General features: G+C 45.3%; 8 protein-coding genes across 8 annotated transcripts; 2 read left to right on the top strand and 6 right to left on the bottom strand.

The window, feature by feature from the left end:
- Positions 1 to 45,622: 45,622 nt before the first annotated feature.
- On the top strand, positions 45,623 to 46,489 carry LOC128711878 (collagenase-like). The gene is made up of 2 exons (XM_053806764.1): positions 45,623 to 45,837; positions 45,901 to 46,489. The coding sequence occupies exons 1-2, from the start codon at positions 45,623 to 45,625 to the stop codon at positions 46,487 to 46,489; spliced, it is 804 nt and encodes a 267-aa protein (XP_053662739.1).
- Positions 46,490 to 46,771: 282 nt separating this feature from the next.
- Positions 46,772 to 47,674, top strand: LOC128712593 (collagenase-like). The gene is made up of 2 exons (XM_053807483.1): positions 46,772 to 47,028; positions 47,086 to 47,674. Exons 1-2 carry the CDS (start codon positions 46,772 to 46,774, stop codon positions 47,672 to 47,674), a joined length of 846 nt encoding a protein of 281 aa, XP_053663458.1.
- A 160-nt stretch (positions 47,675 to 47,834) lies between these two features.
- LOC128713222 (transmembrane protease serine 9-like) lies at positions 47,835 to 49,855 on the bottom strand. Its single transcript, XM_053808083.1, has 5 exons — positions 49,417 to 49,855; positions 48,947 to 49,358; positions 48,695 to 48,807; positions 48,468 to 48,648; positions 47,835 to 48,405 (listed from the first exon to the last, which is right to left on the bottom strand). The coding sequence occupies exons 1-5, from the start codon at positions 49,853 to 49,855 to the stop codon at positions 47,835 to 47,837; spliced, it is 1,716 nt and encodes a 571-aa protein (XP_053664058.1).
- A 1,026-nt stretch (positions 49,856 to 50,881) lies between these two features.
- Positions 50,882 to 51,956, bottom strand: LOC128713958 (serine protease 1-like). Its single transcript, XM_053808832.1, has 3 exons — positions 51,443 to 51,956; positions 51,139 to 51,380; positions 50,882 to 51,058 (listed from the first exon to the last, which is right to left on the bottom strand). Exons 1-3 carry the CDS (start codon positions 51,954 to 51,956, stop codon positions 50,882 to 50,884), a joined length of 933 nt encoding a protein of 310 aa, XP_053664807.1.
- A 287-nt stretch (positions 51,957 to 52,243) lies between these two features.
- On the bottom strand, positions 52,244 to 53,271 carry LOC128711631 (collagenase-like). The gene is made up of 3 exons (XM_053806513.1): positions 52,958 to 53,271; positions 52,498 to 52,894; positions 52,244 to 52,423 (listed from the first exon to the last, which is right to left on the bottom strand). The coding sequence occupies exons 1-3, from the start codon at positions 53,269 to 53,271 to the stop codon at positions 52,244 to 52,246; spliced, it is 891 nt and encodes a 296-aa protein (XP_053662488.1).
- Positions 53,272 to 53,834: 563 nt separating this feature from the next.
- LOC128711673 (serine protease 1-like) lies at positions 53,835 to 54,853 on the bottom strand. Its single transcript, XM_053806556.1, has 3 exons — positions 54,540 to 54,853; positions 54,077 to 54,473; positions 53,835 to 54,011 (listed from the first exon to the last, which is right to left on the bottom strand). Exons 1-3 carry the CDS (start codon positions 54,851 to 54,853, stop codon positions 53,835 to 53,837), a joined length of 888 nt encoding a protein of 295 aa, XP_053662531.1.
- Positions 54,854 to 55,360: 507 nt separating this feature from the next.
- On the bottom strand, positions 55,361 to 56,326 carry LOC128711518 (brachyurin-like). The gene is made up of 3 exons (XM_053806397.1): positions 56,091 to 56,326; positions 55,621 to 56,029; positions 55,361 to 55,540 (listed from the first exon to the last, which is right to left on the bottom strand). Exons 1-3 carry the CDS (start codon positions 56,324 to 56,326, stop codon positions 55,361 to 55,363), a joined length of 825 nt encoding a protein of 274 aa, XP_053662372.1.
- A 317-nt stretch (positions 56,327 to 56,643) lies between these two features.
- On the bottom strand, positions 56,644 to 57,593 carry LOC128713555 (tryptase delta-like). The gene is made up of 3 exons (XM_053808416.1): positions 57,352 to 57,593; positions 56,892 to 57,288; positions 56,644 to 56,823 (listed from the first exon to the last, which is right to left on the bottom strand). The coding sequence occupies exons 1-3, from the start codon at positions 57,582 to 57,584 to the stop codon at positions 56,644 to 56,646; spliced, it is 810 nt and encodes a 269-aa protein (XP_053664391.1). The 5' UTR covers positions 57,585 to 57,593.
- Positions 57,594 to 70,059: the final 12,466 nt, after the last annotated feature.

Genomic DNA, 70,059 nt, shown 5'->3' with positions numbered 1-70,059 from the left:
TGCCGTGTTTCGTGTGAGTGTGTTGGCTAAGGTTGTCGTTTAAATCAATGGCGCAGGAAAGCTTGAAGTGGGCTTCAATCTCACTTCCATTAAAGGTCAATAAAAGCTGGTAACATATCTCTTTCATGTTGGAACATGGAGGTGCCGGATATTAGATAGGTTCGAAATTAGAACAAACTAGAATTAGGACGTATGATACGGAAGGGAAATACGGAAGATAAGTTAGACTAAAGTAATTACAGAGATTTATACTTAGTGAGATGTATGGAGAACATCAAAGAGAGTTCCGAAATGGGAGCAACAGCAGCACTATCCATTCAACATCACCATTGATAGAGCTCCATGACTCAGTGATTTGTTTTGTTATTCTTGAACGTTATGTTTGAACTCACTGAGACAATCGTTTCAAATAAACTTTTTTACTCAATAAAAATTGCCCCGATAAAGACACGCTGCCCAACTCTGGAGCTCTATCAACTGTTCAACGCATTTGATTTTGTTTTCTGGGTTCCAATATTTATGGCACGTCAGGCGATCGTTACCAAACAACCTAGACCAAAAAATTCCTTATAGATCATGTTTGATCACGTAATCATGTTTGATTGCTGAGTCTACAATAATTATTTAATTTTATTATTAACCCTTTTGATCCGATCTTATTCGCTTACCACAAAGTGATGTGACATTTACGGCACATTTATAACCGTGCACAGTAACACACTCCAATTTGTACTCATTAAACCTAAATCATGCAGGTCACCAGAGAGGCAGCGATCCAACTTCGGGCATACGAATCGCAAGAAGCAGACGGACGTGCACGGGTGGCTCACGACCGGGGAGGGATGAAAATGTTAATGCGTGAAAAATCCCTCCAACACCAGTGCAACTTGTCGGTATGTGAGCTGTCAAACAACATAAACAGAAATCGCAACACAACACAACCAGTAACACACAGCACAACAAAACACTATCGGTAGGAAAAACACACTTTGCTGTCCACTTGGGAATGGCAACGCTCGGTAAGGGGTAAGCCAAAGAGATGCGATGCTGTGCACTCAAAAATAGAACGTCCTTCAGCAAGAGTGCGCGAGGAACGACCCGGTACGAGGTCTTCGTCCACGCTGAAGGGACGCCGGGTGCCGACAATTACGAGCGAGAGTTCAAGTTTACCGAATTTGTTAAAAATAACGCTCCCCCTAATCAAACGACGGCGCTAAACCACTACACACACGCATGGGAGTATCAATCGTAAGGAAGTAACCCGCAAAGACTTGTATCGTTCGATGGCCTTGCCGTAGATGCTTGGAACGTTTGATCAGCTTTTCGGGATTTTCCTGTTCGTGCGGTACTCTAGAACGTTCCACTCCCGGGAATGGGGCTCAGCTGTTCAAAGAGCTTCCAAGCATGTCTCGGATCGTAAAAGCTTTGCCAGAAATTGTTCAACTAAATCCAGATTCGAGTTGGATGACGTTGCTTGATTGTTTACACACGTGCTGGCTTAAAAACTCGCGCCATACTGGATTGCGTTGCCTTTGAAAATCGAGTACCGAAACCGAGGCGTAAAGGAAAACAATTCCACAAACTGCACACAAAAAAAAGGTGGACACTCTGTACTCGTCCCAAAACGCTCCCACGCAATGGGGAGGGTAGTACAGAAAATATTCACGACTACAAATCGTTGTGTATGCTCTGTGGACAGTTATCGAATGTAAACAAGTGGGCAATTAATCAGGTGGCTGTGAAAGAAGACGTACGCACCCACGCAAACACGGAATGGGCGGTGGGTCTTGTGGCTTGCGATTCGGTTGTGTTTTGTGCGTCAATTTGGTCAGGTGAAATTGCAGACCAGTGAATTGTAATGACGTATGGAGTTATTGGACAAATATGAACTAACGTAGTAGGCTAAGCAAGGTCAATGTTAACCACTATTTCAATAAAAATTGCTTCAATACTGGAAGTTTTAATATAAGTAAATAAAATGCTGCAAGGACCAACTAATCATACCAGAACATAACGTAACTAACGTTTAGGAAATCGATGTTATAAAAAATCCATATCTCAAAGTCGTATATGAGTATTTGCACTATGAAATCTCCATATCCCTTTGAATATCGCGACAACTATAGGTCAAGACCTGGGTTAATTTACATAAGGAAGATGATGTCCAAAGACTTCACCCTCGAGACTTGGGTTGCTTCGGCGAGTGTTGGTCATTCCAATGATTTTTGGTAGGCTTAATTGGAATTACAAAAAAGCGCTTGGGGTACTTGACAAATTATCTTAACCATTTTTCAGGTACATTTATACGACTTTGAGCGTCGTATAAATCAAATGCTCAATCATAAACCAGTTTTCTTAGGAAACAGATTCATGGGATCCTCCGTTTGTATCTTAAACATCACTATTTTTTCCGCTGGTTTTTATCATACAAACGATTAGTTGTGGGCTTTCGCACGTTTCAGCATTTCATTTCAACGGTGCGTTACAAACCTCACTTCAACGCGCTGAACGTTGTAACTAAACAAAAGGTCACGTCCATTCGTACCAATATCTTCACGAAAGATCGCACTAGTATTGTTTGGCAAAAGTTCACTTCCGCCTATGGCAGATGGATGGTGGATGCAAAAATTAACTGGACAATTGAAAAAAGGAAGAAGCGAAAAGTACAGTTTCAAATGTCGAACAAATCAATGGCAAACCCTATGGATGATATTTAGGAAATGGTGCTGCGAATTGACAACTATGAATTAGTACTTTTGTTGCAGCTGAGTCACAAACTCTATTCCAGAGGAATAAAGACTTCCTAAAATATAATAAGATTCATAAGCATAATGAATACGGAAGTCACCGCAAGACTTCAATTAAAAAAGGCTGTGAGGATTAGAACTGAGAAATCTTTTTGTTTATAAACATCCGGTAATGCATTACCGTCCGGCAGTCTTGCAGTTATTTCACCATCAAATACGGACCTTTGTTCTCGTACGACTCCATTTGCAAAATGGTCTCTCGGGATGGTAATGTTAGTTTGCTGTTGTTAGTTTATTGCACAACTTTACTCAAACTCAACGCAAGGCATTCACACTATCGGCAGTGGTGGAGCAAAACATCGTCAAGCCCTTATCACGCTTCGCCCACGCCCTGAGTGCCACACACTTGATAGGAGGATAAATAATTGTGCGTGTCGTATCGTACTTATCTATTACTTGGCCAGCTGTTTTCGTCGCCCGTTTGCTTCTGTACTGCTGCGTCACATCGTGGGTCAATCTCGGCATGGTTGCAGAACGAGTAGCGAGTGGTTTTTAATGAGCTTCATTTGTTTCATTAGTGGGAGCAATTTTTGGGTAGACTGCGATGGAAGTTAATTGTTTTTTAGCGGCTGCTAAAGAAGATCGCACCGGACATGAACATTAAACCTGCCTCTAATCGGACCAAGCACTGCTCCGTCACCATCTACAAGCTTGAAACATTGAACTTCATCACGGTCACGTTCCCCGGTCGCTAGACAGCTCACCTCAGCACGACGCACTGCTGAAATTCGAACTCAAACCAGCGACCCAGCCTACGGAAGACGACGCAACCACAGGCGGATGGTGAGTAAATTCACGATCACCCTCGCTGCCAGCCGCCACCATCCCCTCGCAAAGCTACCCTCATTTTAATCTCCAGCGCGAACGGGTGGGCCCACTAGTACCAGCACAATCTGGGTCAAAGACAAGGTTACTGCGTGTGATTTTGCGACCACCCCTTCTCACACTCCGACGCGATCCTCTCTCACACACGCATGTGTAGCGCGCTCCGCGGCCATGCATACGCTCACTCTCTCGCCGTTGCCGCGGAAACGAAAGCTACCCTCAGCTGGCGCCCGCCGTTTTGTTGTGTGTGTGTGTGTGTTTTTTTTTTTTTCGGGGGGATGAAGCATCACTTTTGTGGGTTGTTTCCACCCCATCTTTCATGGTGCGGTTCCGTTCATCATTGTGCTTCGTTTCACTTTCATCTGAGTCGAATTTTTGATCCCGTTTCTCACACGAACCAACAATATAAAAAAAAACCAAGTGTTGGTTTTCCATTTCGGTGGTCCTCAATGGGATTTTTTCTTGTTACAATTAATAGAAGAAGCATTTGGAGAGAGCTTAATATATTGTTTCGTTCATTAAAAGACGTTTTGCCGAGTGACGCTATGAGTAGCATCATTGTGCTGTGTCCCATGCAACTCGACTCCGCTCATAGTGAGCTCCAGCACCAGTAACAGCATAATTATAAGCGAGAAGCGTCTTCGTTTCTTCTGGCCCTGGCATTCAACCATCAACGACCGCAGGAATGACTTATCGTGGAAAGGGAAAACACAAACCAACCGCTACCAATGTTGACATTGTTCGTTGAATTGTGGAACATTAAATAGAGCCATTAGATGGGGAGCTTATTAAAAACGAGTTAATATTTGTTCCCTGCTCCGGTGTGAGTTTCCAGCGGAAGAAGAAACCATATCAAACGAGGTGACATTTTTTTTCAGCTGCGATAAACAATCGGTGCATATCGAAGCTGGAAAAGCGGCAGCATAATGTGTGTTTATAGATGGTGAAGTTTGAATGAGCTTGATGTATTTTACACAGCTCTCTTTTCAAACAAACCTCACATTGAAGAAAGTCATCCCGAAGGTACGCAATGTCCCAAACCAATTGCCACAGTGTGATCATGTAACCGATTCGAATGATGTTTAACCTTCGACTCGAAAGTAAACTTCACTCGTGTGATCCACCGACCTTCGCATGCGGTCGCTTCACCCACTGAGATTATGCAAAAATGTGCAAAGTCCATCATGACATATCGCTAAGAATGCTCAATGATGTAAATGTAATGGCAAGCAGATCATACGCTACTGAGAGCGAACTCGCTTCCGGTTGCAGTAGGATCAATTGCAGTGAATGCATTGAGGACAATAGGCATATAGCTGCCGTTCCGCTGAACCCAACCGATCACAGCTGTTGATAACAATGATAATCAACCTTATCTTAAGCTGCAATGGCTTCTCTTGCACATCATAAACAAACCACATAACTCGCCCAGCGAAGGACACCGCACGCCCAATTAGACCTTTGACACTTGCCAATTTGTGCGGCGCGTCGGCACACGCACACGTCTGTGCGGATGTTGTCTCCGGTGGTCCGTTGAGAGGGGCCTTCAGTACGCAATGGACTGACCTCCGCACTCACAAACACAATCCAAACTTCAATCCGCTGGAAAAGATCACTCTTTCCGCGTGGTGGACCGCAGCTTCGCTCGAATAAAACACCGAAAACCACTCCGCAGCGTACGACAAACCGAATGATGCTGAGAGCCCCGAACGCGTTCCAGCGCGGACGGCAGACATGCAAACCGACGAAATCACGCAAAAATAAATCGAAAGCAAAGCTCGCGTCGCGAAGATCGCCTAGAAGCCAAAACCAGCACGCGTTTATTCGGTTTTTGTGTCACGGTCACGCGAAAAAGAAGCACTACGTTCATTGAAAGCAAAGGAAAAGGAAGAGGGTAAGCATGAAAGCGAACGAAACAACAAAAAAAACCTCACGAGAGCTGTAGGGCGGATCGCGGGAGATCATTTTAACACCCGGCACGGTGGTGGGGATGGGACGGGATGAGGGTAGTTGATCAAACATCATCAAGACGACGATCCTGACCGCAGGTTTCACACACTGTCGTGGGATATTTTTTATATATATGACTCGCTACAATCGAGAGAACGATGCAGAAAATTAAAGGCAATAGTAGCAGGATAAAACGAAAAAAAAACACAGACCCGAGAGGCTCCAGACGTTCAGATAATGGAGACGGCAAGTGGTGATTGCGTGCTGTTTGCATTTTACAAAGTAATTTTTCGTGACTCATCCAAAGTGGTGCACAAGTCATGAGTGTAAATATTTATGCAATCAATATTGTCACGAAGCCGTTCAAAAATGCGTTTCAAAACCGTTGCAATGTTAAGCCATTTTATGATAGGACTGAATCGATATCATACATTATGAGTATTTTCGAAAAAATTTTGAATAACGATTATTTTTCTCTGTTTCAAATTACATTTTAAAATCAATTTTAATAATAAAATTTTTGAAATGTGTATATTGGAATGATGGTGGGAATGGTTGAAAGCAAATTATGTAGTGTGAGTTGTTGGCAAACCATTTTTTAGGCACCATGATGCGACAAATATTTCAATTTATGTACTTTTTGTTACAGTTAAATCTACAAATAATTACTAAAAGATAATTACAAAATTGGTGGGACTAAATGTAAATGCAGAAAGCATTGAATGTATGAGGAAGCATTGTTTTAAGGTCATTTCGTAGTTTTAAGTAATATTGTGTTGCATTTGCATCATATTTACAATCCCAATACAACCTTTGTTGAGGGTGAAAACCAGCTCATTATTTGCAACGGTTTCATTGCCCAGGAAAGATCACACAACAGGCCTCGAAAATTCAGCGCCCGAAGCAATAATGATATAATCACACAACGTAACGATGCAAAAGTTTAGATAAACCGTATTGCCACCGGTTTCGTGCCATATTGCAGTTTGCTCAGGCAGGGGAAGCGTATGACGCGCATTCGACCCACGGGGCGTGCTATCCCTTCCCGAAACATTGCCTCGGGTCACTCGAAAGCTGGAATTGCCGGACGGTAAGGTTTCGGTACGGTAGGCGGGTTGCGCCGGCACTGAAAACCTCCCAATTTCCTCACCCAATGTCAAACTAATAATCGTTTTGGCTTTACGCAAATGGAACTGCGTGAGTGTTGCGTATTGCTTGACTTTACGTTATGCATGTGTTGAGCCAGGGAGCAACTGGACATGATGATTGGTTCATAAAGTATGTCCTGCTTGATTATTTAAACACATTGAAATTCATTTCACTAAGATAAGATAGTAATTGTTGATTTTTTCCATTTTTAACATCAGCAATTATAATAACAGCCACAAACCTGACAAAGCCAACGAGCAGCACGGTGTGCGATGCAAAAAACCAGCTTCCAACGCTAGCTGGACATGTTTTCATTAAGCGACAGCAAGATTATTCAATTGCAAAATATTCCGCACCTAACTGACCAAGGTTGCACTGATTGCGATGGTTGTTTGCTTACAGTAGAAGACAATAAATGAAGCAAGAAAAAATACAAAAACGATCCAGCAAGATATGAAACTATGAACATCCAACAAGAATAGCACATCGTCTGTACACAAAGCGAAATATGTGCAATTAAAGCAAAAAAAAGAAACACAAGATTGAAGGTAAGAACATGGCAAATAAAAACACGCCCAAACTGAGCACATATTCATCAAGAATGCTGACAGCCTCCAACCGGAACCATACGATCATCTGTCTGGCAGCGGTCTGGATGATTTCCATCGTTCGCACGTGATTGATGCAACGATGCATTCGCGTCTCAATCACACGCCACCCATAATCGAACGCTCCACATCCTCGTTGTTAGCAGGGTTCATCTTCGACGAAGGACACCCGGATCGGAAGGAACGCGCAGGATAGCTGGATGATTCGCGAAAACTATTGTCAACATCGCACCTTGTTTGGGAAAATGGTGCGCACTCGATCGCTTGTTATCTGATTACGCTCCGTTTCCGCCCTGTGCAGCTTGTGGCCATTTCCGTTGCCCTTGGCACTTGGAAAAGGAAGGCTCTCCACGGACAGAAACCGGAATGCAAATCAGCCATAAAAGCTGCGTCAGTCGCAGCGGACCGAGCTCGGCAAGGCCATTCGGTTCTGAAGCTGTTGGTCACGCTAGTCAAGGTCATGGTTCGATCGTTCATCTTAATTTGGCGATCGTTTAGGTACGATTCATACAGATAACATCAAAGAATATATTACGAATAAATATAAAAATAAAGTTTAAATAAAAATATTTAATACTGTGTGGCAACTATTAAATTTATTTTAAAAAGGATCATCTGTTGTAAATGTATACAATGCTGGAGGCATTTAAAAAAATGCCAAAAATGCCAATAAAATTAATTATTAAGAATGGGATTACCGCTGATGGGAACTGAATTATTGTTAACATTTCATTTAAAGAGGCTCCTATCCTCCTATCAAGAAGCGATACATAACACATCGAAGTTGCGGAAGAAAGAGAAACATAAAAGCTGTAGGATAACCCAACCGCAAAATATGTAGGCCATGGCTAATGCCATTTATGTGGTGATGCTCGAACCGTCCGAGGGCAACCGGGAGCCGCACAGAAGAAGAAAAAAAACCGGACTGAGCAACAGTCAGCAAACATGAACCGGGTGCTCGGGAACTCCCGTACCCACCCGAAAGGAAAACACGCACAAGCGTAGTGGGCGCAAAAGGTATCGAGCCGTACAGGCAATGCAAACATTACCTGAACCTAAGTACCCACTTTTTCACGCACAACGAGATGATCGAAAAAGATGAAAGTAGTTTGGCCGTTCGGAGAGGAGTGCTACCTGGTGCTGATAGTGTTATATATATATATATATATATATGTTTAAGGGAGCCAAGCAGCAACATCGAATGGAGCGCGAATTTGACTGTAAAATTCCGAAAGCGAAATCTCCAAACAAACGAAAGTTGTGCGCGAGTTCGGGTCCGGCGGGTGGCGCCTTCCAGCGAACAATGAAGCATCCCCACCGTTGTTTTCTATTGCTGCCATTCGGAGGGTTTTTGGCCTCCCTATACGCACCTCACGCACATTTTGGCGGATAGTTTTGTCTCGCTTCACCACGCTTAATGTCAGTGTTGTATTTGGTTTGTCAATTAAAGTTTTTTGTGCTGTTTATTCAAACCACCGACATCGCTCGATTAACATTGCACATTGATTTCACTGACTGTGTTTCCTTCTGTCTTGAGTGTGTGGTTTTTTTAAATCACCCTTTCCGTCTCTTTTATTCCACCCATTTGGTGCTGCTTTGAATGCCCCTTTCGTGAAGGCGATGGGATTAGGTTGCCACAGGCAGGACAAGGTTTGGTCAAAAGTGCGTGGATAAAACCTTGGCTTTTTGGACTCTGCCGTTTCGTCTTCTCCTCACCCATTTGTTCAACATTTGAGTTGAAGGTTCGACTTATGTAAATGTAGCCAATGAATGGATAATCTTTTGAACATTTTAAAGTATTCGAACATTAACACTTCAATTTAATTGTATTTTGTACACAATTAATCTTTTTTTACAGCAAAATCGCTGTACTTGGGAAGTATAAATTCCTTGTAGCACCTTCAACCGTAAGCATCGCTCAAAAAGTGTATATCTTTTCGTTGATTAAATCAACAATAGCTCATCTAATCATTTCAATTCTCTCCACCGGTCAATCAACCACTCAAATTCACTTTCGTTCGATTGAGCCGTCATATCGCTTTCGTTTGCATTAGCGTGATGATGCAGCTTCAGCCCGGTAAGAGCAGAGCAACATTTCGTTGCAAAAAGAAGGTTAAAAATAGACTTTGAGGCGTTGAGAAGGCAAAAAAAAACCCCCGAACATATCCAAATATACAAATTTCCATTTCACCCCGTAGCTAATGAGGAAGGAAAGTAAAATCTTCGCTATCGACCGTAGTTGACCCGGTTCATTGGTGGTTTGGTTGGTGTGATTTGCCTTTCATTTTCATACAGGTGTGTCTCGATATGATCAAAAGTTATGATCATGCTTTTTTCCATTGGGGAACATGTGATCGAGCATTGAACTCAGCGTATCCGAAAACTCTCCATGATTTCGTGGTGAGGTGTGATTTAAAGGTGAAGAGGATTTGTTTGGCTGGCTGCTTTCTTTGGTATGCCAAACCTAATAAGATGCCATTGGTCGGGTTGTCTATCGGTATCAAGCTTTGCGGAAGTGGTATCGTCTTCTGCAAAATGACCAGACTAGCAGAAAGCGTGGTGAAATCAAGCAAAACAGGTTCAATGCTCGTTAAGAGGTCTCAGAGATGATATCACATAGACATTTTGTGTTTGTTTTTTATCACTTTGCTTTTTGTTACAAGAAAAAAATATCTCCATAGATATTTTAAAAGTAAATTGATAATAACTAGGAGGCTGAGTTTTTCAATTCTTTAGTTCAGAACTAAATATAATTAAAAAATCATAAATTTACTACTATCTCACAATAACTGTTAACATGTTTTAGAGATCGTCCAAGCAGTAGTGTTGAAGATTTACCTATTCGTTGAAAATAAAACAGTTTTAAAAGACTTCTACTCAAACTTAGACATCTACATGTGAGCGTAAACCATGCTTCAACCTATTGTAAGGCTTCGCAAGGAAGTTGCAGTAGTAGGAAGTAGCGATCGAACCAAACTCAAGGTGATTAACAACGCTAGGCATCTAAACCAATCGGTCAAGGGATTCGGACGAATTACCTACTGCTCATCAAAACCTTCAGAAAGTCTCGCCTTCAAGGTCACGATGCTCCAGCAATGCAACGTTCTTGCCTTCGCCGTCCAGGCTAGACCAGCGCGAAGGTCCAACGGTTGCCTTGAGGTGCGTAGCCGTAACATGTACGTTGTGAAGCATGCAGCATAAGCATCAAAGCCGATCATCAATGCTCAAACAATGGAATGCTATGCTTGCCAACGCACACCTGTTAATGTTCGCACTGCTCGGTAACGGAAGGGGGCCATATCATTGGCATCGCGGAACATCTTACAACCAATCAAACATCCACCAAACACGAGAAGAATCGAATGCCATTTCCATGTTTGCTGTAATTAAAACACCTCAACATTAAACCAAAGCGTTAGGTTTGGTGGTCTCCCAACAGCATCGATCAAACGATGACGTATTCGTCTATCATCCACCTTCTCCCCAGACATGATATGCGTATCGCATTGCAAAGACTAGCTCGGACGGTACATAAACTACCCCGTAAAACAACCCCCGGTACCCCCGGACGGTATCGCGACGTGCAGGCCAAAGCCAAAAACGAAGGGCATCGGCGCCAAAAGCCGCCAACGAAAAACGCCTTCGTAGCGCGCATTTCGCTACAACCGCTCTCCGTGTGGTGGTGAGCGCCACAATGAAACGCGATCTCGCCACGCGCGTTTTGTGAACAGACAACACACATCTCCCAGCTCGAGGAAGACCGCCAAACTGTACCGTGATGGTGGCGATGATGGTGATCATGATCATGCGAATGATGGCGATGACGGTGACGAAGGCGGTGGGACGGAAACCTCCACCGGTGGTAGATGCGTGCGGGGTGGAAAATTTAAACTTAACACACTTTTAAATTTCAATAGCAGGCCAGGGTTACCTTACATTGAAAAATAAAATTCATACCAACACCGCAGTTCGACCGATCGCGCTCTCTCGTACACTCGTTCTCCCGCTTTGACAACCGTTCATCTTCCGGCAATGTTGAAGCGAGCTAGGGAGGAGTGGAGGGAGTTTAGGTCGAACGTTGGTGCGTTGGTATTACAAGCAGTGTTGAAGGGTGGGGGGAGGTACAGTTGCATTGGTAAAGGTTGACGCAGCGATGCGCAAGACGCGCCGATACGTACTACACGGGGGGGGGGGGGTGAATTTTTCGCGGTCGCTTGCTTGCTATTTCGCTTGCACCTTTGTAAAAGGAGTGTGTGTATGCGTGTGACCGTAAGTCGATTTGTCGCTGAGCGAGATCGAAGTCCCCGATCGAAGGTATGAATGGATAGCCGGACCAGGTGAGATATGCAAGATCGTACGCATAGCTGATAGGTGGAGAGGACGTAGACATACCGATACGTAATCAGACATATACTCATGCACGAAATGGTGTGGTTATGGAAAGGAACTCATCGCGACCACTCGAAGGGGGACCCTTTTCAATGTCTGACTGAATTACGAGCTCATTGAAATTATGTGACTGTCGGTTGGATAGCCCCCCGTATCATGACATAAGTGAAATGTTAACTCTAGCCTCTGTGTGTGGTACAATCCCTTCACCTCATTAATTTAACTGTGACCCATCAGTCCGATTGTGATAATGACAATTCAGATAATGCCTCCAGCACGCTCAAGTGCAAGGATCACAAGACAAGGAGCCATCCCCTCCCTAACCTCCATACCGTGGATCATCAAGCTCCAGCAACTTTGCAACGATCGTATCGGACCCCGATCCGAACACGCGTATCCGTACTTCAGGGTGAACATGTCGATACGCACCGCACCTTCGCACGGAACGGGTATGGACTAGGATTGACTCCTTATTTGGAAGCACTATCGCCTCCGGGTAACTTCACCGACTAATGCGATACGTGTCCTTTATGTACTGCACGAGCGGTTTTGCAGAAATAAATCGACTCTGGTCGGAAACTGGTCCCCTGTACATACTACCGGTCCGCGTAGAATAGTCTGAGGGAAGATCTCGACCAAAATAAAAAAAGAGCCCCTTAGGGCTATCGGATTCGCCACATGGACACGAAACGATTAGTCAAGTTCAAGTTGCGTCTTGCGCAAGTTGACGGGCGATACGCTCAAGGTCTAACCAGGTGACCAGTGGACAGTTCGCAAAGACATCGTCTTCGGCTTACGTCGATTGCATAATTTGCGGTTGAATGAGCGTATTCGGGCGGGCTATTGTAAGCGGTGGAACTGGTACGTGCCACAGCAGAAGAAAGAAACACACCAGCACACACTAGCAGACACGTTGTGCTACCCGATAATGGTGGTGAACCATTAATCATAAGTTACATAAACTTCCTACCATGGAGAAGGGTCACGTAAAGATGTGCTAATGAACCAGTGATAATGGATGATGTTATAAGGTGTCTCCGTAGTCCGCCAATATTTCCCCCAATATGCGTACCTGTAAGAGAAAGAGAGAATCGATTAGTTTTTTGGTGCAAAATCATCAACGAACTCCTTGAAAGCTTCCCTGATAACACCAAACGCAGAACTGGAACTTTGATCTCTTTGAACAGTGCAACATCTTTCTATTGCAAACCGAAGCATCTTTCGCAGCCCATTCCAAACCGTATGATCGTACCCGTATCATGAGCTAAAAATACACTGACCCATTTTTGAGTTTCGCTAAAAATAACAACCTCCCTGCCCTAGTCCTCTCACTGCTTTATCGCTCCAAGCCGACCGCCATCAACGTCAAACTAGACAAAGTAGATAATCATCTTTCCGCTTCCGTTACAAGCCGCCAAACCAGACTCCACTCCCACATGCGACGCCCGGTAATGTCTGTTTAATTTTGTTCCATTTTATTACATCCAAGAATTAGGATACATCTTCCTTTCTCCCATTTGCATGCACATAAATCGCACAACTACCGCAACAAACATGGTCATAGGTCACAACTTACGCGTCACAAGGAAAAGTGTTTTTCAGACCATTTTCGTCAAGCGAACGCTTGTCTGTCGGTTTCGCACCGATACCATCTCGCTTTAGGTCGGATCGGTCCTGTGGTCGTCTTTTGCCATGATGGCGCAGCTCGTGTAACGTAACGTACGGTTATTACTAGTACTAGATTATGTACTAGAACACAGCGACTTGCGGCGCGTACTTGCCGTACATCCCGGATAGGATGTGTGGCGTGACCTCGATATATTTATTTGCAACAAACGTCGCCACGGCAGCCGAAAGGGAAATAAATACCATCCTTAATCGTCCCTTTGCGGACGGCACACCCTGCCCCTCCACTGCCGGTCCACCGGTCGGCCCATCTGCTGAGCAAATTAGTTGCGAATCACAAAAATAAACTTTCCCCACCATCGCCCTGGTGAGGCTCACAGATTGTAGAACCCCTTTGGTACGTCGGGCGGGTGTTCTAAATTTAATCGGTTTGGTCTGTTCGTTTTCTGTTGGTGCACTCGTTGTTCGTGCGACGAGTGAAGGCGTGCAAAACATGAGTTAAAGTCTACCCATTACTGAACACTATTCGCGGGTCGTTCCAGTAATATGTTCAAGTCATTAATATCCGGAGGTGTTATGAACTGAGAGTGCGCCCAAAAACATAAGAATTATTGTCCTTGTACTAAAGTTATGATCTTCCGCTCTAGCAGAAGTATTGCAATGATCGTGTACGTCCCAACTCATGACACGAAGGAAGAGGTTTAGAACGAAGGAAGCGAAGGAAGCGGAGGGTTAGATGTTACAAAATGTCAAGATCGAGTGGAATTCTTAATTTATCTAATTACAGTTTTAAGGTGGAACAATAAAATTCTAACATATCACTTTGGTTGACGGATGAAACCCAATACTCCAAACACACTTGTCTTCGATAGTACTTCTATTCCTCGACATTGTGGATCTCCTTCTAATGGCTCTTAATGTTTATGACCTCCTGTACTAATGCAAACATTTGCCTTATGGTGGACACGATGTTGCAAAACTAACCAATAAATCAATGATCAATTCGCCCATGGGAACCCGACATCGGTCCAAAACAAACATGAACAATCTATCTCCATCGATAGGCACCGAACACATTGGACTATTTGTACAACGAACGCGCAACAATTTTGTCAAATTTACTCCCTCATTTGCGATTTGCGTGTTTCCTCTCTATCTTACTCGCTCCCTCTCTCACGCGCGTATACAATTGGGTCAAGGTTGAGTTCTCCGGCGAGTTTGGCTATCAGTTTCGGACAGCTTCCCAATCTTTTCGTCGTCTTCTTGTGGGACGGCTTTCGCTTCTTCAGTTGTCGGTCAGCTGTTTGTGGGTTCAGAGTTCTCTCCGACTTTCACAATTAGGAGCAAGTCCCAAGAGCCCCGAGGGGTTCAAACTGCCCAGCTTGGGTTAGCTCAAACTTGTTTCTACTTCAAACGTAACTTACACAGCTTTATTGGTAACACCTGCGACCACAACAGCCAGACCAGACAGGTGGAGGTAGTTTTGACAGCGTTGTCTTTATGACTCAGATTCGCAACGTGAACTTGAAGTTAACGAACGAGCTTTTTTCATGGTCTTCTATGTCTAAGCCTATTTCACCTATTAGTGCACGGTACGAGATCCTTGGGAAGCGTTCCTCGCTTCACACTCAGCGACGCTTCTACCCGGGGCTGGGAGTCTACACCTCCGCCAGACAATCAAGGAAACGCCAAACTCACGTGACAGTAGCGGAACGGCCCTGGCTGTGACGAATGCCAGCAGAGAAACCGGCGAATGAACGTACCGGCGGAACGCATCCATACCAGGCTCGGTATTGCTGCTTTTTTGGCATGGGGACAAAACGAAATGGAAACAATTGAACCATTTAACGGGCGGGACAGCAGAAGAAAACTATCCTACGCCCGTAATCTCCCACCGTTGCTCCTTCCGCTTCTGTCAACAACTGTCAATTGCTAATCGTCCAACCGTGATGATGGCGTGTAGTGGGAATTTTGGCGTACTTGGTGACACACTAACTCACACACACAATGCCGTTGGGTTTTTGGGTCAAGTTCAGTCGAAAGTTTTTTGGAGCCTCTGTATATCTTTCTCGCTCGCTCGATCACTCCGCTCTTCCGCGTCTCGTCGATGTATACGAACCTTGGGTTTCATGGCAAAACGAAAAAAGCTGAGTAGACAGTAGAGAAGATAGCAGATTGAGAAGCTCAACGGAGAAACGGAAGACTCTACCGGACATTGTAGACAGACATGATGTGGATCCCCTCGATTACTTAACCCTCCTAAATTACAAATGTTTGAGCGTTTCATTTAATGGCTTCTTTACTGTTTGCTGCATCATAAACTACCGATACGCGTTCCTTTCGTTCATTAAACGCATAACAGCGGTACACCAGAACGGTTGAGTCGGTAATTAAATAATAATATTTTGATTTCTCGCTACATACACCCGTTCAAACAAATCAGCGGCGGAAACCTTTTTCATCAAGGCCATCTGTAACATCTGTTTCGCACTGTACGCCCTCGGTGCACAAAACGAAGATAGCGATCATCTGGTTTGATGTTATTTTTAAACATATCACCCAGCGAAACCGCCAATTATCACAAATGCGTGGCTGCAGTACGGTGTAATTAGCCTAGCGTTAAAGAAGTGGGAGCTAACGTCTAGCTCGTGTGGTTGTTTCCTTCTTTATCGCCAATACTAATATATCTACCACAAGATCACACTTAATGGTTGAATTGTACTGCTAAGCATATGATATTTAGTTAGAAGAAGCCGTGACTTTAGTTGACAAGATGCCTAGCAGGAACTGTTGTGTATTAGTAAAATTCCAAAATCAAGTCAAACTTGAACCCTTCAAATATCAGACATAAAGTGAGACTTAATGTTCTTTTTGTAAGAAAATGTTCGGTCATTAGTTGGCATCCCTTCGCCGTTTAGCTGACTAATCGTTGACGAATCGTTGACGAATCGCTGACTGAACCATTGACAAATCTAGATCACTCAACGTTCTTCATGATCATCTCCATTTTACCGAAAAATTCAATAGCGGTACCGAAATGGGTTGAAAACCAATTAACCCACTGGTCAGAAAAAAATGGGTCACAAACCAAAACCAATGTGGAACCATTCTTCATCACTTTCCAACGGAAATCCTACGGCCCGGCTGTTCTGCCAAGTGCAGTAAATTAAGTCAACCGAGCGAAACCTGCCCACCGCCAAAAGGGATCCCCAAAGGATGGTGGATCGTTCGTTCTGAGAAGAGCACGCTGTGGTTGTGCGAGCGACTGTCAAACAAAGAGAAGATCAATCATCGTCAAGTAGAAGCCGGTCAAACCGTAAGGCCAAATGCGGTCACCTGCGGGTGTAGAACGCGTACGCGCCACAATAAGATCATTTGTGGCCATTCGCTAGATACGGGGAGGATTTAGTGGGACTGTTTACCTCAACTGCAGTCCCATTTCGTGCGGTATGCTTTTACTTTTCTCTGCAGTTAATCCTTTCGTGTGACGTAAACAGCCAAGCAAAAAGACGACTATCCTTAATGTTGTGCGAATATATTTGCCCCAAACTTAGCTTTCTCCAACAGCATACGAATTTTCGTCTGCTTGCTTTGAGCAACGACAATCCAACACAAAATCAGGGTGATTGAGTAAACTGCACTGATGGTGGCTTGTTTTAACTTCGCTAATTATGCTACTGGAACAACCCTCAACCCGGGGAACCCATATTCAGGTACCCCAGATTTTCGCAAAACCATGCTGACGGCGCGCAGAAATGGTGGCAATTGTCACCAATATATTTGCCAATGGTGGTGCATGTCGGTCAAACACAGCTCGCCTACCACCAACGATCGAAGAATTTGTGCTGAGTTCTGCAAATTGTTTTTGCATCGCCTTCACCGAATGCGGTTCGATTTGTGCTACTTAAGGCCGTGCGGAGTTGTTGCTGTTGCGCGATTGTTTTGTTATGGTTCTAAAAGCGCACCAGTGGTGTCCAAGCGGTTCGGTTAATTCTTAGTCGATCAGTTGTGTCAAAGCTTGTCGTTGGTTTTCTAACAGAGAGTGTCCTACATTTCGGATTAGTTAGAAATGAGGTCTACTAATCTAGTGCAAGTTTCTGATTCACAGAAGAGGTACTTCAATATTGGATCAATATCAAACATCTGACAACAGACTTGACTTGAAGTATCCCATTTTATTCTGAAAACATCAATAATAGCAAGAATTTCAAGATTCCCCGTAACAAAGATCAACATATCGGTGTCGTTTAAAATATGTTCCTCACTCACCTTCGGCCCAGAATCTCGGTAGGAATTCTATACATCCAGTTTAATTTCGAAAACTGTCTAATCCAATTACGAAACTATCGTGCGGTCGTTTTGTCCTGCTGCCACTTTGGTGGCGCTGATTAGCACGCCGAAAGACATCGAAAGACGTACGACGTACCAGAATTCACGGTCATATGCTTATCAATAAACGGCGGTACGCTGTTGTAGCCTCCGTTTAGGTGCGCAGCTCCACAAGGCAGCCGAAGGTCGTCCTCCACTTAGCGCGAGTGCGCGAGGCGATCAATTTCCAATAGTGGTGCTCGCACACTCGGCGATGGAACGGTCAGGCTTCACCTTGGCAACTATCCGATAAGATTAGACGAGAGCACACAGAAGCGTTCCGGTTCGAAGCACTGCGGTGCGTTATAATGAGAATTTATACTATTTACAGTGGATGCTACCATCCACTTGTAGATGGTCGGACAATATTTTCTAACGGATTTATGAGGAGTTTTTGTTATGTTAAGATTTTTCCACTGCCTACTTCAATTCGGTTCGTTCCTACAATATTCCTAGCTCTATGGAGTACATTTAGAAACCAGTAGCTAATAGATTTGTGCAGCGTGATCATTCGAATTGCTAGCAACAACTAAGGAGATCATCTTTATCGCCCACAAATCACAACTGGAGCACAAAGATACTTTACACATCCAGTATCTCGTGATTCGATCGTAGTGAGCTTTTTACACGCAATCGCTTCACAAAAAAAACCAGCGAGCCAACCAGTAGCATCTAGTAAAACACGCACCGAGGTTATCACACGTCTAACGGCATGATGCTTCCGCTTTCCGACAGCTTTACATCCCATCCGATCGTGCGGGTTTTGCACACCGAAGGGCTCCACCGCACATGGGCACAGGGTCACGGGAGCCCCCCGGAAGTGCACTGGGGGTGATAAAAGTATGATTAACCCGATCGCAAAATGGTGCACCAGTGGGGGCGATCGATGCACGCAGCAGAACACGTACTCGTACTTCACGGTTAATTGGTCGCACTGCGCCTGCGTTAGTGAGGTGCCGAGTACGGGGTGTGCATGGAAGGAAGGTTAGGCGTAAGGTTAGCTTATTGTAAGTAGGGACGGCACAGTGGCACACAGCCATCAATTAGGATAAATGGATTTGAGTTTGGTACAATTAGTGCTAGACACTGCTGGAGCGCCTTATTTACAAATTATCGATACGGAGTGAAATGACGCTTGTGCAGTAGTGCTGCAGCTTCTCGCTGCTTTGGCACCGTTCTCCCGCATGCTTTGGAACTTCAATTCTCGAAGTTCCCATCGAAGTTGGAGGACAGACCTGCATTCGTAGCTCCCAATATTTTCCAGCGTGTCATGACGCGCGTGTCCTCCATCTTAATACATCCTTCTGCACCGTGATTATCGTGGACGCATCAGACGCTAGACAGATTATTTACAGACGCTCGATGCAGGTATGCGTGCACCAGGAGCGCAATACATCCGTAAGCTATTTATTGTGACTTCCACCACCGGACCGCAACCTATCGCAGAACCGTCATCAACAGTCAAGTTCGTTCTTTGTGCTAACAACAACAAGCGGCCGGGCAAAAGATATCGTTATTTATTCGTTTATCTTCACCGACTGGGCGTTTGTTTTGTTCCGAGTGCGATCCGAGATCCGTCCGTCGGTGATGCATTTGGCGTGCTGCAACCATATGCATGCACGCGTACCACAAGGCTAGTTTTATGTCTTTACTAGCCGCGCGAGCGTTCTGCACCAAGGGGGGTAGGGGGATGTGCGTTTTACGAGCCAACAAATTGCGCCAATCCGCACCAAGTACGCCCTCGCAGTCCGTCACAGAACGTCTATGGCTACCTCCCTCGTTTGCGCATTAGAAGTCGAACGAACCGTGAGGGAATGTGTAATATCTGGTCTTAGTTCACGCCTAATATCGTACACTCATCCCATCGATCTACTCCGGCAGATGTAACATTCGGCAGCATACCACTTGGGCGCAATGAAACTCACACCAAAGCCAAACGCACCCCACGTGTGGTGTGTAGTTTTCGCGACGTGAAAGAAAGAGGGCGTGAGTCTCAAGGCCAGTGCGCACACACTTTTCTCCCGCGCACACTTGTCACTAGTGTAGCGCAACAATACCAGTAGCAATAGTAGGCAATAGTTTGCAATAGTCTATCGATTTGAAGGTCGGGCACGATTTGTTTCGTGCTTAATGCGAGCGCAGAACCCGCCATCAGGAAGGAAACAAAGGGACGATGCGTTGGCCTTCGGCACTAATGGACAGAAATGTGCGCATCTGCAACCGAGCCGGCCGCTAGATCGATTCGTTCGTTACAGTTAGAGAATAATGAAATTCCATAAAATACTACTTGGCCATCGTCCAACGAGATGTCGGGCAGTTCGAGTGGAACTAAACAGTTCGGGAAGTATATTTAGGCGAGATGCACCGTATCCGTTATTGTGAACATTCCTCAGATGTTAAGATCTATCGGCTTCGTAAAACGTGCTCGCAATACCTTACCCATCCAGTCAAAGTATCAAATAAAGCGCACATCTTACCGCTCTTGTCTACTTTGTGTGAGTCGCGTAATTTATTCCACGTCTCTCGAACACGCTTTACACCTGCACTGGCGGTCTGGTGCAGTACTGCACGAGAGATAAAATCAAGATTAGGATCACACTTATGCAAATTAGCCGTGCGGTGGAAGTAATTTAGAGTTCCAGCTCTTCCTTCTCCGTGTAGCAGCGCTTAACAGCCGAGAATAGTCTCCTTGCAATCAATTAATAGCTTAATTAATGTGACAGCTCTGGCGACACTGGCTAGAACACCAACCCGTGTCTTACGATCGAAAGCGATATCCCGTCGCTTCCCTTTCCACACGCTTGGTACGTTGTTTAATCGGCTCGCGCTCGTCTATAATTTCCCAGCGCGGAACCGTTCCAACACCGCGTGGCAACCTAAAGCTTCTAATAGCCTAAGCCCCACGGCTCCGGAGGTCGCTACATCTCGTGGGGTTCACAACCTACCCCAACACGGACGCGATGAGATCTGTTTGCATGCCGAGACCCCCGCACTTCCGACACCCACACCAGAGTGCACCGGCAGCCACCTCGCCTGATAGCGGCCGCAAGTCTATCGATTATGCTAATCCGACTAACGCTGCGTGGCCGTATGCATTCTGAAGCTTGGCGATTGCATTGAGCCGTACTGCATATGGCATACGCGGAAGGTCTTAGAATCGTACCGCATATGACTCAAGCTCGTTAGGGTAATGGCGTATGCAAGCATTCTGAGATGGAGCTCGCTGGTGGGAAGCAAACTGCATGCGGATGCAGTGAAAAATTACAAAAATATAACAAACAATTGTAGCGATTGATAGAGCCGATAAGCATCGTGTAACGTGCCATGCATGTTTATGGATGCAATTTGTTTTGATAACTGCCATTAAAAGTATTACATAAATAACCAAACTTTAATACTACTTATACAAACACTTTTTGATGGTGTGCAGTATTTATTGATGTCAAGCAGAATGAACACAGCGGTTTTATTTTTTGTAAATATCCACGCATTGTATTCTTAGACTCGAAAAAAACAAACCACACAATTATGAAAGCAAATAACATACTCTCCTGGACTCATAATACATAATAACCTTCCACCTAGCCTTCCGCGGTCACTCACGAACCGGATGACATTGCGGCAAAGGGGAGAAGTTTGCACTTGACGCCCTCGTCGTCGCACTAACCGAACGATGCACTTCTCGGTGCACCGAAACCCGAACCTTGCACCCCACGTGCAACAGTTAATGGGTGTTTACTCGGAATATTATTACATCACTACTGCATTGCCTAATTAATAGTGAAATAAAATCGGGCCTTACTGCACTTCCTGATCGGCGAGTTGCTTTTAATGCAACAGGGCGAAGCTGAAGATAAAAGAGCGGTTCCTTATTTCAAAGATTTATTAGACCAAGATAACGGATGAGATCGATACGCGCCAAAGAAACATTGTAAATCAAGATTTATTGATCTAGATGAAAAAACATGGCTAGTACGAAAACTCCATAATTCTTTGTCACTCTTGCCTCTTAACTCAATAAAAGCATTTTGGAGGCAAAATTTATAACAATTTCTCTATTAAAATTGGAACTTACTGGGCATCTTCAAACAAAACCAATTTTTCTTCATTACATCGATCTTGGTTGTTAGACAAAACGCAATTCATACACCAACAGCAACAGCAGCACATACACGCGCCGTCAAGAAGGTCGAAGACGGCAGGCAAAGCCTCTGACGGGGACGGACGACTTTTACTTGGTCGCTCGTGTAACATCGATGGCGACGTGCTTTTTGCATATAAACAGAAGCCGCGTGCCGCACTGGGCCGAACGAAATTTAACATTTTGCCAACGTAATATGGTTTCACCTCCCTTATTTTTCCCGTCCCCCTCCTTCGCCATCTTGCCGATTTTGTTAAACAAAATTCTGCTGCACTGCTTTTGCTGTTCAACGTGCGCATCGTTGTGAATGCGAGTACGGTTTAGGCGCGTTTTATTTTCGTTTGCCTTTTTGTATTTGCAACTTTTCTCCAGCACGTTTACTAATCTCGGCGAGGTTGATGGGACAGGGAAGATTGGGGTTTGTTCCACTGGTTTTCGGAGGTAACTCGGGCCCGTCTCAAACAACATCACCACCCAGCCCCAGGAATCGCTTCCGGGAATTGAAGATCGTGCCAATGAGCGGATTTAGCATGAAGCTCGTGTGTGATTTACGAGGTAATACAAAATAAAAAGAACTGCAGTTACGCATAATAGCGGGCGTAATGTTGCAAATATTGCATCCTAGCGGAATTTTATCGGCCATTAAAAAAAAAATTTAAAAAGTCCGACAGAAAGCAACGTAACACGTTGAATTTGTTAATTTATTCCCAATCAGCATCTCGATGCCCGTCCAGTGACAAAACTCCACACGTGGATCTATTTGTGTACGAGGAGCTGTTGGAAATGTTTTCTCAGACGTATTACTTAGTGTCATGTTCAACTCAAACACCTTCCATTTCCTGTCTGTTGTAACACAGTTTTGTCGATCTAGCTACAGTTTTCGGCTGTTTGATAATACAGTTTATCGAACTTGATCATGACATTGAGAAGGTAGAATCGCGATATTTGCCACACGCTAGATACGGATTTGTATTATTTCTATTCTTTGGTGTTATTGGTTAACGTACAGCTGCACTAACCTAGGTGTCTGCTGCACTTGTGCAAACTCACCACTGTTGACGTTAGGCGCGGCGAAGAAATACGTTAACACAAACATCGTATTTTGAACCCCCGTAACCAACACTTAGCCAGACACAAATTCTTTTCGGCACCGATTTGATTCATCCAGTGATATAATTAACTCATTACTGCGATGGAATCGGCAGCCATGGATAGGAGGATGTACTACTGACCTCGAACTTCTTCATATTAAACCGTGAAAGGGTGGTGCTTTGGGTTTGTCGTGAAAATTCCACACGAGGAAAACAAAAACTTTGGTGCTAATTAACACTCACCGCTCTTATTCTTAGCCGGAGGCTGATATTAAACCCTGAAGTAAGTACTGATCGTTTATTTTTTATTCGCTTTTTCATACTCACACCAAAGGAAGCTGCAAACGTTCTCACGCATCAATTCAGCAAAACAATGCAAACTCCTAAAAATCCTACCTCCAGCTGATTTGGACGATTCACACTCATCCATGCACAATTAAATATGGAAATATTCAATTGGACGCTTATTTTGACCATTTTTGTTTTGTTTCATGGTAAAAAATACGCCTTTTACCATATTTGATCTCATCCTCTCCATTCGCCCCCTCCTTCCCTCCTGCTTCCGCAAGGTTACGAACATGGGGCGGGAAGCATTAAACATAAAAATGCAGATTTTCAATGTCGCGGCGCAGACAACTAGTGCCACCAGTGTGCTGAGATTCAAAAAAAAAAAAACCATAACAGGAAAAGGAAATCCGCCGGTCGGAAAATTCATCACAGTCGGTCGGATTTTATTTCGCATCGGCTAACTGCGCGCCCCGAGCTGATGGTGTGCGTGTGTTCAACGGTACGATCGACATCGATGGCAAAACACACCGCGATACGGAGCCGTGACGATCTTGCAAACTCTCAAGGCCGTGCCCCTCGGTGGAGGATTTTTTGATTCAGTTGTTTTTTTTTTCGGGTGGCTCTTGTTTTTCGTTGGGTGGGGAGTTCCAAACCAATCCTTCATTCGCAAAACACTCAACGGAACGTTTACAAAAGTGCCTCGAGGTCACGATCACGAAGCTAGACGATCGAGTAGCATGACGAGATTTTCGTATACCCACCTTACAAGGGAGGAGGGGAAAGGAATGGGAGGAGATCGAGTAAAAGGTGGGTCGGACTGTCAATCAGCTGTCAAACGCTAAACACATTTATTGATACACATCTTCCTACCGTCTGCTCACCTGTTTTAGTCCCTCCCTTTTCGCTAATGCCGGTGACATTGGTCGATGAAGGTGATTTTTGCACGAAGGATACGATTTAGCTAATTGTCCAAAAACAGATTATGCCACTGTGATAGGATTTCGCTTATCGGGTGCGAAAACCATCCACTAATGGTTGATTGTTTTCTTATAAATAAAACATTTGGCGCGGTAACTGTTGCGGTAACTTTAACCGAAAGTTGAAAGATATTTATCTTTATATTTAAGAAAACAATAACTTCATATTAACTAAATGTTTGAAATGTATTTTAAATCTATTGACTTCGAAACATCAGGAGATTCTCTTTATCAAACACACATTTAGTAGTGTAAACTTATGGGCCACTTTATACATCAAATGATCTACAATCGTATTCCTTTCCAAACCACTTCACCTGCTCAAATTTAACATTATCCAGCTCGATTTGATCAGCGTACCGGCAGCGGTGCTAGACGCTAAACGCTAAATCGTGGAGAAGGCTAAACGTGTATGGAACACCCTGACCTTCGACCGTGAAGCGTCCAAGCTCGTGGCCAACAAAACCGACTCGCACAATCGCGCCCGTTTGGTGTGAAAATCGCAACAGTGAGAGAAAAAAAAACATTACCAGATGATCGTTGAAGTTTCGTTAAGTAAATGAAAGAATACTATTTACTTAAAAATTGTATGGAACTAGTAAATGGAGTGAACCAAATTGTATTAATTAAAAAACGATTTTAGCACCCCAACGAAAAGGGTACGGCCACATGTACAAAAAAGTGACAACCGGTCATTTATATTCGAATAATAAAATTATTTCATGGCCAACTACCTTCGAGTGATAATTAAAATTGAATAAAATGAACCACCTATAAATGCCAAAGTCCACCCATGCCGAAAGGTTTCCTCAGCAACAGTATCCGCAGGATATCCGCTATCATCAAAAGCCGTTCCAAACGCTTCCGTAACCTTGCTTAAGCAGTCTTTTGATTCCTTCAGTACAAACTTTACGCCATTTCTTGCACCGAGCGGATATTTGCAGAAATGGTTTGCCCAATTAAATAATTAGTATGTTTCCAAAGCCTCAGTGATGTGTGCCGGCATGTTCATGATGTCCTTCAAGTTATGCATGGCCATACATGGGTGTGCACTGCACATCCATATTCATTTCTCTTATCAATTTACGGTTGCGTTTAAGGTAGCTTTTTATCAGATTTATGCATCCGTGAAAGAATCACAGCGGATAAAAAGCCTTGAGATATTCGTTAACTGCTTAGGGGGTGCAGTAAATAGTGAATGTTATTCGTGGAGAATAGATGTGATATCGGAACGCGTTAAGGGTTTCACAAACATACACGGAACGAAACGGTGAATATCCGGATGTATCTGTGAAGAAGTCTCACGCATGATTAGCGCTGAATACATTTGCATTTGTTTCCTCTTGAGTGAGGCGTTTGCGTATCCTTTGTTGGCGTTGGTTAGACAGTTGATAAACAAAATGGCCGAAAGGATTTTAAACAATTTAAAGTTATTCCGCTGAGACCCTATTGGTGACCTTTGTTGATATGTCCTTCAATATTACATTCAAGAATTCATTCAAGAATAACATTCTGTAATTAAAGTATCGTGCGTCTAAGTTGTATCACTTACCTTGCATTCAATCGACGACTGATACGGGTGTCTTTGCTTCCGCATTATAATCCAAACTCCAACAGTACAAAAATAATCCTTTCGAGGAGGTGCGTTTAATCCAAAATGGTTCGTTTGTTCCTTCGTATTGTGAAGTCTCGTCCTTCGGATGCTCTATCACTACTCCATTTCCACCTTTAACCAGTAACACACCGTTTTACTCTCGAGAGTGACTTTCTTGAATCAAACAAGGATCCTGTCGCTTGCGCCACACTTCAGCCGCGCTTTACTGCACAAACAATGCTATTTTTCCGGAAGATGTTTTCCCGCACACGGAAATTGTTGAGCGCACCTTTAAACAGCACTCCACGGCACGAGTGCCTCCAACACCACCAACGCCGCCCGTTGCGAGATCACCAACGGAATCTCTTTCCCGTCGATATCCGAGCCGTTCAATAAGCACAACACACGCACACTTCAGGACACTCGGAAAATCGGTACCTCACTCAGCAGGGGGCCATTGAAATTTGAAACCACTAGAGACTAGCTGTCGGTTGCTGCAACTTATCTGCGTATCTTAGCGTATTATTGCTTATTCATCGATTATCATTATTTTCATTTTCTTCTGAGCGTAAAAAAAATAACAACTTCACCCCCAACAGCCAATGCACGCACTTTGCTTGATCGGTTTATTACTCCGTTGCTTTGCACTCTCGATTTTCACAACTTTTTTGCTTTTCCTTTGCCTTCAACAACACGAGCGAGGCTGCACGGTGCAATATTTTATGTCGAGGGCAATTATCAACACCACCAATTATGTTGCGGAGCTTCTTTTCTTTTGCACTGCTGAGGTGATGTGGGGTGATCTCCGGGCCGAGAAGTCGAACAGCCTCGACCACAGACGTCCGCCAAAAAGAACTGTAATGGCTACTCCAATGGCGCGCTGCACGGATTCTGCTGCTCGGAAAAGCTTTTCGACTTTTCTCTTCGAACGAGGCACAAGAAATAATTTTGTTTTGTCACTGCACAATTTCACATGATTTAATTCTTCCAACTTTGGTACGTACCGGTGAAGGTTTTAAGAACACGTTTGCAACACGAAGGCAATGCGTCATCCACAGTAAGGCACCCAGGGATTGTAGTTAGATCAGCGCGCACAAAGCCCACACGTGTGCAGTAATTATTAGTATTTTTTTGCTTTTTTTTCGCTATCGGTATCTCACACTGCTTATTATCTTTGAGCAGGGCAAAAGTGTCACCACTCTTCTTCTGCGCCTTCTCTTCCGCTGCTTACTGTCGCACCCTTTCCGGGTGTTCCCCCAGCTGCACGCCAGAGCCAAACACTTTCACTACCTGCGTTTCTTGTTGACACTGTGTAGAAATAATTTACAATTTTATCCTTCTCAACGTGTGCACGAGCGTATCACCAAAAGTTTAGTGATCATTGCCCTACGCTCCGTTATTCAAACGCAACGCAACCCACACACACACACAGTGACAAATCGGTTAAAACTCATCAAACGACTCCCAGTACTGGCAGTGTCCTGCAGGACTGGGAAGATAAAACAAACGCGCACCAAGCAGATAAACGCATACACAATCACACGCAAACTCAAAGTTGCAATCGAAACCGAAACTCGACACGAAACGCGCACGCACAACAACAAAACGCACGACGCGCCACGGTACACGCGGGAAAAAGCACAAACAAAAACGCCCGAAAAGCACGCGTTTTTCCGCCTTTGGGAGTACGCGGTTACGGGAAATACGCGTCAACGCGAACGGAAAGTCACAAAAGAAGTGCTTGGGATCGTGTGTGCGTCGATGGACGGCCGAGCGACTCGCGTCGGCATTTACCCCCACTACACTATGGGCTCTTGGTGTGAATAGAAAAATTTCTTTTGAAATTATGCGGAACTTCTTGCCTAATGTAAAATTCAATGTATGATTATAATTCAACTTTTAACTTAATTACCTTGTGTAACTTTGCACAAATTTGAAACAAAATCTGGAAGAATTTATTAAAAAATCTGTTCCCAATTCGTCTCACGCCTTTATTTGTCTTTATATTGTAGGAAATGACACAATCATACAGAAACAACTTTAAAGCACAACTTTAAATCTATTGTCGTATACATCGATGGATAAAGTACGTGTAAAAGGTTGATTTCTTGAGTAATAACTTATCCCGTTTAATATTGCGAACGTAATGATCCCATAGTGCAATACTAGCGATACGAATCCTCTCTCTCTCTCGCGCGCACGTTCGCTCGCGACAAGATGTGAGACGATTTGCAGGGGTTTTGAACAGAACTTGCTCACCGTGAGTCGTTGATGGTGGTAGTGGGTTTATTCATAAAGACGTTGAGTTATACGACTTCATACGTATTCAGCTAGTAGTTAAATCGCTATCCAATAAATCAAGGTAATAGTAAAAATAGTTGTTGGTAGAATTATGCTGTTTTGTTAGAATTTTGTTTAAAACTTTTTATATTTGAAAACAATGATTTCGCAACAATTTCTTGGTATGGTTGAGAGATACTTTTATTTACTTATTTCTTACAAAACAACCGATGCACTTATAAAAGCAACTTGATTTAGTCAACCAACATCAACCCTGCCAACATCGATCCGCGAGCACAAATTTACGCTCTCTCACGTGCAAAATGAATTCAAACCTTTTGCACGTTTTCCCACCCATCCCCCTATTTTTCCCTTGCACCAAAAGTGAGTAACCCACGCGAGAGGTGAAAAACCAAAGCCCCGCATACTGAGCGTCTGTTCACGAAGGCGGGCCGGATGGAAAATGGTTCATTTCTCTGCTTGGTGTGCGAGCGAGCGAGATTTTTCCGCCATTGAACCCGATCGCAACGACAACGTTCGGGGCCGGAAAAGTTCAACGAAACGGGACGCTACCGGAGAAAGGGAAATGTTATTGAACTTTCCTATTTCTTCATTCACCCGAGAGCCAACGAGAGTAACAGTGGGCTGGAAGTGTTGGGAAACTGGATATCGAAGGGTGGTAAGGGTGTGTGCGTGTGTGGTGAAGGGTGCTAATGATCTCTCACTTACAGCACAGCGTACTTGAAGTCCAGCGACTCCCCGTTGCAAATGGCCAATTGGCTAAGCGTCAGTTACGATGTGCCTCCTCTTCTTAAGCCGTTGTGAAGAACATCTTCCTTTCCGGCTAACTTTTTTTTTATGGACGGGCGGCATCATCTTCAGCCTGTTGCAGCGAGCAGGCAAACGCTTGACCTACTTTTGGATTCGTTCGGGGTTTCAGAAAATTTTATTTATAACAATAGTTAATGTGTACCTATAATATAACAAATTACTACCAAGCAAAGAGCAACACAATCACAAGGAATTCCAACATATTGGTACGAATGCTCTAAACATTCCTTTGCAAATAAAAAAACCCGCCTCAAATACCTCTAACGAGTAATATCCTCCACAAGTGCTCAGCTAAATAATTGGTTCAAACAAGATACTTCGCCTGTTAAACAAGCACCTACAGATGCCAGAAAAAAACGCAGAAACTTCAGACCAAAACAAAAAACCTTCAATTAAAAAGCGGAAATAAATAAATCGCTACCGATCCGCAGTAACAGCACCGTAACAGTGGCACGGCCGGTGCAGGTGTTGTGTGTGGCCATTGAAGCTAAAAACCGACACCCGCACACTTGTTTTCCGAAGGCTATCGCCAGCGAACCGTTAAAGGATTCTCCGTACACACAAGGCGTTATTATGGTTGGGATCTTGCATAATTGCCCTGACCGCGAACGAAAGACGGCACAGGCGCTGTTAAGCTTCAAGTTCACTGATTTTTTTTCCTTCCATCTCGATATTTTTTAACCTTTTAACATACAAATAAGGATGTGGCACAGGAAACATGTCAATCATTTTCATTATGATTTTATGTCAAACATCAGTGTAGTGGCTATGGTTCAGTGGTGTTCAGAATAAATTGAATATCAGGTTTTGAAAAGAATTTTAAAAGATGAAATTCGACGAAGAGATACATCATTTTAAATTGGAAATGAATTCACATTTTAGCGAAAGCAGCGCTCTTCGAATGGGAATCGAACTCACTCATTTCACTCACTAATCTTTCATGTATTTTCTTTCGTCTTGTTACCGTAAGAATATAAGAAGGCCGTATACTATTTTTTCTCAGCACTTCCTGTGTCAACATTTGAATACCAGCAGCGAACCGATGCAACCGTTACAGTTTAAGCTTCAAGTTCAATGCCCCACACGGGGCTTATGTTGCCTGAACTCGTTAAACCCCAAACAACTTTCTCGCCTCAAATGTGGTTGCCCGGCCAGGCCTCCGGTTACTCACTCCGGAGATGTTGTTGTTTGCCCCCCCTCCCGTGTCTTCAATTTCTGCACTGACGCTGCTCTATTGCATCCCCCCCTTCCGTCGGCTTCCGTCCAGCACTAGCATCTTCACGATGCGGAAAGTCTTCACTCTTACCTTCGATGATCATCACCGCACCGCAAACATTTCTGCTCGCAGTACGCTCGAGTAGCAACAGTGATCGCTCGCTGGTTGTTACAACCGCAACAAAAAAAAATCGGGAATAGCGTAAGCCCGAACCGGCTCCGCAAGAGGTTGGCCGAGGTGCAACGGGATCTATTATGTTACGAAAAGTGTACTGCACACAATAGACAAAGCCACCGACACCGGACGAATCTCGGCGTGGTTAAGCAAATTGTCGGTAGAGATGGCAATAGAATGGGCGCTGCGATGCAATAAGGGGGGGGAGGAGGGGGTGGAGCAGTAGGTTGTGGAGGGCACTGCCCCGCCGGCTGCAAGTTGGTTCCGTTTAACCAAAGCCACGCCGAGCGGCGCGGTGCGTGAAAGGCGAAGGCGTTCGGGAAGGAAAAAAATTGCCAAAGAACTGCAACTCCAAAAAACCGGTGCACTTCCCAGCACGAGGCCACTGCACCGCTGCCGTAGCATAAGGGAACGGGTGGAAAGAAAAAGACGGAAGGGAAACCGAGGCAGCAGCAACAACAAAAAGCACGAGTGCAACGCGCCTACCGTGTGCCGGTGGGAGAGAAAGCCATAGAAAACATGCTGGAGAAAAGTGAAATTATTTCACTCTCGTGCCAATAAACCATGGACGGTGTAATCTCGTTCGGGCCAACCTTCTGCACAGGCCTAAACTGATGGAAATAGCGATGCAGACGACGAACCCGTCCAATGAACATTATGTTGGTGAGCGAGAGAACCGATTCGAGGCAGGGGAAGGGAAATAGGGGGGTACTTTTGGGGCCATTGGCCAACCAGGCTGGCTTCGGCCGTGGTGAGGCTGAAAGTGGAAGTGGAGAAATAGAGATAGAGTGAACCCGAAAGCGGGAGAAGGAAAGAACGACACAAAATGGCAACAGGAAAAATGGAAGGAATTTGCATTTTGTACGCTTTGAACGCGACGTCATACTGGAAACGATGTGATTTTTGTTCCCTTCCTTTGCTCCCACAGCAACATCGGTTCGATGACACTGATAACCGTTCGCTGGGAATAGGATAATCACATAACCTGCCCCAATATGCTATGGCCATTGTACCATTTCCGACAGCTTCGTTGAACGTTTTAAGGATCTTGGCTAAAAATAGAAACAAACATCTACGCAAGCGCTGCCCCAACTGCACGGGCAAACTTCAATCGGGAGGAAACATTAGAAAGGTACCATGCACCCATGTCCATGATTCAACCTCCCCCTCAAAAGGAGAGCACTGCCCCGTACAATAGTTTCCCGATCGTGAAAATCAAACTGATCGCTGTGGTCGATCCGTGGCGTATAGCATGCAATGATACGTCCCGTGGGTTTTTACGACGCCCACGTGATAAAGGAAAGCGAACGGCAGACTGGTCCGTGGACGTAGCATAGCAGGCACGCGAGCATAAATCTTACGAATATTAAACGTTAGGCGGCTTTTATCGCGTGGTTTCGCGATGCAACAAAGTAAATAATTAATTCGAGCATTACTTTAATCCGTGATTGAATTAAAAACTAGCAAAAAAGACTATAGCGGCCTCGAGTATTTTAGGGGTTTTAGTATTTGATATAATAATATTACAATATTTAAAGTTTCCAAAGATTTATGTACGATGGAACCTGCTTTGCGTAAGATGCTACGAGCCAATTAAGTATTTTTGATAAAAACTAGGTTTTCTTCAGTTGATTATTTTGTATAAAAAAGAATATTAATATTAAACTATTGATCAGGTTGTTAACTATGCCGCAGAATTCGTCATATATTCTGAAGAATACATGTTAAAAATGCTTCAATAAACATCGCGTGAAATGTCGTATGTTTTTATACTGGAAATGATTCTTCCACCTTTCGATTAGTTCCAAATGGTTTCATATAATTTGCAATTACATTGCTGCGAGCCGTTTACTTTCATTTCAGCAATAAAAAACAAAGTTCCAATCACCTCACCGAACCGATCTAATCCAACCGACCGGTTCGCTAGATCGACCACCATCAAACAACGTAACGAAACTCTAGCAGCGCACCGGAAAGGTTCGTTGACATCGAAAAAAACCCAACCCTCCGCGCACGGGTGCAAGTGCATTTACGATGCAGCAGCTGGTGCAATAAACTTTTGCACTATTTTCCACACTTTCCTTAAGTTATGCACCGTTTCAATCACCGTTGCGAGTTGGGCCCGGAACGGGCGAACTTTTACGGCGTTCCGGTGTAGAAAGGTGGAGCTTTAGTTTCTTCTGCTATGTTCGGTTTCGTTCCACGACGCCACGGGGCCTCGTCCATTTCACTTTTGTTCTGTTGACGTTTGATAATCCCCCTGGACCCTAAACATCGGACGTGTGAGCGGCCGCTATCGCACCACCCACTATCAGGGCATCCCTTATCAGTGGTCTTGGTTAGTTTGGAGCGATCACTGCAAATAGAGGAAGTACTTGCACGCCCCATCAGGATGGAACGCTGCACATTAAGCGCTAATCTTTTGCAAACCACACTCATACGAACACACGCGGCACACGTTCGCATACCTTCGGGAGTAAGCGTCGACATTGGCATTGGATGCAAAATTAGGTCATCGTCAAGCACGGTGTGCTCGGGATGGGTGGGAAAAAAGGGGAATAATAGTTCAGAACTGGCGGTACGCTCCAGACGTTATCTGATCGTCTTGCTCAAGGGCCATCGTGTCCTCCTTTTGCTTCGTTTCGAACGCATCAGCACATCCTTTCGCGCGGATCAGGTCATGAATTAAAACGTTCGTCAATAATGAATGTCTGGCGTTTAAAGTGACGCCACTATCAATGCGGTGCGCGGTGCGATTTGCATGCTGATTCACCACGCCGAGATTGTTTAATGAAGAAAGAAAGGGGAAGAAAACAATAACATTGACAAAGATTGAGGATACGGGGCGTAACATGGAATTTGAATTATTTGTGTAACGAATTGCTGTGCGGGCAAATTTGTGACCTACATCTGCATCGTCGAATCGATCGAATCGATGTTGTTATTGAAGGGATTAAAATGCCTTGTTGGAAATAGTTTGAAACACCTCACAACCACTAAAGGGCCGTAAACCACTTCAGCAGCTTGTAGTGCAATAAGAAAGATATAAAATAGCAAACAACACGTTTTATTGTTGTTTTGGTGTAGCTAAGTGTTTTTAAGATTGTAGGCTCTACTCTAAAGAACAATGCCTGCAGAAAGTGCCCAAAAGTCTAGCAAATTTAATAATGACGCCCTTGGGGATTGTTATGCAACAAAGAAGCAGCCCGTATCAGCAGTAGAAGCGTCGTTCTGGTCCCCGAAAAGGATTTATGTCAGCCTCATAAGCAGAATGCTAGAAGAGATTCTGAAGAGTTCTAAGTTGTTCTAAGGTTTCCAGACATTTTAAGAAGACATCTTGACGTGAAATACGGCCATAACACGTGTGAAGTCGTCCTGAGTTTCTCTTGTTTCTTTGGGCAGTTTGAACTTGAGCTACTACTCAGAAGGAAATATTCCATTCAATAAACTCAACGTGATGGTCGAAACTGTAACTATATCAAACATTCACAGTTGCGATTGATGAGACATGGATTTCAACAAGAGCTATCTCACCTCCAAAAGATAATTGTAAGAAGAATATGAGAGCTCCGCCACAACGATCTCTTAATGTGCAGGAAATGAGGCTCGGGCAATATCAAACAGATGGACATACCATTCGAGCGTTATCAAATCCATTTATTCCGTCCACCAATTACAAAAAACCTCCATGTATAGTTTTCCAACAATCCAACAAGCAACCCATCCAATCTTCACTTCCCTCGGAATGACGTCATGCAAACATCAAAACATTTCTCGTCAGTTCAAACCTCCACCACATGCACGCGATCACCGTTCCCGCTCTTTACGACGGTAAACAACAAATATCAGCAAATCCCCAAGCGGCCTGTCCTTGGATTCGTGCGAGTGAAATTGCCTGCAAACGATATTCATTATCAATAACGGTCACACTTGAAAAAGAATCATCGCCTCCCCATCGTCGGCCTCTGTTCCATCCCTCCTTCTGGACAACCCGAAAGGGATTTTCTCACTGCACCTCGAATTGGATGCATTCGGATAGACGATCGTTTGCCCTTTTTGTGGTGGAAAGACTTGTCGTTTTCCACCAGCCTCATCACGGCGCTGCCGCGCCTGCCATCGTTATCTGTCCGGGGTTGAACTCCAAGACGCGCTGGCACACGCTAAGAACTTCAACACACAAACAAACGCTTAATTCGAACGGAACAGCGCATCTAAGGGGTGGGTTGAAGCAGCTCTCGACTTTTGCTTACATTTATCTTGAATTTCACTGCACTCCTTTTTGCATGGGACGTACAGACCCTCCGACCATCCCTTGTGGATGGGTGGATTTCGCCCCATTGTTCTACTAGCATCACGGAACGTTTTGCTGAATTTCTCTCTCTGTCTCTCTTTCTTTTTTTTTTACTCTCCTAGTTTCCCGTAGGCGTACTTTCTCGATGCTGTGGCTGGAATTAAGGTTCTCTTTGGATCTCCATGGAGCACGAACTTCATGCTCGAACTCGGGAGAAAAGGCCAACTGTCCATACCACAGCGGCCGTGGTAGCCGTGATCGTTTGCCATACTATTATTATATTTAAATTGTGTTAAATTCTATCAATGCCACTGCAGTGCGCATATTGCATTCGCTCCCTCAACCATTCTTGCATTCGTTTAAGCTGTCCGAATCGAAGGGAGAAGTTGGAGGGACTGTTCAATTGACTCCCTTTAAGACACGCAACTGTCCCAGCCGCTTTGGTGAGTGATCTTTAAAATGATTTTAAAATCATGTGCTTGTTGATTTATCTCCTTAGACTTCTACAAAACTAGTATCTACTTAATTTAAGTTAAATTTAAATTAGTTAGTTTAGTTTTGAAGTAGATCTACAAATTTTAATATAAAAAGCGACACCTTTTCTTTATGAATGTCACATGTTCAAATAGTACATTTGTACCATATATGAAGGGACAAATAATAATATCATTTCTCCAATTACTATCGCGCACTTTCCTCACTGGAACCGTCTTTCAATGAGGTATGATTGAATTGTACCCTTCCGTTTAACGAAGATGTCCTTCGGGCATTATTACAGTTCACTTTACGCACCTACAGACACACGCGCTAGCACGCACACATAAGCGGGCCCACCAGAATCACAAAGCTTGTGAGTACACATGCATACACACCCGCGATAGCGATTGTTAGCGACAATGGCCAACCCAATGACACGGTAAACTGATATGGCCATCCAATGTTCCCTTATGTTCCGTTCCATCCATCGACGGCCGTTGAATTCACGGAAACGCGCGAGCATGTGTGCGTGCGTGATTATGCGCGTCGTATCAGTGTGTCCTTGACAATCGAAGGGTTTTGGCCCGCTGCATACCCGTACGCCTTTACTGGTGCGGTGTGATAAGAGTTTAAAAAAAAAAACATCGACCTCTCCCCAATGGAGACGCATGGTGTTGAGAAAATAAATGCAGTGCTTCTGCGTTCAAAACACACCTCAGCACGATATAATTCAATTTTAAATATTAGTCTTTCGTGCAAAACCCCCATCCCCGCCCTTTTATAATAGTGCCACTCACGATCGTGAACTTCAACTTCAAACACATCGGCACCCCCTATCCGAGTTCCACCGTACGGAACACCGCACACATTCGGACGCGTCACAACCACCACCGAACGCGACGCCCATTCGAGTGGTTGGCATTCGCCTTGGACGGCGTCGACGCGGTTCAGAGCATTTCAATCTTATCTGGTGAAGGAGTGCGGCCCTTCAAGTGACTTGCCTTCCTTCCTGCCCTTGTTTCCACCCCGGTTCCACCACTCCGTCGCACCGCACCTCGTGACAACTCACTATCGTGGCAAAACCGGCCAGCCAGCGGCGCACTTGATTTGGGGTGAAGGATGTCCATTCGTGGAGGGTTGAACAGCCCTGCGATAGCCCTTGGGTTAGGATTATTGTTCGGCGGAGGTGTCTTGATGCAATTAGATAATTACATTGTAATCGATGTTCGATCTGGCGTTGGGATACTCTTGACGCGAGCTCGTCCCAGCAAGATGGCGTAATGTTTGGTTAGATTCTGAAGAGCATTCCGCAGAAGAAGTCACGAAATGACATAAGCCGAAGTGGTGTTATGAGCATTTGTGATAAATAATTGTATTCGTACTAGAAAATGTGAGAATAAGAATGCTAATTATAAAATATTATTACCATCTATGCCATAAATAAATATATTTCATTAAACCTCCTGAAGGTATGCACTTCGCACGACAAACTCACCTTTTTCTGATTTATTCATCAGTTTGAAAGTTTGTTTTATCTTCGCAGGCTAATTTTAGACCGAATTATACGATAATAGATTACTCTCGATCAAACTGTACAATAAATATCTATGTAGAGCAATCTCATGCAGTCACTTTCCAATTCCACCGCAGCTTCGCTTCCGAAAAGGTCAGCCAACCTGGCAAAACCGAATAATCCATCACATCACCCCAACGGTTGCACTTTTCCCCAATCCGGATGCACCGAGCACCCGGCTCGCGATGCAACGGGTGAAAATGAAAACTTTACACGATCAGATCGTTGTCTCTCTTTCGATTGCAAAGATCTTCAGTCCGCTGCCTGCTCGGTTGTCTTCTCATCATCCCACCCGCTTGTTTTCGTGACCATCCGGCAACGCGGTAATATAGTGCGGTACGGTGGACGCACGTTGCAGCCACAAATGTAACCGAACACATCAAACGCGGTTGATGCATGTGCCCGGGGATTTGAAAACGGTTAGTGCGGTTCGGCACGGTGCCGGGGTTCGCCTCGTGGAAGGAAAGCTGTGGGCAATTTGAACGCTGGCTTTGCACCAACAGCACCACCACTTCCCCCAGCAGTGCCGCGTGCCTGGTCCGATAGGAACCGTGTAATAAAATGGTTTGGACTTGCAGATTGGATCACAGCATCAGTTCAATGCACCCGAGACAACCAAGAAGCGAGCGTGTGACGAGGACGCTTGATGAAGGTGACGCGCAACGATGATGAAGCGGACCTCAGAAGGCCGGCGTACCAGAGTCGTTGGCTGATCCGCGTTGCGGGATGAAAAGCGGCATGCGAGAAAATCTGCGCCAATCTAAACACTGCGCGAAAGCGACCGGTCGCTGTAAACGGCGAAATGCAGGAGGTTAGATTTCACGGTGTAGAGACGGTTTTGTTTCATCGATTTGGTTTTTGCTTCATTTCAATGAAGATCTCCGCGAGAAACGGCTCATTCGTAGGAAACTCTCAGAGCACTGATCTATCCCAATGTTTTACGCTCGCGCTCTACATCGGCTGCTGTGTTTTATGTTGCGAGTAGCTCACGTGTATTTAGTTGCACTTTCGGTCAACAAAACCTTAGGGCAGTGTGTTCATCAACATAAAACAAACCTCAGGCGTGTCTTTATGTTATTAGCTCTCTTTGAAAGTATTCCTATCGATTTTATGAATGTATTTTTATAATGTTTCCTTCGTATTCCTATTGTCAAACTTGGTGTTGATTGAAGTATAGTGGGTAATATTCTATTCTTTTTTGTATAAGTTACTCTTAGTTTAGATTTTATTTTAATTAGTTTTAAAATATTTTCTTATTCCTAACATGGTATATGTATTTGCACGTTTATACATCTCCTTACCTCTTTAACGTATCAGTAATCGGAAGACTATTTAAAAATCTCCACATTCGCATCGAATGCGAACAGTTTTGGTGACCATGCAGTCGACCGATCTGGCAAAAACCAAAGGGGCTCGTTCGTTCAGCCTGCCCGGTTCATTAACCCCATCCAGTGGCTAGTCGGCCCATTGCAAACCCCGCGTGTGTACAAGTGCATTGCAACCATTTCAGTCACCAGATTCGAGTACGCTCGATTTTTCGACTCGATTCGGCTGGGATTCTTGTTGTTTTACTTCCTTCGGGTTAGTGTTTTCTTTCCCGCATGACATGGTCGATTAATATTTCCAACCAGTCACGGACGGATTTTAGTAAATCAGTCAGCTTGAAACACCAGCTATAGATGATCAATCGCTGGTAAAGTGATGGAACATCCATTACGGATGGAAATGGTGTGATTCAAATGTTTAGACCATGATTCCAATATTAATCGTTGCTAGATTAAGAACTGAAATGATCAAGATTAATTTGAACGCTGTTCTTTTCCTCCTATGGTAATCAGGAAAATAATATTCAATTGCAGTATTCTCGTATTGTAGATAAATTTATTCACCAACTAAAATATTGTAAAATACCTGCTTTGAAACAGCCCACATCTTATATTATTCATTCAGCGATCAACCCCTGTCAATAGACTACAGTGAATTAATACGTTATTTTGTATGCTTTTCCCTCCTATGATTATTCGACATCTCATCCCAATCATCCCATCTACCGTGACACATGATGCGTCCAGTTCACGTTGCATTTTCTTCCGCACCATTTTCTTCAAACTATTTGCAACCCCAACCCCAGCAAAGCCCTTTCGATGGCCTTTGGCCGTTTGGCGCAACAAAAACAGTACATACAGCCATTTGCCACCGTATGGGTTGCCGGATCCCGCACGGTGAACGACATTCCGACCACCAGTTGCATTGCCAGTTGCCGACTGCGTCCCCACGCGGGAAGGTGTGTGTGTGTGGGTTCCGGTCGTTGTGTTTTCCTCTCCGAGTCTCGAGTTCAATGCTCCAGATTGACACGCTTTTCGAACGTTGCGAACAGTCGAACGTTTGCGATCCATTCGGAGCTGATGCACCGGTACAATGCAACTGCGACGGCTGTCGATGTGCGGCGAAGATGGCGGAACGAATTTCCAATGCAAATTTTCTGCCTTTCCCACCCGCCCATGCGGCCATCCACCGTCCAGGGTCGTGCCTGCAGACGATGACTTGTTTCGGGCGGTAGTGATGGGGCAACTCGTTCGAACACCAAACACCGGACGAAGCTTTATTTGTGTAAGACAGAAAGGTGTTTGAGTGTGGAACACAAGACCGAAAAAAAAACTCAAGTTTCAATATCGGAACAGACGATTTGTTATATGTAATAAATTATGTGCTGGAAAAAATGATCGCTGAGTACGGATCACTTTCCATTTCAATTTTAACCGCACATATCGCCCTCGGCAAACATGGGATAAAAGAAAACCTCCCAAACACCATCAGACACCCACACACCATGGCAATATAATCATCCTCGTCCGCAATTACAATCACATCACGCCTGCAACGAGAGCAAATGTGAGAATGGCGCTAAATTGCAGCGCCGAATTTAAATCATGGCGGAATCGGATGTGGGTGGAAAGGCCATTTTCCTTCGCGGCACATATCGTACAGACCTGAAAGTGAAAATAGCGGCGCGGTGATTGAAAGTGAAAATTCGATAGCTTAATCACCCTCCGGCTCACCCCTCGCCCCTTGTCCACCAACCGAACATGACGGCATCGCGGAAAAAAAAGGAAAATGTCTGAAGAGTCAATTCCGAACCTGTCAGCGGTCAATCGATGCTGGAATGATTGAAGCAGGGAAAAAAGAGGGAATTTTCGCTTTTCTGGGTCGATCGATAAATTTTGCTTTTCACGATTGCAAATCGTCGGTGCTTAAGATTTCCCTTCGGGCGATGCAACCCGAGTGCATTCTGGAGCAAAATAATGACCCTGAGTGTGATGACGGAAGCACCTTCGAATGGCATGTTGCAAATGCTGTATAACGTAAAGTATAACACAACGAGATGAACAATGAGCAGCTCGAGTTGTAGCCTTTATTGATGAAAATGTTGAGAGGTTGATAGATAAAAAGAATATTGTACAGCTAATTGCAAATTGTTAAGGGTATGTGCAATAAGCACATTCATACTCCTAAAGTTATGCAATATTCATGGCAAAACAAGCTGAATACGCTAATATCGTAAAAATAGGAGGAAGTAATAAAACAATTAAGATATCATTTTATATTCATCGTTTATGTTGAATTTTTAATCATTTTTTGGATGGTTTGTGCATCGTTCAACCCTCAGTAAGTCAACAACTCTAATCAATAGCTGTTTCTATGTGATTTTCCCCCCTTTTTCGACTTTAAACAAACACCCGGCACGGTCGTTGTCCTTTTCGTATCCAATTCGAAATGGCAGTCAAACCGGGCCATTTCCCTTTTATTCGCGAGGGCAAAATCGAGAGAACGCATCGGGTTTTATGCGGGTGAGCATAAAATCTCCGCTGCAAATCGGTATAATCGATAGCAAAAACTCTGGTAAAAGCAATAATAGTAAATGCGCGGGGTACGATAGTAAAACCAGACCACTAGCATAATAAACGAACGCAGCAGTAGATGGCGGGACGGTGCAAGGCCGCTGGGTGCAGATAATAATGCACGTGCTGAATGGTAAATTAAGGCAGCCGGTGAGTGGCCGAGTTGTGTGCAAGTTTGGCTGGGCGGCAAAACTTTCACTCTTAGCTCTTATGCGAAAACTTAGCGCGGTGCCCATGGTCACGGTTTTGTCAACCGATCTTTGAAATGATGTTGCTCGAAGAAAGAAGAACGAGTTGTGAGATTAGCAGTAAATTTAGGAACGAGATATTTGCTAAAATTCCTGTTTTTCGAACAGAAACCCTAACTCATCTGACTCAGCGCCAGTGCCATGTGAAGTCTCCCAGCACAATAAGCATTGCCTTTTCGTGGTTCATTATGGATAGTTCTGGTTGGACAGGCGTGCACGCCAGTCTTCCCCGTCCAACGCATAAACCCTGTCACCGAACGCAAGCCAGAAGGAACACCGGCAGCTGACAATCGAAAGTGACAGTGACTGCGGCTTGGGATACTGGGCTGGCGACTTGATTCGTTTCGTTTCATTTGTGTGTGCTGTACTTTCTTCGGTGCTTGCACACTTCCCGCTGGGGTGCATCACTCGTACCAATGCACTTTTCCATCCGTCAGTTAACCCTCAGCCGTCTGCCCTCCTCTTATGCAGCCCACAGCGGATGGCAAATCCACCATGGAAGTCACCACCAGGTTCGGAGGGTAGGTGCACCAAGAGCGGACCCATCGGTTGCGGTAGGTTTGGGAGTTTCTGGCTGGTTTCTTGACCGGTTTCCACTAGGTGCAGCCGACGGTGCAAGGCGCAATGAACATGTTTAATTAACATCGGAAAATTGCCCGCTGTAATGCGCTCCCACCGTAATCCGACGTTAGAAGCGATCTGCACCGAGGCCCCGTCTGTCGAGTTGAGTTGATTGAACTGTTACTTGACGTAGCGTCACATGCAGGGGGAAATGGAGATCTGCCTTTACTTCACCAGCACCATTCGCAAAGGAAAATGACCTCCACACAATGGGGTTTTCGTGTGTCCTATCTCAAGCCGGTTTGGCGTTTTTAATTTCTCCCATTAGCTTATAAATTGCAATATTATAAACGAACTATACATCAAAAGCACATGACGTTTAACCCAAAGAGGTGAAATGCACATTCCAGGCCGATAACACGAAAACACCCTCCACACGCGTGTCCTAAAACTGTCAATAAAGATCTGGCTACATCCTCCGAAGCAGTAAATTATTTACCGGCCAGTTCGATTACTCTCGCGATGAAGTACAGGCCGCAACTTTCAGCATTGCGTGGGATGTTGCGATGCGATGTCCGCCATTAGGAGGGAGGATATATTTCATATCCCAATGCTGGAGGATCGAAGAAAGCAGCACCACACGCAGCTAAACTACCCTAGATTGCTGACGGCAATATTGGACAACAACTCCAATGCCGAAACGGTCCTCCCCCAAATGCGCCCGATTACATTGCGGCTTGCTTTCCTTTGGCGGTATCGATGTGAAGGAAGTAGACCTTTGCACGTTGGCAAATCGTTGGTGGTGCCATAAATTATGTGGTCCCTTAGCGTCCAGGCCACTTATTATTGGATGTCCGAAGTTTCTGATTTTCTGGATTGGAGATTAACACTTACGGAAGGAAGGAGTACGATGCAGATTGAGACTCTCATGAAGTTGATGCGAGCTGACTTACTACTGTTAAGACGATTTGAGTTGCATGAATTACCCAATTAGTATACTTGGGTTTTCTGACAGATCAATGCTTCAGTATACATGCTTGAGACACCTTACTGATTTCACTCTTCACAAAAACTCCTCTTGATAGTGTGAAATTGAAAACATTTCATAAAGTTCCATGCTTTCACTGTAAATTTTTAAATTGTAAATAAATATCCCCAATGATGTGGTATAATCTCTACTTTCTGTGACAACATCTAAGTTAGACATTTTGGACGCATTGGGGACATGTCGAACGCGAACGGTAACGAGTTGTAACCGGACACGTAGCATTTCTATCATCAACCGCATGAACAGGCAGCTTTCGTCGGTATGGGTTGTGGGTCATCGATCTTAAGCAGCAACATTTGACCAAAGCACATGGCAGCGGTTCGTTATTACCCGCCACAAGTCCGAACTGACAGATAGAATCTAATGAGCAGTGAAATGCACTTTCGGTTAGATTCACGGGCCCGCGCGTATGTCTTGCCGAAACAATATATGCGAGAGGCAAGATCGAGAAGGCCTTTCCCCATGCAAATCTCAAGATGACAGCGGAGATGAAGATTTGAAAGATTCGGTTACGCAGTGCGTTGCTAATAAGCGTCCTTAGCCGTTCGCCTTCGACGTCCAATGATAATGATGAAACACGAAGAATTGGCTATGTTGGTCCGAGTTGCGTCACCATTCTGTCGACTCGGGAACGTTTGTCTAGCGTGTATCGTGCTCCAAAAGTGGACGCGAAATTCGTGTGCAAGCCCTTGGATGGTGGCAAAGACGCGGTTCTGCCAGCCCTGAGCCAGACGTGTCGATCGCTAAAAATAGCGACGCATTCAATGCATCCATGCATGCCGATCCCGGTGGGTCCGAATTGGGGTAGGCCAGACCCATCGCTACGGTTGCTCTTCCCCATCGCATTAGCATAACATTGCGAGCGCATCGAAAATAGTTACATCCAATGCTGGCCATTTGTTTCGTTCTGTGCTGCTGGTGTCGCACTGCTTCTTCGCACAGCAGCGTTCCATCGTTCGCTTCGCTTATTGTGGTAGGTTAAGGTATGGGACGCTACTTTGGAAGATGCTGTTCCGCGATGGACCATTTGCGTTGGTTTGCCGCGTGACCACTACATGTGCGCGGACGAGCGATAAACCCGCGCGGAAAGTGTTCCGCGTCGCGGGATGAATCGACCCCGTGCGATAGGAAAAGTACGCAGGGATGGGGTGGGTTAGATTATCCCGAACGAGAAGATTCCACTGCTGAGCGCTGAGGTAGCGTCGATGCACGTCTACTGATGAACATCGTACTTGCATTCTGGTGCAGCACAGCGGACGACAAACAAACAGAGATGAGCAAATACTCAGGCCGGGATATTCGTCGTTGCGCCTTGACATCGACTGCGGTGAGTGTGGCTACGACAGGCAGAAGAAGAATTGATCTACGGTTCCTAATTTAATGTTGGGATAGGTCAAGTGAAATTTCGAATCAAGTTTATAAATACACGGCAGCTTCTATAGTCGATGCACCGTAGCACCAAAAATGAGTCAGCCTGCACTGTTTCGTTTATGTACTCAGGAAACGAGGCAGCTATGCTTCATTTCTCATCTTGTTACAGTAACTGATATTGTACCAACAAACTGATACCAACACTGGGGGAATTGAGCCAAAATGCTAAAATGTGTGTCTGAATCGCCCATTTCGCAAGATAGCTTGTCTCATATATACAAACGAAAGGAAAGTTCCAAATTGTTTTCAATAAAAGAAGTACAACCATAAATTGGTTGGGCGCAACAAAATGAAATGCTTTAAACAAAACGAAACCGGCGATAGATTTGGGAAAACAGTTTTAAACCGCACACGGTGCGTACCTACCCTGAAACGTTTCACGCACACCGTCATAGTTTCCGGTCATGCGTTGTGACAAATTTAAAGGCAAGGAGATTTCTTTTATATGATTTATTCAAGTTAGCACCGGCGGATTAAATTGAAAAATTGAAAATAACTAGTGCGTCAAATGTGCCAATCTGTATTATACGGCTTGTAAAGATGAGAAACTAAAACAGGCTAGTGTGAAAAGAAAACTAATTAATTTACGCATTGCATACTTTCAGGCGGTTTATTTTTATCGTTCTTCGTTGCGGGCACAGTGTGCTTTCCACTACACTATGGTGGTCACATTATTTTTAAAATTGCAGTTTTCGCTGACCGTTTGGCTGTTTCATTAATTCTAGGATTATTATATAAGTCAACTATAATTACTAACGCTGTACCGTCCATAAATCTTTATAACTTCTTCAATTCAATTCAATTCAATCAATTCAATTTATGAAAAATAATATAAAAATATATTTCATTCCATTCTTTTTACTATTTTTTTTTTCAATAACATGAAGGTATTTTTAAACATTTTATAAAGTGTCTACATTGGTCATTTTGATAGTTTTTAAATATGTGTACATATTCATGAGCTTCTATTATGTGAGTATTTTTTAAACAACTTTATACAAGTATTTTGCATTCCTATAAACAAATTGATCAAAACAATAAACAAACAAAAGATTATACCACACTTTATAGTGATCCAGTTGAATTACTTATTTTTGGAAAGATTTGCAAGGTTCATGTTAACGTTATCGCCAAAAGCATTGCGCCTAGCGACTTATCGTCATGCTTTTATATGTAGTAGACCAGTCACTGGACCTGACGTCTAATCATCCGATCAGTTTTGCTATCGTTCCACCATTGATAAAGAGCCTGGTAGCGAAGATAATTATCAACCAGTTCTCAACCAAGGCATTTTATCAGCATCTGCAGTGCTACCAGGTGTGAGGCTCGCGTGAGCAGATACGGTAGACATCGATGGATCCACCGGGAAAAACCCTGCGACGCGCCTCACAACAAAATATCTTCGACCCGAAATCGATATGATCATTTCGAGCATTCTGTCTCACTTAGCGTTTTGATCGTTATTGAGTTGATACTATGCGACTTTGGTACTTGATGTGAAAGTAAAAACATCAAGCATCTGGCAGGGTGTCTGGATCTGGAAGAACTCCAATCCTTCATCAACCTGGACCTTAATCCGTTGCTATCGATACAACTACGCACGGCCCTCGTACGTGAGGAGCGTTTTATCAGTAGAGAGAAATATTATTGCCGACCATTAGCTGGTAGCACGCTTCGATAAGCGAAAGGTGGCAGTCGAGGTTGATCGGTGGTCGTAGGCTACGTTAAAAAGCAACCGTCGGATACGGTACACGCTTAGTTTGCGCTTAGAGTCCTGAAGATGAAATCCCTGTTCGTGTTTGCCCTGCTGTTGGTCGCGGTGGCGGCTTATGCGCCGCGCGACAAGCGTGTGGTGGGCAGCGACCTTGCCACCCTCGGGCAGTTCCCATACACGGTCGGTTTGATCACGCGCATCAACATTCTGCTGACGGGACAGTGCGCCGGTTCGTTGGTGTCGGCTAACTTCATCCTTACTGCCGGCCGTTGTGTATCTGGGTAGGTTGAGCATGGAAGGTGGCAATCGGTGAAATGGTTCATTAGCAGTTTGTTCGTTTACAGTATTCAGAGTGCCGTTGCCGTGCTTGGTGGTTTGCGCATCAACGATGCTAGCGAGGCTGGCACCCTGCGTGTCACCGTGACTGACTTCATCGTTCACCCGCAGTACGAAACTGAGCCGGACATCTTCGACGTTGCGCTGGTGCGTCTGCCGCTTCCGGTTCCAATTAGCGACCGTGTTCGCCCCGTGCGTCTACCGAATCTGCGTCAGGTCGAGGCGACGTTTGTTGGACAGCAGGCTACTGTTACTGGCTGGGGTCGTTTCGGTGAGGGTACTACCAACTCGGAAGAGCTTCGTTTCGGACGTTCGCAGATCATCTCGACGCTTGCCTGCCGCATCAGTCTGCCAACGAACACGATCGTCGATGAGCACGTGTGCACGGACGGAGCGAACAGTTCACCCTGCCAGGGTGAGTTCGGTGCCCCGTTGACCATCGTCGATGCCGACGGTATCACCACGCAGATCGGTGTGTTCTCGTTCATTTCGATTCTGGGCTGCGAGTCGGGCCGTGCTGCCGTGCATACGCGCATGTCGTCCTATCTGACCTGGATCGGTCAGAACTCGGATGTCGAGATCCGTGATAACTTCTAAGCAAATGTTGTTGGCCTGGGTGGCGCTGGGTTCGATAAAAGCGCACCAAATAAACTCCAGCTAATCTTATCGATGCGAACTGCGTTTAGGATTAATCTGAAACCTCTTATATGGGGACGATACGGCTTCTTCCTTGGGGTTTGCTTCCAATACACGTCGATTTCCTTATCGCGACTTTTTCTTCTAGAAATTGGTAAGATAGATTGTATAAAAATCTCACCAGAGGACACTACTGGCAGTCAGAAGTGAGCGTGTTGTTACAGCGAACGGACAGATTAAACAATGCAGAAGCTCTCTGTCACATTGTTACTGATCGCAACGATCTGCTGGACAGGTGTGGCCAGCAGTCCTGCCGTTGGTCCGATTCTGCTCGAAGATGCACCTAAGGGGCGTGTGGTTGGTGGTGATCTAGCCTCCGTTGGGCAGTTCCCGTATTCCGTTGGCTTGATAACGCATTCGACATCCATCTTTACGGGGCGTTGTGCAGGTTCTTTGATATCAGCCAACTACGTCCTAACTGCAGCAAGCTGTGTGCAAAGGTTCGTGTAAAGCCGGCTCCGTAACTTATCAGAACTTATAACTAATCCCTCTCACAGCGCTACATCCGCTTTTGCGTACATTGGAGGAGTTCGGATCGACGACCAGTCGGAACCGGGTCGGGAACGTTTACTGGTGGAACGTTTCATTCTGCACTCGAGCTTTGTCGAGGGTGGCGAAAATTTCGATGTTGCCCTCGGTGAGTTGCCTCGTAGTGTCGCCTTCAACGAACGCATTCGTCCAATCCGGCTACCAAACCGTCGCCAGGTGCAGGCAACGTTTGCCGGACAGCTGGGCACGGTATTTGGATGGGGTCGTTTCGGTTCGGGTATTAGCAATTCCGCCGAGCTGCGGTTTGGCCGGTCAGAGATCATAACCAATTTGGCCTGTCGGCTTAATCTACCAACGAACACTATAGCCGATGCGCATATGTGTACGGACGGTTCGCTTTCCTCGCCATGCGCTGGAGACAATGGAGCACCACTGACGATCATGGATGCGGACGGTATCACCACGCAGGTTGGTGTATTCTCGTTCAACTCGGTGCTGGGCTGTGACGCAGGTCGTGCTGCTGTGTACACACGTCTTTCGGCCTACCTGGACTGGATCGGTGCGAACTCGGATGTGATTATTCGGGAAGACTTCTAAGTTGGCAGCTGGCTAAAACTCTCTAATAAACCAAGACAGTCCGAGTACTTAATTTACGGTTTTCAACAACATTAGTCGATTAGTCTATCAAATTTGTAATACACAACGCGGTGTACAATGGAGGAACTCTCGGTTACATACGTCATCGCTCGGCCTTTATTCATACAACTACTGCGTCGGAATTGTTTTCTATCCACGTGAGATACTCTGTGATACGCGTATGTACCGATGGCCAGCTACGTTCGCAGCCCATCGAAAACCCGTACGAATGTACACCGATCAAAATGGTCTGTCCGTTCTCGGTAACCGTAACCGGACCACCTTCATCTCCGATACAGGCAGCACCGGTCCCGGTCGAAGTGCAGATGTTGGTCGAGCTTAGATATAGCGGGAAGCTAATCAGACAGCTCGTGTTGGTGATGACACGGGCCCGGAAGTACAGTAGACGACGAACCGGGACGACTTCGCCCGTATTGGATCCCGTCCGTCCCCAACCGGCTATCGTGGCTTCGTAATTGTTAAACGAATGTCCAATGTACAAACGGCTGGGAAGTTGAGCGATCTGCACCCGTTCACTGAGCTGTGCTGGGCGGGAGAGCGTCAGGATGGCCAGATCGTTCGACGTGAAGAACGAGCTGTAGTTCGGATGTACCAACGCGGACGAGACGGTAATGAAGTCCTGCACCAAGGTCATGTCGTAAGCACCGAGCATGACGGTGATAGTACGATAGCTGCAAAAACCCAACACCGTCCGATTAGCAGTAATACTATATCTCTCTAAACCTTCGCTTACCCATCGACACAGTAGGCAGAGGTAAGGATGTGGCGCAGCGAGATTAGTGTACCACCGCAGAAGTAGGTTTGGGAAGGACGCGTCACAAGAATACCCACCGCGAATGGTACATCAGTGGGACCAGCTTCTATCCCATTGTTGATACGTCTGTCTGGTACGTCCAGCAGCGGATTACCGCAGGCTGGAACGATCATACAGCAACTCACGACACCAGCTAGAATCAATACAGCGCAACGATTCCACGATGATCCTGCCATGGTGATGATGCTTCCAGTCTAAGCTCGCCAGACTACAGCGGACACTAGCAATAGAGTGCGTCGTATTTATGCGTGGAAATTCCCTGTGCGCAGAAAGAGCATAACACATCCCCGTCAAGTCATAGCTACGGACGTAAGAGATAAGATGATCAGACTGTGTGATGACGATAAAGAGGATTTTATTGCTTCCGAAAGAGAACTTGTGGTCAATGGTCGATTTACTGCCGGATCAGGGCGTCAGTGTTCAGCTCGAGCCAGTTCATGTACTCCGTGAGACGTACGTGCACGGCCGGACGGCCACGTTCGCAGCGCGATGCAGTGAACACGTGGATACCGATCAGGAACGTTTCCCCGTTCTCGGTGACCGTCACCGGTGCACCCTGATCTCCAACGCACGGTGCGCCAGCATCGGTCGAGGAACAGATGTGCGTACTGCGGATATTATTCAGCAGGAAGGACAACTCGCAGCTCAGGTTCGTGATGACAGGGCTGCGGATGAAGCGAAGATTCGGCATCGGCAGAGGTTCGCCCGTGTTGGTACCAGTTTCACCCCAGCCCGAGATCGTCGTGATGTAGTTGTTGAACGAGTGGCCAATGTACATGCGGCGTGGCAGGTTGATGATTTGGATTTGGTCTGCAACGAAGCGTCGCTGTTAATGTGTTGGCGTGTGTTGACTCATCACGGAACTTACCATTCCAGCGAGGCTCACGGGCCAACGTAAGGATGGCGATATCGTCCCGATCGAGGAAGGAACTGTAATCGGGATGCACCCGTATGTGAGACACTGGCACAAAGTCGGACGTAGTTGCAATGGTGCTCGCACCCAACATCGCTGTAATGGACGATTGACCACTCACACAGGATGCCGCCGTCAAGACGTGAGTCGGAGAAATCAGTGCACCGCCACAGAAACTCGTGCCGGACGTAAGAGACACAAGCAATCCGACCGCCCACGGTACATCGGTTGGAGTTGCGATCTGGCCATTGTTGATGCGACGTTCCGGTACGTTCGCCTTTGGATCATAGAATCGACGCACCTGGCTCCAGTCAACATCCTGCGCCGATCGGATCTCGCCCGACGCCACACACAGCACGGTTGCCAGAAACACCAATGCGCAATACTTTGCCATCTTGCTCGTACTAACAGTAGACGCACAATGAATTGTAGCCGATGGGAGTTTGCGGGTTTTTAGTTCGAATTGTCACACCTCGGAATAAAGAACTCATTAACGTGAAGTGTGTGGTGGATAATGGTTCGCAGGGGGGATTGTCGCAGTTGGAGCTTTTCTTTCTTTACATCGGGACGCTTATCGTGATGGTGATTGGACACAAAAGCAGAGGCGCATTAAGGAGCACGTCCATACTATCGCACCAATGATGTGGCTAATAAATAAGGTTTAAAAGCGAACCTTAAGGGGGGTTATTGTGAGACTTTATCATTCGATATGAAGGAATGAGTGATAAAATTGTGCCCCTTGATCAGCGGCGGAGCTAACGGTGGGCGGAAAAGGCGGCCGCCTAGGGCCTTGTTGTGTGGGGGGCCCCGAAAAAAGCTGTTTACTAGGAAAAACTGTATGAATTGACATAGAAATGGGCTAGAAAAGCGTCGCTTTAACCCTCTTCGTTAAGGATGTTAACGGGCAGCCCGTTAAGGATGTTATCGGGCAGCCCGTTAAGGATGTTATCGGGCAGCCCGTTAAGGATGTTATCGGGCAGCCCGTTAAGGATGTTATCGGGCAGCCCGTTAAGGATGTTATCGGGCAGCCCGTTAAGGATGTTATCGGGCAGCCCGTTAAGGATGTTATCGGGCAGCCCGTTAAGGATGTTATCGGGCAGCCCGTTAAGGATGTTATCGGGCAGCCCGTTAAGGATGTTATCGGGCAGCCCGTTAAGGATGTTATCGGGCAAGTTTAGTCAACTAAGGCGTATCCTTTCTGTTTCAAATTTCAGATCAGCACATCTGCATCACGGGTCGTAAGTTTTTGATTGGATTGTACTCGTTCACGTCGTTCATACTCCTGTCACGGAATATCTGGATTGTATCGAAGCGTACTCGGACGTGTTAAGAGTGGTATGAAAATGAAAGAAATAAAGATGTGTTTTTTTTGCATTTTACACAAATTGATTGTATTTAACGAACATCGTCTGATTGTTATCTATGCACGAATACTAGCACCAGTGTAGATTTCAATCCAGTTAAGGTAATCCGTGACACGCGTATGAACTGCTGGCCAGCTACGAGTGCAGCCACGGGAGTACGTATACGAATGGATTGCGATCACTGTGGACTGTCCATCTTCCTCTTCAACTGTCACTGGACCTCCTTCGTCACCCTGAAAAAGGACAAAATTCAAACAATCGAATCAAATAAGGTGATGCAAAGAAGCGTTAAAAAGACGTGTAGTATTCTTACCACACACGGAGCACCACCGTCCGACGAGGTGCAAATATTCGAGGACCTCAGATAAAGCGGGAAGCTAATCGTGCAGCTAAAGTTCGAGATGACCTGAGATCGAACGGAATGCAGTTGTTGCATGGGAAGTGCCTCGCCAGTGTTGGAAGCCGTTTCACCCCAGCCACTGATTGTGGTCCAAGCGTTGGCGAACGATTCACCCACCTGAGCACGACGTGGAAGACGTGCAATTTGAATTTGGTCTGCAATTCAAAGAGGACGTTTGATTAATGGTAGCTCCAAATCAAACCAGACCTCCAATTACCGTTGAATCGAGGTTCCCGGGAAAGAGTCAGTATGGCCAAGTCGTTCGCTTGGAAAAAGGAACTAAAATCAGGATGAACCCGAACGTGACTGACGAGTATGAAGTCGTGAGCGCGCGTAATGTCACTCGCACCAAGCAGCACCGTGATCGACGATTGACCTTCAACACAGGTAGCCGAAGTAAGAACGTGTGTTGCCGATACTAGCACACCCCCGCAGAAGTACGTTCCGTGCTCGACCGAAACCAGCACGCCGACAATGTAGGGAATATCGGTCGGACCAACGATGACGCCATTGTTGATGCGCCCGCTTCGGACAGGTGATGGCAGCGGTTGTACCGGTTTCAGATTATCCAAGTAACGATTGACAAAGCTGGAGGCACGGTTTGCCTTGAACAGTGGACTTTCCTGCACCGGACGTACCTCGGCCCAGTTGATATCTTCCAGGCGCGTAACCGCCGCCTGGGTAAAAGCGACAATCGCCACTAACAAGGTAACCACTGATAGTATCCTCATCGTTAGTGTGTATAGAATGACTGAACGAGGATTAGCAACTGGCTGGTGTATATATGCAGCTACCTAGCACACTTCCCGTCCAACGTTGAGGTGCTAATCTTATCAATTTGATTTGAAATCTTGGTTGGTCAGTCGATGGAAAACGGTTTCGAGAAACACCTTTAACGAGTGACGCATTGCGAGAATTAAAAACAGAGCAGGCCACGCCTTACAACATTCATTCAGGTGTTCGGTTGATACAACTGATAAGGTCGGATGGATTTATTTACGTCGAACATTCGATACAACTATGGCTCTACAATGGCATCCGAATTCTGCTGGATCCAGCCCAGATATTCCGTGATGCGTGTATGTACTGAGGGACGTCCACGATCGCATCCGAACAGGCCGGAGAAGTGGAAGGAGTGAATGCCCACTAGGATTGTACGTCCACTTTCCGTAACCGTCACTGGTCCACCCTCGTCACCCTGGGAATGAAAATGAGTTTGAGTTAGTGGACGGTGTATTCACTTACCCTTCTAGCAATTGTACCAAAACTTACATTGCAAGGTCCTCCATTGTCTGTCAGTGTGCAAATGTGCGTACTACGAATGAATGTGTGGGACAATCCACAGCGCAGGTTGGATGTAACCGCATCGACAGCGAACTGTAGATTCTGGACGGGAATGGGCTCATTTTCCCGACGTCCAGAGTTGCCCCAGCCGGAGGTCGTAGCGGCCCAACTGTTGAAATCATTCCCGGCTTGGCTCTGGCGGGGCAAATCGATTGGGCGGATCGTATCCCGGATTGGAGCTTCTTGTGATAGCGTCAGGATGGCAATATCATCCCGATTGAAGAACGAGCTATAGTTCGGATGCGACAGAATGTTCGACACGCCGATGAACTCCTCGACGCGCGTCATATCGGAGGCACCCAGTAGGACGGTTAGCGTGTTAGAACTGCGTAAACAAAAAATTAGTAATTTGGACGTTCATTTCGGTGGTTGGCTTCCACACACATACCCAGAAATGCAAACTGCGGCCGTCAGAACATGTCGTCGAGAGATCAGCACACCACTGCAGAAGCTGTGCGACGATGAACCGGATATGAGCACACCGGCTGCCCACGGGACCTGTGTTGGAGATGCAATCTGACCGTCGGCAATCCGTCCCGACCGTATCTCATCGTCCGTCAGCGGTGGAAGTCCTTGCTTCGCGCGGAAAGCATCAGTTTGGTGCAGCGTGCGTACCAACGTCCAATCGATCTTGCGTGGATCGACAGCTACCGAATGTACCGTGGCCAGAACGACAGCGGTAAAGAGTAGTAGGGATTTCATACTTGTAACACCGTTTTACAACTAATTGACACTGGAGACAACTGATCGGTTGTCTTCGAAGCTCGGGTCAATTTATGGCGACTGTGACGGCCCATTGGCGTTATCAAACGGAAAATGATATCGTCACTCAGTTCCTGCCAGGCTGGTTGATAAGGTACTATCTACGCAGTAAGTTGAATAGTTTTTCTTGTAGCTTGGCTTCCTTACAAATACTTTTTGTGTATCAGATAACAATTTCTTATCAGTTTATCTACATTTGATACCTATTTTTGTACAGCCGAGCACAATTCACTTCAGGGTTCGAAAAGATTGCATGCAAGTGTCTGAACCAGATAAGCTAGACATGCTCGGAGTTGAACAAATAAATTATTGGGGACGTACTAACACCGTTTTGCAAAAGATCACAGTCACATCTCGAAACCGATAGTCCTCCACGTCCTATTGGTACGAGATTGTTGATTTATTAGCATTAGTGAACTTTGTACATTACATCTTACATCAATCGTCCTTGCCGCACTTCGTAGCGATTTTCCAAAAGCAAATCCTTACGAGCAGCCTCACTTTTACTGAATGGTGACATCGGTATTATCCTGGATCCAGCCCAGATATTCGGTGATGCGCGTATGCACCGCCGATCGTCCACGATCGCACCCGAACAGGCCGGAGAAGTGGAACGAGTGGATACCCACGAGGAAGGTGCGTCCACTTTCCGTAACGGTGATCGGACCTCCTTCATCACCCTGGAGATAGAATGAAAAAGTCAGTAAGAGAACAACTGACAAACTGGTCAATCCGAAAGACTTACATTGCACGGGCCTCCATTATCGGTAGAGGTGCAGATGTGCGTATCGCGGATGAACGTATGCGACAGACCACAGACGAAGTTGGAATTGACAGAATCCACCACGAAGTGCAGCTCCTGGATGGGGATGGGTTCGTTTTCACGGCGTCCACTATTACCCCAGCCAGCGGTCGTAGCAGCCCAGTTGTTGAAGTTATTGCTCACATCACTCCAGCGTGGCAGATCGATCGGACGGATCGTATCCCGGATCGGTGCTGGGTTCGAAAGCGTCAGAATGGCAATGTCATCCCGGTTGAAGAACGAGCTATAGTTCGGATGTGACAAGATGTTCGACACACCGATAAACTCTTCCACGCGCGTCATGTCCGAGGCACCGAGCAGAATGGTTAGCGTATTGGAACTAGAACGGAGATGAAACTCTCATCAGTATTTGCTGGTCACGGTGCTGTTTTCCATTGCTTCTTACCCAGAAATGCACACGGCAGCGGTAAGGACGAAACGAGGCGAAATCAGCACACCACTGCAGAAGCTGTGCGATGACGAACCGGATATGAGCACACCGACTGCCCACGGGAACTGGGTGGGAGTGGCCATCTGTCCATCGGCAATTCTTGACGAGCGTACCTCATCATCCGTGAGGGGAGCCAGTCCTTGCTTCGCACGAACGGCATCAGTTTGATGGAGCATACGTACTACGGACCAGTCGATCGCACGCGGATCTACCGGGGAGGAGTGCACCGTCCCCAGTAGGGCGGCTGCTAGCACAATGAACAACTTCATGGTTACCTGTACGCTGGGTGAGAGATAACTAGGCATGGGACCATGCTGTACAGTCCGTTTTTATAGAGCAAGCTTATCGGGATTGTGACTGGAGATGGATTTGGGTAGGCCCCACGCGTTGTGCGCAAGAGCTGCCTTGCTGCATAGATTGGCTGAGCAGGTCGGGAGATTCTGTATATCACGCTAACGATAAGCAATATTTTACGAATCTGTTAGGCTACCTATTTTTGAAGATATGGGGGGTGCTCTGCATGTCACAGTATCATATTAAACGAGTGCTAACCGTCTTTAGGTATAATTTTCGCGGTCATCACAGTACGTGTTGTGATGTGACAAACTTCAGAGGGAAAATGTGGAGTTTTCTAGAGTTGTTAATATTCTTTACTTTAGGACTTGGATGCTTTAAGAACTTTTCTTTCGAAATAACAATCCTCCGCTGAAGAATGATATCGAGACATAATTAACTTGTTGCAGTTTTCCCTCCATTTCGATTTATTTGGGAGACATTTATGGTCTAATCACTACATCGGTGTTGTCCTGTATCCAGTCAAGATATTCCGTAACGCGGGTATGTACCGACGATCGGCCTCGATCGCATCCGAACAGTCCATCATAGTGGAACGAATGAACTCCAATGATGATCGTTTCACCACCCTCAGTAACCCAGACCGGACCACCTTCATCACCCTGTAGATTAGACAAGAAGGCAGTAAAATAAGAACAAATATCCTAACGCACCAAGAACGTTCTGTTAACACGAGACTTACATTGCACGGTCCTCCATTGTCAGTGGAGCTGCAGATATTGCCATCACGGATGAAGCTGTGTGAAATGCCGCAAACGAAATTGGACACTACCGATCCGGAAGCGAACAGCAGCTGCTGCAGTGGGATAGGCTCATTGTCCCGGTTACCGGTATTACCCCAGCCAGCTACGGTTGCTGCCCAATCGTTGAACGTGAAGGCCGTGTGGTATCGACGGGGCAAATTAGCCACCTGAACATTCGGTGTAAGATTAGCCTCATGGGACAGCTGCAGCAGGGCAATGTCATCCCTGTTCAGCAGCGAACTATACCCCGGATGAACGATTATGTGCGAAGGAATGTTAAGCACTGGGATGATCTGCTCAATGCGGGTCATATCAGTTGCTCCTAGCAGTACCGTGAACGTGTTGGAGCTGTTGTAGAACAGAGTTTAGTGCATATAGGAAAGGATCACAATTGATAGTCATGTCTCACCCAACTACACACGCCGCTGCCGTTAGAACGAAACGGCGAGAAATTAGAGCTCCAGCACAGAATGATCGATCGGAGGTGCCCGATATAAGAATTCCCGCCATAAATGGGAACTGGTTGGGACCTGCCACCTGTCCATCGCTGATCCGTGTAGAAGGCTCGCGTAAATCAATCGCCAATGTTGCTCCAATGGTACAGCACACCAGGGCAACCAACAACCCAACACCGCAGAGCTTCATCATGATAGGATCGTTTCGTTCGAACTGCACAAACTTGACTGAGCTATTGCTGTGCATTTTCCGCCCCAGTTTATTGGTGGGATTTTCCCAAAGATAGAACCAACGATTAGCCATGAAATTCGTACGTGATCGACCATAAAAGCCAGTTGTACCCATTTGTTGCCATTTTATTCAAGTAATTGCCAAAACGGATAAGATAAAGGATCAACGGTCGCTTAAGTCTGGATTAGGCGCTGCAATGACGTACGACCTCCCCCACGTAGCACACCAATCTGCAAGGGCTGTGAGCAATATCTTCGACATAGTGACCGATGGGTTTATGGTCTGATTACTGCGTCCGAGTGCCCGTCAATCCAGTTGAGATAATTGCTAAGACGCACATGTACTGCGGAACGGCCACGATCGCACCCAAACAGCCCGCTGTAGTGGAACGAATGCATTCCGATCACGATCGATTCACCGGCTTCCGTTATCGTTACGGGACCTCCATCGTCACCCTTTAGAGTAAAGAGTCGTAATATTACAAGATCATGTATTGGTTTGCAAAGCGGACCAATATACCTACATTGCAAGGACCTCCGATGTCTCCGGAGGTGCAGATATGATCATCACGAATGAAGTTGTGAGACAATCCACACACAGTGTTGCTGATCACCGGCGTTCGGATGTAATGGAGGTTCGGAATCGGAATGGGCTCGTTGTCACGATTTCCCGTATTTCCCCAGCCACTGATCGTGGTCCCGAATCCGTTAAAGGAATTGCCCATATGCGACCAGCGTGGCAGGTTAGCCACCTGAATGTATTCGTTCAACGGAGTTGGTCGATCCATCGTCAGAATGGCTAGATCGTCCCGATTCAACAACGAGCTATAGTTGGGATGGACCAGAATATTGGCCACACCGATAAACTCTTGGATCCGAGTCATATCGCTAGCGCCTAGAAGTACCGTCAGAGTTGGGTTGCTGTAAAAAAGAGCAGTATCTTAAGCAAAACCAATGCGTAACAGAACGGGATACAAGCTTTACCTCGATACACAACTGGCTGTCGTGAGGACGTGCGTTGGAGAAATCAGAATGCCGCCACAGAACGAATGAGCCGATGAGCCGGAAATTAAAATACCAACGATGAAGGGAACGGCACGAGGATCGGTAAGTTCACCACCGGTAATACGGGAATTGGGATGCGACTTCTGCGACACATCGCCGATGGCCATCGCACCACCGGCAACAACAACACAGATCACTAGCAACTTCAACATGGTCGGTTCAGCGTTTCGTTGGACACTGGGAAGCATTCGGATGTAGAGTGGTTTTCGGGCATCTGCTAACATCGCAAGCGCGCGATAACAAGATGTGAAGCTATCTTTTGATAAGGGGCTGCACGGAAAAGTATGGGTATTGGTCTATATCCTGGGTAACAACGAGCCGAATCTTAGGCACTTGTCAGGAAACCTATGGAAAACCCGGAGCTTGTCTGAGGAACTTATTCCTAGCATGAGCAACGATGCATTATATTTTCTTTCATATTTTCTTTAAAATTTCAATTCTCAACAGGACATAAAGACCTAGAGTGCATATTTTAAATTCTGAGGTAAATCCTGATGTAGGTAGTGCAATTTAATTAATATTGTTTGATTAGTTGTTGCCTTTTTATGTTGTTGGTTCTTGTTGTTTTTGTTCTAAATGAAAATATAATTAATAAGATAAATAAGATAATTTGTGATTACAAGATTTTAATCGTTTTAACCCCAAATAAACTGTTTAAATTTAAAATACGTAAGATTGCTCGAACAAAAACTTCAAACTGATCGAAATCGGTCGGACAAACTGCTCGTGCTCGATTATCCGTGCTTCATGCAGGGAGCTTTCTACTGTTGGATAAATGGTTTTGTGCTATGTTGGAAATTAATATTGTGTGAAAAGTGTTTTGCTAGTGCTTGTTGTGGTGTGTAAAAGCTTAAAATAAGGTTTTGGTACTGTTTAAACTTATGCTGATTTAATTTTAATTTTTGCTCTAGCGTTCGAAAAAGCAAGACTTCTCTCTCTCTATCTCTCTCTCTCTCTCGCTCTCTCTCTGCCTCTGTATTGCAACAGTAGTGTTGTTTGTGTTGCGCATGAATAGACCGTAAACGGTGTGCGACTCAGCACGGTGGGTGCTTCTGTAGTTGTGTGCAAACGCCGCTCACAGTCATTCGAGCAGCCCAAGCGAACGGACGTGCGTGCGGTGCGTTCGTGCCTCGCTCCGAATGTTTTGCTTAGAACAGTAAGATTTTAGGTGTATGAAAGCAGCTTATCAAACTGTGCCGAATAGAAAACCAGTTCGCTGAAATCGAAGGGATTGTGTGCCAATCTTCCACCACGGGACAAGCTGTCCGCGGGTATGCTTGGTGTTTGCAGTGTGACTCTGTGTTCACCGTCTGTCTAGAGTCGGCAAAGGGCTTTGGTGTGCGCGGTGGCCGATTCGTGGAGTGATGGCTGTGTAGTGGCATTGTTTAACAGCTCGCGTCCCGATTAGAATTCGATGAAAAATCCGCGATAACACACCCCTGAATTTTTTTAGCTTAATTCTGTCTGCTGGTGGTGTTGGTGGTGGTGGTGGCGGTCGTGGCCAGTGCGGTGGGTGGTGTGCGTTCTGTTTGCAAAGTGTTCGATTGATCCTTCTGTCGGTGGCCGTTGGAAAAGTTGAATGAAAAGTGCACCAATAAGTGCAGGCGTGGAAAAAAGCATAATCTGCATCCGGTGAATATGTGAAGTGCGTTTTTAGTTTTTTCACCAGAGGAGGCCAATCCATTCTTTTGGGCTTCTTTGTTTAGTGTGTGCAGAGTTGTGAGAGCGAGCGAAAAGCTGTATAAAGATACAGAGCAAGAGCGAGAAAGCTAGAGCGAGCGAGCAGTGCACAAATACACCGCAAGAGAGCAGCAGAGTGTGTGAGAGCGAAAGAGCGAGAGAGGCGCTAGATGTCTACGAAACAGAAAATCAACTAGCCGAAGGGAAAAAAGCAAACAGCAGCCAACGACCGCGTGAGTTCTATTATTTTCTTCTTGAATTAAATGACGCGAAAAAAAAACGGGAAAAACTAATGTAAAGATTTAAGTTTCCGCGTTTTGGCGTAAAAATTCGTCCAATTCGTTGTAGTGGTAGTAGTTGTTGTTTTCGTACGTTGTTTTCCGATGCACACACAACATGCGCATTTTGGTGACTGCATTCAGAAGAGCGGCACGCACAAATTGGGCCAGGGAGTGTTTTCTTTGCCTCTTTTCGAAGTTCGTCTTGGTTCGGTGTTACTCATACTTGTTTACCTGGCCCCCAGCATGGCCAGCACCAGCAGCATACATATCGCGTTGAAACCGGTTTCGGGAGAATGGGAAAGTAGCAAATAACAACAATAACAACAACATTACCAACGCACCGAGTAGAACATGTCGCCGTTCTTGGACAGATCAGTATTTTCCACGTCATGAAAGGAATTACAGCAACAGCTCATAAATTTGTACTACCCCTTATTTTCCTTCCGTGTTCGACTCTTTGTTTTGTTCGGTAGCCCAAAGAGCTGTCATCCGTACAGTTGTCTTATGCGAAACTGTTCATCAATTGTTTTCGGAAACTAAAAATTTGTTTGATGATTTAATTAGGTTTTATCCAAGTTTTGCATAAAAACTATATTTTATTCATTGATTTAATTTCTAATGACTTTACATTTGTATATTTGAATATAAATTTGCTATAAATGCTTTTTTTTTGTTCGAGGACTTTGACACCGCGGGTTATTTGAATTAAAAATTAGCACACATTTGTTGTATAGTCGGGGGGTCTCTTTTGATGTATCTAAAGCTCCAACCAGCTGAATCTTTCATTACCTCAATATCGATGCTCTGGCGGCAGTTACCCTTTTTGCACCGATATGGTGTAACTTAGCACAGTCATAAACTGATCCTACAAATTCCGATTCCCCAACCGTTACGCTAGAAGTGAGGTTAGATTATTCTACCCCGACGACTACCTCCAGACACGTCGAACCTTGAACCAGCAAAGTTTAACACGACTCCGTCCTCCAATATCGATGGATCTGCTTCCGCGCCATCGGTTAATTGGTTTCAAATTTACGATTTTATTGAGCAAAGCGTGCCGGCACTTTTGGGATATAGTTTACGTAGTTCAATAAACGGATGCCCCCAACAGGCAGGAAGAGGTTCTTCATTTCACAATATTAAACCTACCACCAGGGCAGTGCAGTGGTTACGAGAGACCGAAAAGAACAACATTCGTTCCATTCGAGGTTAATTTAGGAAGCGCCTTTAGTGCCATGAGAATTCTGAACATTGCCAATGTTAAACATGAGTGTGATGTTTTTGTAACGGAAGTATACATGACGGATTGTACTTTTGATGGCGCAGTAGTATGAAACAACGCTTGGACAGGCGTTTGCCGGGTAGCTTATTATTCGTTTGATTGGATTAATTAATGTAGTTACTGTTTTGTATGCCTATAAGCGAATTGAATTAATTCTTCTTCTACTTTCTGGTATATTAAATTGGATTTGCAATGAAAATGTAGCTTGTATGTATTATTTGCAAGTAAAGTTTTTGTTTCCTGAAACGTTTTGGAACGCATAGCGACGTGGCAGCGTGAAATCTTACGGTCGAGTATTGGCATCGGAAAACCATCGGTGTGAAAACGTGTTGAACTCTTCAAAAATTTAACAAACCAATGAGAATCGTTTTGAATTTTTCATGTCCCCTGTCAGGAGGAGTGTTGAGAGTAACAAAAAAGTAGGGATAAAGTGGGCTGATAGTGGAATTGGATCGGCAACACGTTTGTGGTTCGTTTGCACAACACATTTCACAAAAAAACAAGAACTTTGGGAAGAAATAAAGAAAATAGTTGCTGTCCTATATGTAAAGATGGGTTACAACATTATTGTACAACATCGTTAGTTTTGTTAAGCTCAACTTGTTGAAAGTGTTCGATAGCAACCATTTCATTGGTCCACCCAATTACTACACAGTGTCCTTGATTAGCTTCTAAAGTTCAGTAAGTGAAGACGCATGTAGAAAGAGCTGTTCCGTTATACCATTGAAACGTTTGCACAAAAGATCACGTAAAGCTAGAGTGATTCAAAACATTAAAACTGACAGTGCTAATCGGGGTTTCATGCTTCAGTTTGCCAAGATAAGTCCCGGTGGCATTATTGGATTTCGGGGTCTAACTTTTTTAATGTACAGCACTGCGTGTAGGTACTGGAACCCGACTGCACTCTTGTAGGGCAGCAAACAAAGGACGAGAACTGGGGACTGTTATGGCGCAAACCACCCAACAGCATTATGGAACTCCAAATGTGTTGACCTGGTTTTGGTGTTCTCCTAGCAGTAAGTCGGTTTGTGTGCGAAGTGTTGGAGGACACGGTTAGCTTTTTCTCATTTTGGGGATTTGCCCTGAAGGTCGTCTGTAAGATGCTTTTTGTATGCACCAGCATGGCATTTTCTTTGTTGATAGAAAGCAAACAGCAAACCACAGCCAAGGAGAATGTTCGATCCTGGTCATGGCACCATAAAGTGTCGTACGATGAATTGAACGCTTTTCGATTTTCTTCCCAATTTTGTGGTGGAATTTAATGCACTGCTATACCGTATGTTTAGTATTTTCTCCCGTACTATAACTCACTTCAAGATGACTTAATTTTCGTCGATGATTCAACTGTCCATAGTTAAAATCTTTTATCTTTTCGTGTTAATTATCGGAAGAAATATCAATTTCGCAAGTGTCTGTGCGTGACTTGTGCTGTTTATGGTGTTTCATTTCCCGTTTGGACTGGCGATCATTATAATCCGTTGATCCGTTGATCATTTCCATGCGATTATATCAACACACGCCAATGTGCGCTTCAGTTTGGCACCGGCTCAACCATCCCGTGAACCGGAAAGCGTATAGCTCTCCACTCTCGTCCACTCCGTAAAGCACCTCCAGCGCCCGACGATCTCCAGCCAGGCGGAAACTGGCCGTGTTGGAGGTTATGTTGTACCATTGTTTGTCTAGTGGTGTTTTTTGTTTTCCAAAGCACTCCTTTCGCCGGATAGCACTGCACCACAAGCGACCCCCCATCAGAATCGCTCGCGGTCGGGGTGGTGATACTCATTTCGAAAGGGTGATTTAGAACGTACTGGGGGTTGACGGGGTTGTTTGGAAACGTGGTGTGTCCGTCCGGCGTATGTGCGCGGGTTTTTTGTCTTCCGGGGTACGAAACGGCCCGCGGACGGTACGAACGTTCCGGGTTGGTGTTTTCGTCTGTTTGGAAAATTTCGTTCTTTTCCGGGCTTTGTAGCGAGATAGCCGAGGACAACCAATGGGGACATGGAGACATGTGATCGGGAAGTGGTGTGATAACGAGGGCGTGCTGACGACGGTGCTTCGGTAGCTGAAGGGAAATTGTAAATAACGTCACACTTGTCATGGAGCTTCCCGTTGGGTTATGGACGGTGCAACAGCACTGCACTATTTGCCGTAAGACCCTGCTTAAGCGCAAAGGTGTAGCTACGCGTGTGTGTTGTTTACTGGCGCTTTGAGATTGTTATTAGTATTTTTTCCGACTCATTGCATTGTGTGGAAAGGGTGACAGTTTTAGTTGTTTGGCATACAGTTGGGTACGAGTTCGAATTTTAAGCATTCCTCCACGCGATGCTGTGTTAACCACTGATGTTTCGGGAGAGATGCTTGATATGTGTAACCAAAGAGTTGGAAAACAATGTTGAAATAGTTGCACTCGTTTTGTGATATTGTTATCCACACCACGTCCATTTTCCCGTTGATATGTAATGTTTTAAGGTAAATACTATCTTTTAACTTACAACAACTTACACGCTACAAACAAATAGGTAAATTCCAGCGTTAGGAAAAAAATACGCCTCATTTAGATTGAAAACAGTTAATTTTTGCACACGAGCAAATTGAAGGTGTGTGCAGTTTTTTTTTCCTCGTCGTTCGTTTACAGCTCATAGCATGGCCTGATGATTTTTAAGGATAATTGGCCGCGCACATTAGGCATTAAAGAGTGATGTAATTTTGCTCAAAAAAAAAAAAACAGTCGAACATGAGCGCCACAAACTCAGAACACGCAACTATTAGGCCGTAAACGCATCAAGAATGCGCAGGTTCAGCAGTTTCTGTTCCTTTCTGTGGCCATCCATCAATTAGTGCCATTAGCATTAAAACCGTTGGTTTTTAGTGCGTATATGTTTATATGTGTATGTATGTATGTCTTTTTTGTTGTTGTTTTACGTTCAGGTTCGGATGAGCTTTTGGAGGGCAGGTTAATGTGGTGCGTGTGTAGCTTGGTCGTTCAACATTGAGGCCCAACCATTCGCTTACGGTTTCATTATTTTGTCCAACGACGATGATGGTCAATCCGGTTCGGGGGGGAGGGCTGTTCGCTTGACCATGGCATTGGGGAATTGATGGTGCCAAACTTGCTTATAGTGCCACCAAGGTTTCGGTGATTCGGTTACCGGTTACCGGGGTGAACTGGAATGGAAACAGCTTACCACGCGAAAAAGAAAAACATAAAAGGACAGTTTCATGGGTTTTCGGACAGAAGAAATTCGGGTTTTATTTTCGTCCATGTTGATAATAAAATGTTAAAGTTGGTGTATTAAAAGTTCCCCCTTAAAAATGTACTGTTCTTGTTTCGCTTTTGGCAAACTTGCGACATTCATGTGTGGAATAAAGTGATCTTCACTATGGATATTCGTCTACCTTTCTTTCAGACCGCCAGACAAATCGGTTGTGATGTGTGTTTGTTGCCTTCATCCAAATGTGTGGCCATAACTCGGAAGTAGCTCTTAACCTGGAACTGGTTTTCTAAGCCATCCCAGCAACATTCACTCCCTATTGAAAGAGACACGCGGACAGATAAAAAAAGCTATTCCCATCGAGCAGCGAGAGGGGGTTTCTAGCATCTGCTAAAACCGCTTTCCACCGCCGGGGAAAAAAGTGTGCCAACCAAGCAGCTGAGAACAACGTGAACACCTTTTACTACACCCGAGCGCTAGCATCTCCCAACCGAGGGCGGGACGCCATCTTGTTCACACTCGACACTAATCGTCCGGCCACTTTCAAGCTGAACTCTTCAAACTTCTCGCCACTTCTCCGGGTGCTCGGAAGTGTGTCAGTGGGAAGTTGGCCGGTGGCGACAGCGGGGGAAGGAGTCTTTTTGTGTGAGCCTCCTTACAGACGTGCTTCTTAAGCACGAAGTGCACAAAAACGGCACCTTTTCCCTATCGGAGAAGGCACAATGGTGTAGAATGTGCCTTTGCTAGAATGATCCATCTCCAAACCTGTCAGGGACAATGTTCATTAGCCTTTTTCTACCGTTTTTCCGATCGTCATGTGAACAAATGTATCGAATTGAAGGATTTGCAATGCGAGCTTCATGGTCCGGGCACGTTTCTCCGCTGCTGGTCTAGCCCAGTTCCAGACTACAAAGACAAAACACCCATACCAAACACAAGCGCAGGAAGAAAAGCATCCAGGGCATTGACGTCTCCTGGTATGTCGCCTTCATTACGCTTTCCGACCACGTGTCGTAGCATGTTTTCCCGCTGCGCGTTTCATTCTCCCTCGCCCCGAATGCTTGGGTGGTGCTGCAATTCTTGTGTGCGCTTTGTGGCGAGCAAAAGGGCATCGATGGTGTATGCGCGAAGCAGCCTGGCAATGACTGCAGAAAGATGATGCCGTTAATGATGATTAACGTAACTGTTCTCAAACCTGCTCTGCCGTGTGCATGAGTCAACCGTGTACCCGAACGGAAGAGGGCAAAGTGAAAAACATGCCAAGAAATGGCATCAGCACAACCTCAAAAGATATCTTCCTGTTTTGTCGCCCAACGTTCCGTTCGGTGACTCATTGGCTCAGTGCGTGTGTGTCTTGAGCTGGCGGAGGTAGAACGCCCGAAATAGACACTTTGACCGAATTTTCACGCATTCACGCAGAGGGATGACGGATTCATTGATCGATGCACAATTGTATGCATTTCGTGCAACTCGCCCGCAACTGCCTGCCTGACGGCGCTACTGACTGTTGACATGGTTTCGTTCGAATCTGCGTTCATTTTGCCATGTTTTAAAGCCTTCACGTTTTGTTCCGGGGGAAGCATAGTGTTTATAACACTTTTTTATTTTGCTTCAATTTTTGCACTGCTTCAGTTTTCCATTTTTGTTGTTGTTGTTGGTATGTTTTCCCATCCATCGCAAGCACACTTTAACAGGGAGTGGATCGCGTGTTACAACCCGTGCCTTTCGAACGGGGTGCCCATACGTGTGGCTGGGGATAATTTAAAATGCCCTTCCGAATAGAATGAGACCATCGCGCAAGGGGTGACCGAAGTGGGCCAGCAGCAATCAGGGCGAGCAGTTGGTAGTGCAGGGTCTTGTTTGGCCAATATCAAAATGGACGGCAGGGCTTCACCATTCCATTAGGGTCTCCCTCTGCAGCTGCTGCTGGTGCTGGTGCACGTATAGCAGAAGGGCATATACAAAATGGGTCTAATTTTACTGTTCCTTTGAGCCGCAGCCATTACTTCGTGCCTCTGAGGGGTTGTAATACACATCAGGGGTATTGGGCGGGGGCAGACTGTAGAGCAAGTGTAGAATGTGTAAATGATGACGAGGCGGATGATGGCGACCGGTCATTTACCCTTTGGTGAAATAATGCACCCTAGCGAGAATCCTTGCGGGTTCTACAACGACTCTAGGTTAGTATTTTTAGTCTACCAAAGTAACACATAACCCACGAATTCTTGTGCTTTGTCTAGAGGATAGAATTTACTACTTCTAGCCTCGGAATTCTGCTTCTTAAAGTTTTAGTTGAAGTCGTGACATACTTCATACAAGGCACAGTTCAAATATCATCTATTTCGTTGGTAGAAATCGTTGACAGTTTTGCGATATCAAATGAAAGAATAAGCTGTGTTAGGCCAGGTATGAAAAGCATGATGCTAAATTAATTCTTCTATGCCCATTGTCCTCCTCCCGATTGCTATCGCACTACAATGTACGTTAGATAATAGAGCCGACTGCAGTAACTGTGCAACACAAGTGCATGGCAACAATGCAAGGTGCATATTCTGTGCGCTTCTGACACTGTACCGTGATAGAAGCGGAAAACAGAGACCTTAAAAGAGATTAAATGTAGCCTGGCCTGGTGCTCCGGGCAAGAGACGGGGAGGGTTCGTGTAAATTCTATTGTACCGTGGTTCATCGTTCGCTAAGAACCGTGTTTAGCAGGCTGACGCGACGGGTATGTTGGTGATGGTGGAGAGAAAGGGTGTTGTGTATGTGTACTTAAAATCTCAGTTGAATGCGGATATTTAGTTTTACCTTGGGTGTACTACACAAGCCAAACGGGGGGTGGCACATAGGTGGAACCAGCGAAGTGCAGCATTTTGCAATTGCAATTCTCCTTTTTGTCCGATGCGAAGGTAATCGAGAAGAAAAAAAATTGTACACTGTAATGTAAATATGTTCGTAGAATGCCCAGCTACGACTTCTTGAAAGTAATGTTACATATACCCCTGAATTTTGTTAGTTTTTTCCAAGATTTATTGTATGCCAGCACACATAACATAATTCTTCAATCGCATTGGGTGTTCGTGATAGAAAGGTTTCGAGGATTAATGCATTACAGCAAAGGAAGTATTTTGAACAAAGAAATCTTTTTGTTGAGGGATAAGTGTCGACCTTAAACCTCATACATCATACGCTGCAGACACATTGTCCAGAATAATCTCCTCACTTCGATAAGAGTGGTTACACTTGGAACTGTAAGCCTTCGGTACAAGTGGTTGTTTTCGAAAACGGCTTCTGCGTGAATCTACAGCTAGATGGCTTTGTGTGCCATCTGTGGAAAATAGAACACACCGGATGCTCTGGAAATATCTTGCGTGCGAGAATTGATTCGAGCGCTCATACATTTCTCAACCTTTCTATCTGTGTGACACCGTAAAAACGTGTTTCGCATTCGCAAATTCAATGGCAAACCATAATCGGATCACATTGGGCTATGTTTTCCACAAGTAGGGAACATTCTACTTACCCGCAAGAGTAGCGTAAATGTGAACGTGTGGATAAAGAAAAAAATCGATCGAATCATTATTATCTCCGCTGGAAAGGGGCACACGAAATCACTGCAGTGAAGTTGAACAGCAAACGGTATAACGCGTAATCTCACACCGGCTCTTTTATGGACTCCGTGCTGCGGAAGCCTTGTTGTGTTGTGTGGCGCTACTACCCGTTGACAGAATTGTGTCAATCGAGAATCTGTTTTTTTTTCCCCCGGTGTGGCTAAAACGCACCGAAAATCGATCGAGCTCGCTTTAGAACGGTCCCGCTGGACAGGGGAGGGATTGTGTTTTTCTGCAAACCGATTTCAGAACATCCTCGAGCAGAGCACACTGAAGCGAGATAACTGAACCACCACCCCCTCCTTGACGGCGCCATAGCCGATCGTTTGCTGCTGCGGCAGTGGAGCAGCGCGAACCGCCATTGGGGTTGATGGTCAGGCAGTAAATTTATTTCGCTTCGTGTCATGCTGCGTTCTGTTGGTCAGTTATATTGGTTGCAACCCCCCGCTCGTGTAGGAGCGAAGAGAACGGACAACGGAGCAGCTGAAAAGAAGGTCAACAGAATTCAATTGCTGTGGATCATTACCCACCCGAAAGTGCAGTTGAGCAGTGAAATGTGCATCTCTTAGTGGATGTTAGTGGTGCTGTGCATCTCCCTAGAGAAACCATTTTAATAGTATTGGCGGTAAACGCTGATGGATACATTTTATCCATTTGCTCCACTCCTAGGATGGTAGAAACGGCGTCATTGGGCAGAATAATACCCGCCAATGGTTGCGATGTTAGAATCTCGATACGGTTTCGTGTCCAGTTGCTTGTGTTCGTCGGAGCGTAGCATAACGGAATCGATATCAATTGACATCAAGTTGTTCGAATGGGGGTAGTAGCAGCACAGACACGGACGATCCAGTTTGTTGCGGTTAACACTGTGTTGGTGCTTTAATTAAATTCCACCAGCTGGTTCGGGGGCAGTCTGATGACCGTGCATTTCTTCATTGTTACTATGATTATGGTTATATCATAGTTATTAAAGAAACTGTTGTCTTGATAAGATCTTAAGAAGGAGTCAAATGTTGACGACTATACGTACCTGGTATACGCTGAAAGTGGTGCTCCGAGGAGTTGAGATGTAAATACGTACATTGAAGATGTGATTTTTCTGTTAATTTTATGAATGAAATCTCTCGGAGTTGTTGAGACGATGTTAGAAAATTTCTCTTCTTGACTCTCATTTTAAAGTGAGCGACGAACCTACTCGTACGAATTGACATTGGCTGTCATGTTGGGGATATAATTTTTGTGTTGATACAAGTTATTAGCGAAGTAAACCATTGGACAAAGTATAACAATTGCTTTCTTTTTCCTTTACATCGCTAGGTTAAACATTCTTCCTTCTCCATGCTAATTGCATGTGAAAATATTGACTCAATCGCCGTTGAAGAACGGCCTTCATTCGGCAAATCCAGGGCATGTCTTGTCTTTCGGCATAACTTTACTTTATAACTTCTTCAACTTTTTGAGGTTGAGGAATGAAATATCTTCACATCCGGCGGGCAACACTGCTGCTACGCTGTTGTACGCTACTCCACCCGCTGGATTGTTGATGAAGCACTCGCTTGATTCGGGTAGCGTCTGAAAGTGCAAGTGAGAAAATGGCAGCGATCATCTCGGCACACAAACATCCTCACGGCATCTCTCCCTCCCCCGGCTTAGGCCAGCCGCCTTTGTCCGAAGGCAAGCGTTGCATTTAAGTTTAATTATAAATTCACTCGTTTCCGGTGCTTGGTTGTGCCGTTGTGTTACTTCGCGGAGGCACGACGATGTTTTGGAGGAGCGTCTTTTGTGTGCCAAAGTGAGCATAACGAACGCAAATAATATTAGCGAAACAGTGGGGTGGCAGACGCCTGGGTGCACCAGACCCGGCACGGTTCGGGAAATTTTGCACGGTCGTGGAAAATTCGCTCGTCATGCGAACTGACTCCGAGGGCGTTGATAAGGTTTTGCCCACACAAGTGAGTGATCGTGACGATAGTAGATCGAAAATTGGTAAAGTACACGAGACGAGGTTTGATTTATATCCGAGCGCTGTATGCAAAGTTGCTAGTGACATAGGGTAGAGGGTGGGCGGCTGGGTGTTATGCTTCGTTGGGTGTAATTGAATGCTATTATAGCGCACACGGAAAGCGAAAAAGGAAGCGCGCTAGCATTGATATGTAGAAAAAAGCAGAGAGGAAAACGCGCACAGACGTGCGCACGAGTGCAGGAAAAGCGTAGTGTATGTACGGCGTTCGGCAAATTATAAGATTCCGGTGGGCATTTTGTTGGAACGAACGAGCTGATGGTATATTGTTGCTGGTGAAATCAAACCTGGTCGAAACGTGATGTAATTGAAAATTGGCAAAATTAAAATGGCATACAAGCGTAGCTGTAAAGCTGGATGGGAAGTATCTAACGGAGGCGAAGATTGCACTGTTTGTAGTTTTCTTTTATTATATTGTATTTAGGGTGTCTATTAATAGGCCCATTTCCTTTCGTAACATAATCGACTGACATAACAGGCTTTATTGAATTGTAATGGAATGCAGTCACCGTTCAATGTGAGTCAGTAGGTTAGAGTGAATTTA

The sequence above is a fragment of the Anopheles marshallii genome, chromosome 3 (assembly GCF_943734725.1).
Source record: "Anopheles marshallii chromosome 3, idAnoMarsDA_429_01, whole genome shotgun sequence".
NCBI lineage: Eukaryota > Metazoa > Arthropoda > Insecta > Diptera > Culicidae > Anopheles > Anopheles marshallii.
This window is presented reverse-complemented; position numbering and strand designations above follow the sequence as displayed.

Coding starts and splice junctions, on each gene's coding strand:
- LOC128713222 (XM_053808083.1), bottom strand. CDS start 49,855: ATGGCAAAGTATTGCGCATTGGTGTTTCTGGCAACCGTGCTGTGTGTG. Junction 49,359..49,416: donor CCGTGAGCCTCGCTGGAATG/GTAAGTTCCGTG, acceptor GCTTCGTTGCAG/ACCAAATCCAAATCATCAAC. Junction 48,649..48,694: donor CATCGTGGAATCGTTGCGCT/GTATTGATTCTA, acceptor TGATCGTTCCAG/CCTGCGGTAATCCGCTGCTG.
- LOC128711518 (XM_053806397.1), bottom strand. CDS start 56,326: ATGAAGCTCTGCGGTGTTGGGTTGTTGGTTGCCCTGGTGTGCTGTACC. Junction 56,030..56,090: donor GCAGCGGCGTGTGTAGTTGG/GTGAGACATGAC, acceptor GTTCTACAACAG/CTCCAACACGTTCACGGTAC. Junction 55,541..55,620: donor ACAATGGAGGACCGTGCAAT/GTAAGTCTCGTG, acceptor TCTAATCTACAG/GGTGATGAAGGTGGTCCGGT.
- LOC128711878 (XM_053806764.1), top strand. CDS start 45,623: ATGAAATCCCTGTTCGTGTTTGCCCTGCTGTTGGTCGCGGTGGCGGCT. Junction 45,838..45,900: donor GCCGGCCGTTGTGTATCTGG/GTAGGTTGAGCA, acceptor GTTCGTTTACAG/TATTCAGAGTGCCGTTGCCG.
- LOC128712593 (XM_053807483.1), top strand. CDS start 46,772: ATGCAGAAGCTCTCTGTCACATTGTTACTGATCGCAACGATCTGCTGG. Junction 47,029..47,085: donor GCAGCAAGCTGTGTGCAAAG/GTTCGTGTAAAG, acceptor TCCCTCTCACAG/CGCTACATCCGCTTTTGCGT.
- LOC128711631 (XM_053806513.1), bottom strand. CDS start 53,271: ATGAAATCCCTACTACTCTTTACCGCTGTCGTTCTGGCCACGGTACAT. Junction 52,895..52,957: donor GCCGCAGTTTGCATTTCTGG/GTATGTGTGTGG, acceptor TTGTTTACGCAG/TTCTAACACGCTAACCGTCC. Junction 52,424..52,497: donor ACAATGGAGGACCTTGCAAT/GTAAGTTTTGGT, acceptor TTTCATTCCCAG/GGTGACGAGGGTGGACCAGT.
- LOC128711673 (XM_053806556.1), bottom strand. CDS start 54,853: ATGAAGTTGTTCATTGTGCTAGCAGCCGCCCTACTGGGGACGGTGCAC. Junction 54,474..54,539: donor GCTGCCGTGTGCATTTCTGG/GTAAGAAGCAAT, acceptor TCTCCGTTCTAG/TTCCAATACGCTAACCATTC. Junction 54,012..54,076: donor ATAATGGAGGCCCGTGCAAT/GTAAGTCTTTCG, acceptor TTCTATCTCCAG/GGTGATGAAGGAGGTCCGAT.
- LOC128713958 (XM_053808832.1), bottom strand. CDS start 51,956: ATGAGGATACTATCAGTGGTTACCTTGTTAGTGGCGATTGTCGCTTTT. Junction 51,381..51,442: donor CCGGGAACCTCGATTCAACG/GTAATTGGAGGT, acceptor TTTGAATTGCAG/ACCAAATTCAAATTGCACGT. Junction 51,059..51,138: donor ACGGTGGTGCTCCGTGTGTG/GTAAGAATACTA, acceptor GTCCTTTTTCAG/GGTGACGAAGGAGGTCCAGT.
- LOC128713555 (XM_053808416.1), bottom strand. CDS start 57,584: ATGTTGAAGTTGCTAGTGATCTGTGTTGTTGTTGCCGGTGGTGCGATG. Junction 57,289..57,351: donor ACAGCCAGTTGTGTATCGAG/GTAAAGCTTGTA, acceptor TCTTTTTTACAG/CAACCCAACTCTGACGGTAC. Junction 56,824..56,891: donor ACATCGGAGGTCCTTGCAAT/GTAGGTATATTG, acceptor TTTACTCTAAAG/GGTGACGATGGAGGTCCCGT.